Source organism: Miscanthus floridulus, chromosome 9, assembly GCF_019320115.1.
Source record: "Miscanthus floridulus cultivar M001 chromosome 9, ASM1932011v1, whole genome shotgun sequence".
In the NCBI taxonomy this organism is placed as follows: domain Eukaryota; kingdom Viridiplantae; phylum Streptophyta; class Magnoliopsida; order Poales; family Poaceae; genus Miscanthus; species Miscanthus floridulus.
Genome location: NC_089588.1, coordinates 40,725,219 through 40,797,307, shown reverse-complemented (window position 1 = coordinate 40,797,307; position 72,089 = coordinate 40,725,219). Strand labels below are relative to the sequence as shown.

Below are 72,089 nucleotides of genomic sequence, written 5' to 3'. Positions count from 1 at the left end.
GATAATTCCTGGACACCCAGGGAGTAATATGGGTGTGTTCATGGAGCCCGTGTTTCATGAATTGGTCCGTGCTTGGGACGAAGGGTTATGGACATACGATCGAGCTACAAAGACAACCTTCAAAATGCACGTTTGGTACCACTACTCCCTGCATGACTTCCTGGCGTATGGGATATTCTGCGCCTGGTGTGTTCACGGGAAGTTCCCATGCCCAATATGCAAGGAAGGTGTGAGGTTCATTTGGTTGCAGAAGGGTGGCAAGTATTTGTCGTTCGACAGACATCATCAATTCCTACCTCTTGACCATCCATTCAGACAAGACATCAAGAACTTTATGAAAGGTGTCAAAGTGACAAACCCTGCACCATAGATGATGACAGGTGCTGAGGTTCATGCTCAGATAGATGCTCTCGTGCCCAATGAAGAAGGTGGTTTTGTGGGATATGGTGAGCAACATATGTGGACTCATATCTCGGGCATGACGAGGCTCCCCTATTTCGATTACCTTCTTCTGCCACATAACATTGATGTAATGCACACTGAAAAGAATGTCGCCGAGGCACTTTGGGCAACACTCATGGACACTGAAAAGTCTAAGGACAACCCTAAGGCTAGAGTGGACCTGGCAACATTGTGCGATAGACCAAATCAAGAGATGCAGCCTCCTAGTCATGGCAAGACCTAGAGAAGGCCTAAGGCTGATTTCATCTTGAAAAAGGACCAAAAGAGGGAAGTACTTGAATGGATCAAGACGCTAATGTTCCCTGATGGGTATGCAGTGAATCTAAAGAGGGGAGTGAACTTAGGCACTCTGCGAGTCAACGAGATGAAGAGTCATGACTACCACATATGGATTGAGCGACTTCTTCTGGCGATGGTTCGAGGCTATGTCCCAGAGCATGTCTGGCAAGTGCTGGCAGAGTTGAGCTACTTATTCCACCAGCTTTGTGCCAAGGAGCTCTCTTGGACCGTCATTGATGACTTGGAAAAAGCGGCACCCGTGTTGCTCTGTAAGTTGGAGAAGATCTTTCCACCCAGCTTCTTCTTGCCAATGCAGCATTTGATTGTGCACCTCCTATATGAGGCACGGATGGGGGGCCCATGCAGAACCGTTGGTGCTATCCAATCGAGAGATGTCTGAAGACTCTTCGTAAAAAATATAGAAATAAAGCCAAAATTGAGGCTTCCATTGTAGAGGCATACATTCTAGAGGAGGTGTCGAACTTCATAGAGAAATACTACACTGAGAAACTTCCTAGCGTTTATAATCCACCCCCTCGTTACAATGCTGGCGAAAATGAATCAAACCTCAGCCTTTTCCAAGGGCAACTCGGAAGCGCAAGTGCATCGACCACTAAGCAATTGAAAAATGAAGAGTGGTGCAGTATCATGCTATATGTGTTGACCAACCTTGTCGAGGTGCAACCGTTCATTGGGTAAGTTCTGAACGAACTTGTTTCATTTTGCCGTATGTCCTTGTTTCTTCGTCCAACCCCTTGTTTCTCGTTCGTACAGGGAATTTCTTCATCAATCCTAGCATGGACCAAGGCAACCTACCCTGCAAGAAAATGATACCCATCTTTCACAGGGTGTGGGACCAGGGAGCCCCGATTTCATTTGTTGGTTCAAATAGAAAGCCCAAACTGATGCGCCTATAAGTGATGAGCTGAGACAGGTTGCAAACAGCTGTGTCGTTAGGGTCAAGTCATTTACCGGTTATGACATGAATGTATATCATTTTCACACAGCAAGCTACGAGTAGAGTCAGCCCAATCAAAAAACCACAAACAGCGGAGTTGTTACGCCCGGCACTGATGGACTCGACTATTATAGAAGAATTGAAGAAATCTATGAACTATCATTCTATGGTTCCAAACCTCTTACTCCTGTCATATTCAAATGCCACTGGTTTCATCCTAGAGTAACGAGACAGACCCCTAAGCTTGGGCTAGTCGAGATTCGATAGGATTCTATCTATCTAGGAAAAGATGTCTACATTGTGGCTCAACAGGCCATCCAGGTTTATTATATGTCATACGCATGCAAAGACGCTGAGCATCTTAAGGGTTGGTCTATTGTGCACAAGGTATCGCCACACGGTAAACTACCTATCCCAAACGATGAAGATTACAACTTCAACCCAAACACATATGATGGAGAGTTCTATCAATAAGAGGGCCTACAAAGGAGATTTGACATAGACTTAACCGAAGAGATAGGAATGGAAGTAGACAATGAAACAGATAATGACGAGGACGCTGGAGATGAGGTGCGAAATCTGAAGGACATACAAATGCTTGAGCGATTATGTTTAGGCAATGACAATGAAGACAACATTCCTCCTTCGGATAGTGTTGATGAGTTGGACAATGTTGATAGTGATGACGAGACCTATGATCCAGCTAATCTCAATCATGAAGATTATTTCTAATACATGTAATACTATGTTTTTTGTAATTATGTTTTGTTCATTTTTGCAAATATTTCTAATACATGTATTACTATGTTTTTTGTAATTATGTTTTGTTCAATTTTGCACCTATTTCTAATTACGTCTTGTTTTTCTTTTTTATTGCAGGTGATTGAACAAAGATGGCGGGCGACCATCATAGGTCCATGAACTCAATTTACCAAAGACCACGCCGGCTGCAGGAGGAGGCGGAGGGGGCGGCAGAGGGATCGGACGGGAGGAGGAGGAGGAGGAGGAGGACCGCCAGACGCAGGAGGGGGCCGTCTCCTCCCACACCATGTGAGGAGGAGTCAAAGGAGGAGGTGGCGCCCGTGGACGAGTCGGACGATGAGCTGGTTCGGCAGATGGACGAGGAGGAGGGGCCACACGAGGATGACGAGTTGGAGGCGGTAGGCACGGGTTCCGCTTCCTCCGACTCCTCTTCTAGTGTCTACTTATGAGGTCCCGCGAGCCTCCCACAGGTTCCGCTTCCTCACCAAAGCCCAGTGATTCATCCCGAAGGGCAAAAGTAAGTAAGTTTATATGTTATCACCACTACTTCATATGATATGATGAAAAAAAAACTAATAATTTTTCTTAATCACTTGTGCAGGAACTGGGTGGTTGTGTTGGGTGGTTGCGCACGGCTAGTCAACGGCATCCTGGGTCTTCTGTGCAGGCAACACTTCCCCGGCATTGTCACGTACGCATCGAAGACGAAGCCGGCCTACTCGTTTGACCACTACGCCATCGCCATCGATGCGGAGTACCCCAACAAGGCGGCGCGGGTGAAGGCAAAGTTTTGGGTAAGTCTCCCTCGCACAACATTGCTCAATACGTCACATTCATTAGACTTTTCTTGAAATAATGAATGGATACATCGCTTTTGTATGCAGACTTATTACAGATGCGATGAGGGATTTGAGGCCAGGGCGGAGCAGGTGACTACCAAAGCCTGTAAAAAACTTGTCACCGACATGCATCATGAGGTGCGCATCCAGGCCATCGTAACCTACTATGGGTCAAAGCTTGGAGGGAGGAAAACCAAGAAAGACGCAAGAGAGATGTAGCTGACCTAGGAGCAGTACCTTGAGGTAAATGAAGAACATCAATATTGATTCGTTTTGAGATTAAGTTGGTTTAATTTGATCTTCTTATATGTCCAATACTTGATGACGTGTAGATGATTCCCTGGTGGTGCCAAGTGTATCCCGAGTGCTGGGCGATGATGGTGGAGAGGTGGTTCATGGAGGAGTACCTCAAGATGCATAGGGATGCCCGGGACCGTCGTTTGCAGATGCAAGGTCCAGCACACCATCAAGGCAGCCGCAGCCTCGCCGGATACAAACAAGCATGGGTACACGAATTCATTTATCTATTGTGACGCTCAGTTCTGCCTGATTTCTAATCATCGTGCTGTCTTTCTCGCAGTCGACGTCACATAGTGGCTAGGCTTGCTCGGACTTCTAGGCATGGTGTATGGCAAATAAGGGCAAGGCGACGTTCGGCATCTCCTTCAACCTGGAGGACCCGCCCGAGGCATACACGAACCCGAGCGCCCACTCCCGCATCAGTGAGTACACTGAGGTGGTGAGGTCACTCCATGGGTCAGACCACAATCCTAGCACCCAGGACTTCGATGGAGAGGCCGTCATGAGGGCGGGACAAGGCAAGAAGCATGGGCGGTTCTGGCTTGGCGATGGCATCATTGACACGGCCTCTACTCCCTCTCTCTCCTAGATCCGAGCACGGAGCACGAGCAAGAGCCCGGCCATTCGCACACGGCTGACCGCTGCACAGCACCAGGTCGACGCACTCAAGGTTATTCCTGTTTTACTCGTCATACATTGATCTTTACACACCTTAATTAGCTTTGCATTACTGAAACATTAGAGTGAAATATTGCAGGCCCGGCTAGAACAAGAAATGATGCAACATCAGGAGCTGGAGGCCGGGCACCAGAGGATGGCGGCCCAGCTAGAGGCCGAGCGGGAGGCCAAGCGGGCCGAGCGGCAGGCCCAGGCGCAGAGGCTGACGGACATTACAGAGTTCCTACAAGGGCTTGGGCAACGTGTGGGCTTCTCTCTGCCAGCTGGGCTGTTGGTTCCACCTCTGACTCTACGTCCTGCAGCTACTGCTACTCCTGTGAGTATGAAAGTTTTTTACTTTCGCTTGTGCTTTGCTTGTATGGCCTCTACCTTCCTAGATTAGCTATCCAAATAATCTTGTCTCACATGCAATCTTTTCTCCTTTGTGCAGTCTCCATCTGACGGTGGTTCGAATAATCCACCTCATGCACCTCTGAATGATGGAGTTGGGCCTTCACCACAGTCGCAGTGGCCGAGATGAGTGCACGTTGTATTTTTTTCATTTGTTGTTCACTTGGTGATGGACTTGTGATATACTTGTGATGCACTTGTGGACTTTGATGGACTTGTGGATTTATTTGGATGGACTTGAGCACTTATTATTATATATGTGATATATATTGTGATGGATGTGATATGTGCTAATGGATGTGTGGATGAATGAGATATATATGTGATGGATGAGATATATGATTGTATGAATTTATTTGTCATGATGGAATGTAAAAAAAATTGCCGTTTTGGGTCACTTTGCGGAGTGTTGCACTCGGCAACCGAGTGCCATGGTCACAGCACTCGGCAAAGCTGGAAAAATAGGCGTTCGGAAAACCATTTTTCCAGCTTTACCGAGTGTCATGACCATGGCACTCGGCAAAGAATATTTTTTTAAAAAAATTCAAACTTTGGCGAGTGCCGGCCAAAGGGCACTCGGCAAAGAATTTTTAAAAAAAATTCAAACTTTGCCAAGTGTCGGCAAAAGGGCACTCGGCAAAGAATTTTTTTTAAAAAAAAATCAAACTTTGCCGAGTGCCGGCCAGAGGGCACTCGGCAAAGAATTTAAAAAAAATTCAAACTTTGCCGAGTGTCGTCAAGAGGGCACTCGGCAAAGAATTTTTTTTAAAAAAAATCATACTTTGCCGAGCGCCGGCCAGGGGGCATTCGGCAAAGAATTTTTTTAAAAAAACTAAAAAAAATTTTGCCGAGTGCCTGCAGGGTTGGCACTCGGCAAAGCCACCGTCAACGGGGCCGGCGTCGTGACGATCGCTTTTCTTTGCCGAGTGCTCCGGGGCTTTCGGCAAAGCCTTTGCGGAGTGCCCGATAAAAGACACTCAGCAAAGAGGACTTTGCCGATCAATTTTTTACCGTGTGTTCTTTGTCGAGTGCCGCACTCGGCAAAGGCTTTGTCGAGTGCAATTTGTCCTTTGCCGAATGCCTCAGGTACTCGGCAAAGAACCTGAATCCAGTAGTGCCTCAGCCCTGACCTCCTGACCTCTATAAATACGAATAGATCGAGCACCCACTCCAGACATCAGGGAATCATCCAACTCGTTGTTATTGTCAGAAGAATAACATCATCGGCCTGGTCACGCTACTGCGGCATGCTACGTGCAATTACGACCCGCGATATTGCCCCGCTATTCAGAATTGTGGTCACAAAGTTCCAACCTGCAAAGTTCGTAGCACTACCCTATAGTGGTAGCGGCAATGGACCACTACCACTATTACGGCGGCTACCGCCGCTATTTATTACCTTGCATCGAACGATCGCCCTGTTCGTTTGGTCTGATTTGGCTTATAAGCCATGGCTAAAAGTACTGTTGGCTGGTTTGATGTGAGAGAAAAATAATGTTCGTTGGCTGATCAATCATTGCTTATAAGTCAAATTCGACCAAGCGAGCAGGTTGGATATCTGCAAAACGATAATCCCGTTCTTCGAAATCAATGGCTCGGCAGCGACTTGTCATTGAGTTCAATTTCTGACATATGTGAGCCTCCACGAGTAGCGTTTGGTGCAATTATGATCAGGCTACTAAGAGAAATCTCTATCTCTTATAAAGCAAAACACTACCACAATATTTCTCTACAATCTCGTGAAGCCACATCATCACTAAGACCTCACCAAGTCACTAAGCTTAATTATAAATTGCACTCCCACCAAAGACCAACGAAGAATAAAGAGACATCTAAATAATTGCGGCAAAACCATCGAGGAACCACGGGTCATGTAACAGTATTTATCCATCATGTACATAGACAGCCTTTGACTCCACGCAATAAATTGGAATTTAACCATACCGGCCGCTTCATCAACCCAATGCCATATATATTTTATTACCTCGTCGGAAGCCACCGCACAGCTGTGTCTACTGCTACTATCGTGTAGAGGCAGAATGCAAACTAACTGACAGTCTGGCACCATGCAGCATATGCCATCAATCTATAGGGTTCACCACATGCGGCTCATATGTGAGTATCGCAACAAATTCAGGAGTACCGCTGTTGCACATGCTTTCTCTTTCTCTGTTGCTAGAGAATCAATTCTCTCCCAGAAACTATATTCTCCACAAATCACGGTCAGGTATTTCTCTCTTGCCTCAGTGTGTTACATGTAATATATAATCATCCATTTTTTTTCAATTTGATTCTACAGTTAGTTTCTCCTTACTGTTTTAACATGATTGCTCACTTATTTCTTTATTTTGCTGCAGATATCCAGCCTTTTTTGTTTGTACGAATTTGACGTTTTAGTTCTATCGATAGAATCAGCACAATCACAAGTTTAATTTAAAGTATTATTAGAGGATAAACCACACCATTTGAATTTTGGGCACGTTCTCACGTGTTCAAATAAAAAATGACATGTGCTCATAGTTTATCCGAGACACACTAATCCTATATGATTAAGAATTATGTTATGCCATTCAGATATTCAACGCACACACTTCTTATATGCTGAGCGCCTTTCAAGGTTGGTATGGGGATTATGCTGATGCACTTCTGCGCACATGTGTGTTTTATATGCCATATAAAATGTGTCCACTGTTGGTACTAATGGTTTTTAATTATAGTTCCTTATTACACAGTTTGCTATATATTTCTAAAAAAATCCTGCAGCAACGCGACAGATCATCATTCCTCTTTTTAGTATATATGTATAATAGGAGCCTCAAAATCATGATTTTTATCAGTTAATATTAATTGCTAAAGTACGAAAGATGCCTCAAATGTTTCATCTTGCTCAATGTAAATTTTAGAAGGTCCTAATAGAAATTATGTTTTACAAACCACCTGATAATCATATAATGTTTTACCTGTAGGATACAAATTGTATTATATTTCATCATGCTACCCCTAAATAACCTTATAGCTAGTATGCATTGCTTCCCTGTTCTATAATATTTTCTTCATTCATCATATAAATTACATCCTAAATTCCTGCAGCAATGCGCGGAGAATTCTTCTAGTTCAATAAACTCAGATAGCGTATCTCAGGAAAAGTCAAACTCTACTACACATAGGATTTTTAGGATAGTTCTGGATGGTTTTCTAGGGGCAGCCGGACATTTCTAGGGCCGGCTGGAAAACGAGTTACCTCTAAAAATCATTTTTTTAAATCATAATTCAGGCAAAAAAATAGAAAAAAGATTAATTCAACGAGGCTCCACCAGATAGCCACAAGTCACATGATTTTTGGGATCGAATCCACGGCCTGCAGTCTCTTATGTATCTCTCCTAACCACTCCATCACAAAGTCATTTATGTCCATATCAAAAAAAAATTCTCCTCGCAGCATCTACGTTCGATTTTAAAATAAGTGTTTGAGACAATAAATGAATTAATTTAAATGAAAAGTTTTTCAACCATAAACAACTTTGGTTTTGATCGTTGAAGATTTTGAATTTCAAATGTAAGAAATTCAAACATAATTTTCTTTGGATAGATGATTTCAAATGAAAAAGTTTTCAACTACAAAGTTGTATAACTCTTCAAGATCTAGAAATTTGGTTTTAGTCGTTTTTCCATCCGAAGTTGTTTGGAAAATTTTAAATTCAGTATGCGAGGACTTCAAACTATATTTTTGAACCATACTTTATTTCAAATGAAAAAAGTTATCAACTATAGTGTTTTACATTTTTTCGGCATCTACAATTTTGGTTTTGGTCGTTTTTCCATCAGAGGTCATTTGGGATGTCAAAACTTGTCGACGAAATATGATCGGTAGTCTACCGAGGGGTATGCCCATGATAGTAGATGAATCGGTGGAGGTGTGCGTAACAGGAGCCGGATGGTGACACAAGCGCAAAGACAAGCGATTTAGACAGGTTCAAGTCGTCTGATCGACGTAATACCCTACGTCTTGTGTCTTTGGTGGATTGTATTGAATATGAGATGCCTACGAGGGGGGTCCCTACCCGCCTTATATAGTCTGGAGGGTAGGGTTACAGGTCGGTTTAAGTCTAGATCTATTCGGCTATATGGTAAGTATTTACAAGGAATACGATATCTATCATATCCGAACATATCTTCCTTCATCACCAAGATGTCTTCTGATTGTCTTGCGGTGCACGCCGACCAGAGCCGAGCACCGTAGGCCTTGGTCTTATGGACTGGACCTCCCCTGGCGGTGCGGCCCATGTTCATTGTCGTAGGTACCTAGGGTTATACCCCCCACAGCTAGTCCCCGAGCGCCTTGTATCCGCTGAGCAACGCCGTCTTGAGCAGGTCCGAGCAGTTTAACTAGGAGTTAGACAGTTAATCTGGCAATCTGATCAGATTAACTGGTAATCCAATCAACAAAATGAAGTGCCGACCAGTTTAACTAGTAATCCGATCAACAAAATAAAGTGCTGACCAGTTTAACTGGTAATCCGATCAACAAAATGAAGTGCCAACCAATTTAACTGGTCAACAAGCCTCGAACATACTCAAGTAAGCCTTGCCAAAAGGATGTAAGGAGCTAAAGTTTAAAATTTTAAAAATTGTCCACCTTAGGTGAAGTGTACACACTTAGGCTTCGTTGGCAAAGTCAGATGATCATCATCCATGACTTAGTCAAAGAGGATGTTAGTATTGATACATGCGTCGCAAGGTGCAATGTATACATTGTAGTCCCCGAGCCTAGCAGTAGGTGAAGAAAGCACCTGGTGTCAGGATCAAAGAATATCAACAACTGAGAAAGAAAAAGGGAACTTAGCCAACCATTAAATTTGATACAAGCAACGCAAGGTGCAATGTATACATTGTAGTTCCCGAGCCTGACAATAGGTGAAGAATGCACCTGGTGTCAGGAAAGAATATCAATGAGCAGTTATTTAGAATAACTGAGTCCTAGCTTAGCACTATACCATGGCGAACAAGGGAAGTGCTTATCACTTAACCGTGGTGAAATTTGGAGAGTGATTAGCACTATACCGTGGCGAACATGGAGAGTGCTTAGCACTTAAACCGTGGAGAAAATAGAGAGTGCTTAGCACTTAAACTGTGAAGAACATGGGAAGTGCTTAGCACTTAACTGTGGCGAACAAGGGAAGTGCTTAGCACTTAACCGTGGCGAACATGGAGAGTGCTTAGCACTATACCATGGCGAACATGGGAAGTGCTTAGCACTTAACCGTGGCAAAATTTGGAGAGTGCTTTGCACTATACAGTGGCGAACATGGAGAGTGCTTAGCACTTAAACCATGGAGAAAATGGAGAGTGCTTAGCACTATACCGTGGAGAACATGGAGAGTGCTTAGCACTATATCAGGGCAAAATTGGAGAAGTAGACCGACAAAATAGGCTTGGCCATTCAGTATGCCCGAAGGCCCATTAAACCGGCCCAATAACCATTGATGGAGAAGTTGGAGGGGTGCGAACAACGCGGCGGAGTCAGCGCAGCTTCCCAAAAACCCTAAAGGTGAAGGGTCGGGGTCGAACCATACGAGTTTTCCCGTCGCGGCGCACTTCCCTCATTCCTCCTTGCGCGTCCCCTTTCTTGAAACCGCAAAATACTCGGTGCTTTGCCTTCGCACACCCTACTACAGTCACATTACAATCGCAGCGCCTCCTCAATCGAATCTGAGCGTAGCCAAATTGAAACAGATCTGATCCATGGCGAAGGGTGGGAAGAAACGCAGCCGCTCGAGCCTGAAGAAGGCAAGGAGGGAGGTGGTGGAGAGTACCGGCGAGGTCTGCCGCGACCAAGAGTGGGTCAGATCTACCATCACCCGGGAGACCCTGGAAAAAATGGTGTTTGAAGGCATCCTTCAAGATTAAGTAACCGTAGGATGGCGCCCCGCTGCAGGTGAACCGTTCCCAACCCCCGATACCAATGAACTTGTTGTATTCGAGGCTTATTTCATTCGTGGATTTGGGATTCCTATGCATCCTTTCCTGTGGAAGCTTCTTGGCTATTATGGCATTAACATTTGCCATCTCCATCCCAACAACATTCTTCATATCTCCCTCTTCATCAATCTATGTGAATTATTCATTGAAATCGCTCCGCACCTCAACCTCTTTCGCTATTTCTTCTACCTCAAACCCTTCCTTGGATCTGTGTCCCCCAAATTTGTCAGCGGAGTTTATCTGCAACTGAGGGATGGCATGGTGAAGGAATACATACAAGTGCCTCTCAACACGTCATTGAAGGGATGGAATGCTAAGTGGTTCTATATCCAAAATACTAAACCGAGCCTATTGGCCGACATAGACCATTTAGCAGTGCCAAGCGCAAACTAGTCGGCAAGACCGACCAGTTCGGAGATGACCTAGGTCGATGAGCTCCTGCAAATTCTAGGTCAGATGCATAACAATCTTGACAAAGTTGGTGTAGCCATCAACTTTGTCGTACGCTGGATCTAGCCGAGCAAGGAGAGGTTCCACCCTGCGTAGGAATATACAGGTGATGAAGATACCGCTCTGGAAGCCCCCGAGAAGATAAATTAGGGCGACGTCGATATTCACCTCCTGGAGCTCTTTTCAAGTAGGGGAATTTTGCCGTGGGACACTAGAAAAAACTGTAATTGGCCACTGCACACTGCCAACGACGAAATATGCTAGGTACCATTATAAATTTGTGGTTCTTTGCTGAGACACACCGTGCCGATTATTTTATTAATTTTGCAGATTTTAGGAGAGAGAAGGTTGAGGAAATGTCTTGTTTGCCCTCGCCTTCAACCTCCAGCCCTTGGCTGATATTTGCCGTAACACACCGCCGCCGTGGGAACTACAGGAGCCTCATCGACTGGGGCCTCGTGCCGTTCAAGGACGCCGTTCAAGGTCTGCTGCTCCGCGAAGAAGGCGCTGGACCTGTTCCGGGAGATGCAGCATTTCAAATGCCAGCAAGAAATTGGCGCCTGCACAGAGGCATCACACTGACCCACATCCAACCGCGAACGCGCGGTCCAGCTTGTCTGCAACACTCGTTCGGCCCCACACGTCAGCCTCTCGTTTCTTATCCATGATTCCAAGAACACGAGTCCACCACAGGGTGAACTGTGCATGCTGCACGGCCATCCATGGCACCTTATCCAGTATTGCAGCAGCAGGTTCACCATCACGGGCATGGAAACCCCAAGGCCGACGTTGTGGCGGCGTCGCTCCGGCGAGGCGCCCCAGCCGACTCCCACGGCCTCCGGGCGCTCATCAAGGCGCTGCCCGCGTCCTCCGCTGCGGTGGCGGTGGCAGTGCACGCCCATGCAACCAAGCTCGGTCTGGACCGCGAGCGCACCGTCCGCAATGGCCTCACCGGCGAGCGCGGGGCCGCGGGGGCCCTGTTCGACGTGTTCCCAGGCGATGGCCCGGACGTGGTTTCCTGGACAGCCATGGTGACCGGGCACGCGAGGCTGGGCCTTGCCCACGATGCCGTGGCGCTGTTCTTCGTGATGCTGGAGCTGGACGGCAGCGGCGTCTCCGTCGACGCGGTGGCCGGCGCAGCCGGGTTCGCAGCCTGCGCGGAGGCGAGGGACCTCGCGCTCGCCCGGGAGGCGCACCGGCGCATCATGGCGGCGGGCGTCGCGCTCGACATTGTGGTGTGGAACACGCTCTTGGATATGTACGCCAAGTGTGGCGACGTGGCCGCGGCGCGCCGGTGGTTCCGAGGGATGCCGGTGGCCAAGACCGTCGTGTCCTGGAACACCATGGTCGCGGCGCTCGTACACGCTGGAGAGCACGGCGAGGCGCTGGACTTGTTTCGGGAGATGCAGCGCGCGGGCGTGCGCCCGGACGACGCGACGTTCGTGGCCGTCCTCGGTGCGTGCGCCTAGCTCGGCACGCTTGACACGAGGCGGGGGGTGCACGCGTACATGCGCAGGAACTACAGGAGCCTCCTTGAACGGCACGAGGCCCCAGTCGATGAGGCTCCTGTAGTTCCCGCGGCGGCGGTGTGTTACGGCAAATATCAGCCAAGGGCTGGAGGTTGAAGGCGAGGGCAAACAAGACATTTCCTCAACCTTCTCTCTCCTAAAATCTACAAAATTAATAAAATAATCGGCGCGGTGTGTCTCAGCAAAGAACCACAAATTTATAATGGTACCTAGCATATTTCGTCGTTGGCGGTGTGCAGTGGCCAATTACAGTTTTTTCTAGTGTCCCACGGCAAAATTCCCCTTTCAAGTAAGACCAAACTATGCAACACGGCACAGCGAGTGGCATACAACATCACGAATCCACCACCACTGGTAAGAGTATACCTTTAACAGTCCTTGTAATGTCAAATCTTGTTGATGTTGAAACATCTTCTTGAAAACTTGTGGACGGGATCATGCTATGTATGTCTCCAAAATGCCGGATGGGACCTGGCCAAAGGGCGTAGATGCCCGTGCAACCCAAGCTCCGGCCGGTCCTCCTTTGGAGAGCAGCTCATCGTCCTCATCCAAAGACATGGTGGAGGAAACTCCCAGGCATCGGCAACCGTTGCGCAGGAGACAACTGGCCTGAGCAGAACCGGTGAAGAAGAAGAAAAAACAAACACTCTGCCACCACACAAGAGGGGTGGAATCTCGATTAGAGAGCCTTCGGCATGCCAACAAGTCATTGTGGATTGATTGGAAGATGATGAAGACATAGGCAAGATGCTGCAGCAACAAGCTGAGCGGATGACCGCTCCAACACTGACCGCCAGAACCTCCGACTGTCCAGCCCAAGGCACAGCCAACCAGAGATCCACTCGGGGTGATGTCCCTGAGCCTAGACGAGGGGCTTCGACTGGGAAAGCCACCGTGGCAAGGTCAGAAGCGCTAGAGGCGAATCGGCCGCCTCCGATGTGTTCTCAAGATTCATGCCGGCAACTAAAGGACAGGGGAGCTCCAATAGGCCTTGGCCGTTCAGAGCTGCACGCATGCGATCCAACAAGTAAATGTCTCTGCCCCAGACTTAGTCCAAGCATAACCAAAGTGGAAGTATTGATGATACGACATCATATCGCAGGGAAGCATCGACCGAGGAACTTTACCCAATTGACATTAGCGATGCTCAGCAGGACATCGAGCCGAGTGCCACGACTGTCGATGCTCGGGGTGCTAGGGCAGGACAGCCAGAGAAAACATGACAAATACCCGAAAACCAGGCTGGTCCCCGAGCCAAAGTCCCCGAGCACCCAGAGCAAATGAATGCAGATGTTGCTACCAAGCCAACCAGTCGCCCAGAGCCAAGGGCCAGTCCACGGGCTCTAATGCCAATAATGGATATTGGCCCCTACGTTCGACCACAAGCTGACCTATTGCCAAGGTAGGCGAGGGAGTCACCAGAGGCAATTGAAGAAATTGAGCGCGAAGCACCAAATACCCGGGATCCTCCTCCTCATCTTTTGTGGACCTTTGTGTGCCGCGGAGATACGATTGAGGTGGTGGAGGACGAGGAGGCGCAAGTGAAGGTGAAGGAGCATTGGGTGGCACTCGCATCAGTGCCTGACCTGATTGAAGTAAGTTAGTCTACACGACCAATTGAAGTTGGAGATTATGCAGTTAACTGTTGTTTGTCGCAGAAGCTAATGAAGATCTCTGAGAACCGCGCACACCAGATGAAGTGGGCAGAGACCAAAGCACACCTGGCGTGTGATGCCAAGGTGGAGGCGGAGACCCAAGCTCTGCTAGCACATGAAGCCAAAGTGCTAGCAGAGAAAGAAAGAGATGAAGCTCTGACGGCAAAAGAACAACTCGCCAAAGAACTAAACCGTAATTTATTCCTTATGACAAAACCCCTCTTGCTATAAGAAATGTGTTTAAAACGATTGCCCTTCTTGTCTGCAGTGATCCAAACCAATAGTCAGGCGCAGTTCCACGACTTTGAGCTCCAACTAGAGGCCAGTAAAGAAAAGTTGAAGACCATCTCCAACGGGATAAAACCCATGCTGGATCTCATCGACCAAGAAGTGCCGGAGCCCGACAAAGCGCCGCGGCTGGACATCATCGTGGAGAGGTGCAAGTCGGTGCTGGAGAACTTTAAGCACTATGCTCATGGCATCGCTTGTTCTGCCATGGGCCACGCACTGGCGGTTGTCTAGTCAATCTACCCCTCGGTAAAGCTCAAACGAATCGACGGTGGCTTTGCCCAAAATCTGAGTGACGAGCAAATCACTACGCTGGAGGAGGAGGTGTCCGATTCAGCGATCAAACTGGCGGACGACATGGATGTATTCGGCGATGCTGGCAATGAACCATGACAACTTAGAATGTAATAGGCTTATCGGCATTATGCCGATTAGTTGTAAATGAAACTTTAGTGTTTAGTACGTATAAAGTGTTAATATTTAATATTAATGATGCATTGTTAGTCCTTTATCTTGTTATCAGCCCTGGCTATCCCACACCACATGGCGTAAAGAGCTTAGCTCGTGTGCACGCTTAGGAATATAGGCATCACCGAGGAGCCACTGCCGACCGCCCATGACGCAGAGCGCTACTGCCCATGCATGTTTAGGTGCTAAATCGAGAACAGGACTACTTCTAGATAACACAAATGAGAACGTGGCTGGTCGGTGAATTGAATGGTGATAGAAAGCATCATCTTAAAGATGTTTAGCATGGAGAAAAAAAAGATAATTGGAGGAAAATTACGGAGAAAACAACAAATGGAGAAAACGTCATGGAGAAAATCATTATTGAAATGCATAAATACATAAGGGGTGCATATCTTTTGTAGAACATCTCAAGGATAGAAACACCTAAGGTGTTCGATGTGCCAGGAATTAGGGATGTCAATGTTGTTTTGATCTCAGAGCCTATATGATCCTGGTCGGGTCATAGCCTTGACGATGTATGGACCTTCTTGGAGTTGGCAATGCAAGCCTCCATTCTGGCTGAGAGATCCATCGCATCAACGATGGCGAGTCCTTCTCTTTCGCAGTCGTAGGTGGTGGAGACATTGGCACATAGGGTGAGAACACCCTATTCCGTCGGGAACTTCAACACCAGGTAGACATAATGGGGCATGGCCATGAGCTTGGCGAGAGCTGGTTGGCCAAGAATGGCGTGGTAAGTGGTGTCGAAGTCCACCATGAAGAAGTTCACGTACTCAATACGGAAGTGGTCGGCGGTGCCAAACTGGACTGGCAAGGTGATCTACCCCAAAGGTTGGGATGCTCTACCAGGTACAATACCCCAGAACGGAGAATCAACAGGGATGAGATCATCCTTTTTGAGGCCTAACTCAGTTTGGGTTCCAGCGAAGAGGATATTGAGGGCACTCCCACCATCGATGAGGACCTTCTTGAACCACACATTGCGGATGGTGGGATCTAACACAAGTGGGAAACGCCCTGGGTATGGGATATCTACCCACTGGTCTGCCCTACTAAATGTAATAGGATACTCCGACCAGTCTAGATATTTGGGATCGGCGACCGTGCCGTATTGGGTGATTGACATGACCTGCCGAGTGGTGAGCTTCTACTGCCATTTGCTCTCAGAGGTGGTGTACCCTTTGGAGATTGTGGTGACAGTCTTGTTGGCATCTTGGGCAGTGGGTCGCACGTCCTTAGGACGCTCCTCCCCTTTGCCGTCGTCTAACATGTCATCCTTGCGCGTTTGCCATTTCTACTACTCATTGCGGAAAGCTTTGGTCATTCCATAGCATTGCCTCATGGTGTGCTTGCTGTTCTTGTGAATTAAGCTTGGACCGTCAAGGAGTTCATCATAGGCAGCATTGAAATTTTGCTTAGCACGTGGCAGCTCTACAGTGTTGATGGAGTTTTCTGGTCGATGGTGACATGGCTGTACAGCCCATGATCCCTCTGGCTAATCATTATGACGGCGTTCACCGTCGTCATAGCTCATGCCATGATCTTCATAACGCCGTTCTTCGTGGCTATCATTATCATGATGTGGGTAGCGATCTGAGTGGGAAGCATGAGCAACGTCGTCCTTGAACTACTGATCAGCTTCTTCGGAGTCTACGTACAAGTTTGCAACCTTGAGGAGTTCGCCGATGATCTGGGACCTCTTGCGGTAAAGTTTGGAGCACAACTCCTAATGGTGATGGAGTCCTCTGGTGAAAGCGGAGATGGCCTCGCTGTCTAGCCAATTCATGGGTGGCCACATCCAATTCTGGATGTCATTGACCTAGGCCTGAGCTGCTTTGAGTAGAGCTAGAATCTTGAGTATCTCCGATGTTTGTCGGAGTCTAGCCAAATCATGGGTGGCCATAGCCAGATTGGCGCTCAGCGTCTGCTCCACTCGTTGATTGTCCACCATGAGGAACTCTTGTTGGAGATTACGGGCCAGAGGCGGTGGGCCACCTCTAGCGGCTTGGGCGGCATTTTCTGCTTCTTCATTGAGACGTCATTGGCGATTAGTGTTCCTGGCTTCACACTCATGGCACTGGACACTAGTCTCTCCATCGATGGCAATGCTGTCATGGCTAACCATGAAAAACACTCTCCCAAAACCTAGATGGAAAGATGGGCAGCTACTGGTAGAGGCCTCGGAGTATGGCTCGGGGCATTCCTCCAGGATTGTATGGAGCGTGTCATCCGGAAGCTGCCGGATTTGCACCATGTTTACCGTTGGCGCAGGCTGGTCGGCCTCAGGGAGGTCGATCTGGTAGAGGTCATTGACGTATCTACGCTTGGTGTGGTCGACAAAAAGATGGTGCAGGGCCTCTTGACAGATCAGATCCACACCCACCAGCCCAAAAGAATAGGGCCTCATCATGTTCTACGTCCGGGCGGGGAGTGGTCGGCGTTGAATGGTACGCCCTTCCGTAGTTGCCGTGATCACCAAATCTTCATCTTGCCACCTCGGACGACATGCAAGAGCAGGGTGCTCAGCATTAGTGACCTGGTGACCTTGGAGTGCAGGAACTTCGTCGCTCGCTCTTGATTGATCTAAGACCGAATCCACGAGGAGTTGGCATTCAGCTAAGCGGTCTGTGACCTGATCGATGGATGCGATCAGATCATCATTGCTGATGGATCTCCTAACCCAGCGGCAAGGCGCCGAGATCGAAGATGTCATTGTAGATGTTGGCACGATTGGTGTAGTGTGATTCTACACCGTCTCCATGATTTCCTCGACGCCGTCGGCACCGATGACCTAGATTCGATCATGAAGGTCTGGCCTGGCTCGGGAAGCGGACCATCTGGCTCGCCATGGAATCTGCATGCACACCCCCTACCTGGCGCGCCACTGTCAATGAAATATTGTCGCCAGTCTACCGAGGGGTATGCCCACGGTAGTAGATGAATCGGTGGAGGTGCGTGTAATAGGAGCCGGATGGTGACACAAGCGCTGAGACAAGCGATTTAGACAGGTTCAGGCCGTCTGATCGACGTAATGCCCTATGTCCTATGTCTTTGGTGGATTGTATTGAATATGAGATGCCTTCGAGAGAGGTCCCTACCCGCCTTATATAGTCTGGAGGGTAGGGTTACAGGTCGGTTTAAGTCTAGATCTATTCGGCTATGTGGTAAGTATTTACAAGGAATACGATATCTATCATATCCGAACAGATCTTCCTTCACCGCCAAGATATCTTCTGATTCCCTTGCGGTGGCACATCGACCAGAGCCGAGCACCGTAGGCCTTGATCTTATGGGTTGGACCTCCCCTGGCGGTGCGGCCCATGTTCATTGCTGTGGGTACCTAGGGTTATACCCCCCACAGAACTACAAAAAGAATTTGCTTGATCCAAATGATTTTAAATGCTAAAGTTGTCAACTACAAAGTTGTAGACCTCTTTGGTATATAAAACTTTGATATAAAGTTTATCTTTATTTGACATCATTTAAAAAATTATGAATTTTACTGTGTTATACCTACTTTCAGAAACGTAGGATTTAGGGTTTGAAGTCCTCTCATATAGTTGACAACTTTTTCATATAAAACACTATAGTTGACAACTTTTTCATTTGTAGAGACATTTGTCGAGGCGGCTAAAAATACCATTCGCCCCTACAAATGCATTTCTAGAGGTGGCTCGATTGGGAACCAGTTTTAGAGGTGGTTTTAGATTGAGCGGCCTCTATCGAAGAAAAAGGGGCATCTCTACAATTGTTTTTTTATGTAACAAAATTTTATAAATTGTGATAAACAATAAGTCAAATTATATGTAAATTTAGGACATAAAACTGGCTTACAGATTTGTATTCAAAGTGTCTCTAAAACCATATTGATTTTTAGAAAATGGCTTCAAATTATAAGAGAAATTAAGAATCACAATTAATTTTGTATGACTTTTGCTCTCGTCCAATATGCTTATAATTTCTAGGCAGATGAGTAGTACGACGTACAAGTGTTTCATGTGCCATCTTGTCGACCTTTCAATCCGCCATGTGAAATTCAATTCAGGCATGGGCCCGGATGTGGAAGCGCCGATATGATCTTCAATTTGGTTGATTGTTTTGATAACTCTAATCGCCGGGATGTGCTCTTCTACTTCCTTTCTTTTACATGTCGTTTGTCCTAAGTCGAAGATTTCTTTGTCCATCAATTTTAAAAAAATTGTACAGGTTAACAACATATTCACTATGAGAAGTACGTTCATGTGTTGTAAAATTGTATGGATTTTTTAAAATTGATGGTCAAATTTAAAATATTTTAACTTAAAGCAAATCTAATACGATATATAAAAAATAGAGTAATAATCTGAGGATTTTCCAGGGAACCATTGACTGAGAGCAACTCGATCAGAGATTTCACTTGCCTAAAATTGGAGACGTGGAAAAAATATTTACATGCATCACAAACAGACCAAGACATTGAACACAGACAAACAACACCTTTCAACTGTACTAAATCCAAGTTTTAATGAAACCCCTGCTGACCGAGCAACTTTAACTGCCACCAGACCTACTCCCTCAATCCAGCCACCGCCGCCGCCTCCCTCTCCACGATATCGCCTTGGTCCTCCTCTCTCCTAACCAGCGATCTCGCCGGTGGACAGAGGAGCGGGGACCCGGTGCCTTTGTTTTCAGTTAGGTTTGTTGATCCTTGTTGACTTAGGGTTTGATTCCGGTGTCATCGACGAGGTGGTGGTGACGACGGTGCTTTGAAATAAGGTCTCTCTGGCCTCTCCTACCTCAACGACGTTCGATCTAGTGTCGACGAAGGGCCAGTGAGAATTTCGTGTGTCAGATCTGTTGATCCTCTTCAGATCTTGGTATTTTGTGTCCTTGTTAGAGGAAGCGGTTGGTTGGCTTTCGATGTGGCAATCTGGATCTTTTCTTTTGGTGTGTTCTATAGCAAGGTCTAGCATCTTCAAAACTCTGTTCTAATGGTGAAGAATTGTAAGCCTGCGTTCCTTGGAGGATTGCTCCGGCCAATGTTCTTTCAGTGGGTCTTAGATCTCATCATCAGCGATGAGTGGCTATTGCAGTCTTGAAAGCCTTGTTTGACGAGGGTGTTTGCAGGTGTCCCTTTTCTTTACTGTCTCTTCAGGGCGATCTTCAAGCTCCAGCAAGCAGTGGATGACCGAAGGAAGAAGACGACCTTTTTGGTCTTTAATAGTCTTATTTTTTAGAGGAGGACTTTTTATGTCTTGTTGTCCATCTTTTGTACTGGCCTTTGTTTTCCTTGTGATATATGATTTGTTAGGCACTCTTTTGAGTGTCCTCTTATAAAAAATCCAAGTTTTAACAATAAAGAATAAAATTTGGGCTCCAATTTCAAACTTGCAGTCCCGATGATATATACTGTATTTGAAAGAATGAATTCTGGGAAAGAGGTTTCTGGCTTCATTCTTATTGAAGAGGAATCATACCATCTTATTACAACTCAACGCATCAAAACAAACAAAGTTTCTAAGAACAATTCAAAACCCAATTCTAAAGGTTGAAGGACATCCATAGGACGCAAAGACTCGCATTGTGGCAGTCTCCAGAGTCTGGCAATCCCCTACCATGAGTGTTTGTTGAACCTCACACCATTGCAATTGGGACACAGAACCGAAGCCAATAGGTCCCTGAATAGAATCTCCAAAAGAGATTTGAGTCGACAATTGTCAAAAACAATTTCGTTCCTTGATATCCATATTGACTATAAAATGGCCATCGCACCGACCAGTAAAAGGGATCAAAAAGTTTTATTTTTCCACAGTACTACTAAAAAGATTTTGGAAGACAAACTAATCTTATTGATAGAGGCTGTCATGAAATTTACATGCCTCCCAAAATACATCACGATTTTCAGAGGCGGTCATTTTATTTACGAAGACACCTAAAAATTGTCTATCTCTCAAAATTGATTTACAGACGTGGTCATTTTTTTTTTTTTACAAAAACACCAAAAAAATTACTCGTCTCTCAAAATCCATTTTCGGAGTCAGACCTCTTAAGCGGTCCGCCTCTAAAAATAGGCTTTTTCAGAGGCGGCCCTCTAAAGAGTGTATATTCAAGTGTTAGGTGGACCTCTTAAGAGTGTCTATTCAAGTGTTAATTGCACCAAAACCCAGCTCAACCTATCTACGTTCCTGAGTATAAGTGTTAGGGTTTCATCTCTCTCATTCTCGCCCAACTTCTCTCGTTCTAGCATCTAAGCGTGTCTGCAGCGGCGCAGTCAATCCCCATCCCTTCCTCCACCCCTCCTCCCTCAGGGCAATGGCAACACCCCACGCACGAGATCCAGCAGTCGTAGCACCCAACGCACGAGATCCACCAGCGGCGGTCCCGGTGACGTGCATCATCGATGCAGTTGGTGGCGGTATGGTTGTAATGAAGCAGATGTGTAGTAGCTAGTGGTGAGGTGAAGATCCAGTGGTGACACTTAAAGATCCCGCGGTATTTGGGGTTGAGATCCACCGGCGGTGAGTTCAAGATCCACCAATGGCGTGCGGGCTCAACCTCCTACCAGTGACGGACCTAGGTTTTTACCTCTGGGTATGCGCAGCAAAAAAAATTCTTATGCAATTCGGTAAACAAAAAAAATTCTTATGCATTTTTTTACATTGAAAATTTCTACCTATCTCTATGACTGGCGGACCCCAGGGTATGCAGTGGCCCACCCTGCATACCCTATAGGTCCGTCCGTGCCTCCTGCCGATGACGGGTTCAAGATCGACTAGCAGCGCACGTTCTAAACCTCCTACCGGCGGCGGGCTCGAGGTCCACCGGCAGCGCTCGGGCTCAACCTCCTTCCGGTGGCACACAGGCCGGAGCCTCCACCAACGGTCAATACGGCGAGGACGGCAACACTGGCGAAAGTCCATATGATGGAGATGGTGGCTACGTTGGTGGGATCAGGCTTGGGCTTAGGCTCGAGTTCGCCAATGAGCTTTTTTCTTCTTGTGATTCATTTCTGGAGATAGGAATTAATGCCCGCCTCACAAAATTTTGATTTACAGTGACGAAGATTGTGACCCGGACATATTGCCCGTGTCCAGAAAGCGATTATATATGACATCTCTGAAAACTCGTATTGTACTAGTGCCATGAATACTATTCACTAAATAAGTGTTGGGTGTTTTGAGGTGGATTATATGGACTGCTCTCCAAAAAATGGCGTATGAGCATTGAAAGAAAAGCTATTGGATGGTTTCACATTTGCCACAAAAACAACCTGACCTGTCGCTATTCTAATTTTTGTTTACGAAATTGTCCTTAGTAAGAATGACCTCTCTTTTAAAGAACCAAAGAAAGATTTTAATCCTCAAAGGGATCTTTAGCCGCCAACTTGTTGGACGTTTAAACCATTACTGATTATGTAACTATACGTTGAGTTAACCGTGAACGTCCCCGTTTTATTTTGTCTCCAAACAAAACCATGATTACCATGTTGCAGGTTAGTATTAGCAACTCTCGCTACCCAGTGATTCCATTCTAGTAGTTTGTTTCGCACTAAAGTCCTTCTAAACTCTACAATAAGTGGAATCGTGTGTTTAACAAATCTGCAACCTTTGCTTGTTTCCTTCGAGCACTATTGAACAATATTGGGTATTGGGTTTTCAGGAGTTGGTCTCCGAACCACATATCTTCCTAGAACCTGATCTAGTTACCATCATTTGACATTAACGCACCTAAACTCTAGAAAGTTTCTTTTACACCCGTGAGGCTCATCCAAAAATGAGCGTCTCTCCTGCTCTTTTGTCTGACTTGTGATAATGTCTTAACTTTCATATATTTGTTTCTCAGTAAATCTTGCCAAATTCCACGTTCATTACTTAATTTAAAAAACCGCTTGCTCAATTGACACTTATTTTGTAAATAAATCAAGATTTATAATACCTAAACCGCTTGTTCTTTGGGTTGATATTAAAGAGGCCAGTGAACTAGTCTATATTTCTTTTTTTATTGTCATTTTGCCAAAAAAAACAAAATTGATATGTAATCTCTATTTTCTTCAAAACACCTCTAGGGCACGTTCGGTTAAGCTAAAATCTAGTCAGGAATAATTCCAATTGACGAAGCATATTCAAATTAGAATACGAAACCGGCCTGGATTATTTCGATGGAGCCATTCCCCTCCAACCGAACGGGCCACTAGGGATCTAAAAAAAGAGAGCACAAACCTCAAAAGGCTTGACAAGACTGAATTAATCAGGACCCGTCTACCTCTATCCGACAAATGCTTGTCTTTCAACAGCTAAGTCTTTTTCCTATTCGTTCTTGTACTTTCTTCCTGTCTTAGTTATTTAGCTTACGGTAAATCATCGAAAGACCAAGATATCGAAATGCATAAGGCCCCGTTCAGTTAGCGTGTTCCGGACCATTCCAGGCCAGGAACGGTATCCTGCGGCCAGGTTGTATTCCTAACCAACCGAACGTGGCCAAGTGGCTAATTTGCAGGCTTGCAGCCAAACAGATGTTGGCAGCAGCAATCTCGCATAGGCATAGCTGATAGCTCAATGAAAATAACTCGGCCTCAGAACTGACGCCTGACCTCTATATAAATACCAATAGAGCACCCACTCCAGAGTCCAGACATCAGAGGCCCGCCAGTCCGCAGGGAATCATCCCATCATCAACCAAGCGATGGCCATGGCAGACATGCCTCGCGCGCCGCGCAAGCCCAAGCCACCGATGTCGTGCTTCACGCGGCTCTTCCTCAGGGTCACTGACTTCGCTGCAGACGCCACCTGCCGCGCCGATGGCACGCTGAACCGTGGTGTGCTCTGGCTGCTTGACCCGCCCGTTCCGGCCGTCTCCTCCCCATGGTACGGCGTCGCCACGCAGGACGTCGTCATCAACCGCGCCCTCCACCTCCGCGCGCGCCTCTTCCTTCCTACAGAGACAGCGAGCGCCGCCGGCGGCGCGCCGCTCCCCGTGATCGTCTTCTTCCACGGCGGCGGGTTCGCCGTCTTCTCCGCGGCGTCCCTGACCTTCGACTTGGCCTGCCGACGCATCGCGCGGTATGCCTGCGCTGCCGTGCTCTCCGTGGACTACCGCCGCTCCCCGAGCACCGCTTCCCGGCGCCCTACGACGACGGGCTCGCGGCGCTCGGCTTCCTCGACGACCCAAAGAACCACCCCGTCCCGCTCGACGTGTCCCGCTGCTTCCTCGCCGGCGAAAGCGCCGGTGGCAACATCGCCCACCACGTCGCGCGCCGCTACGCGTCCGACCCCGCCTCGTTCAGGAACGTCCGTGTCGCTGGCCTGATCGCCATCCAACCCTTCTTCGGCGGCGTGGAGAGAACCCCGTCCGAGCTCCGCCTCGACGGCGCCGTGCCCGTCGTGTCCATCGCCCGCACCGACTTGATGTGGCGCGCGTTCCTGCCGCCTGGCGCCGACCGCGCCCACGAGGCTGCCAACTTCGCCTCGCCGTCTGCCGCCGCAGGCCTCGACTCCGCTGCGTTCCCGCCGGTTCTGCTCGCCATCGGGGGATAGGACTCGCTGCAGGACTGGCAGCGCCGCTACGGCGAGATGCTGACGAGTAAAGGCAAGGACGTGCAGGTGGTCGAGTACCCGAACGCCATCCACGGCTTCTGCATCATACCCGTTTTTTACGACGCGCGCGACCTCATGATACGCATCGCTGAATTTGTTGCTGAGAGTGGACGTGGCGGCCATCGGATATTTGACCGGAGGAACAAGCAGGCACTTCGGTCGAACTGGATGGCATTTACAATAGTGTTGTTCAATCTCTCTCTCTCTCTCTCTCTCTCTCTCTCTCTCTCTCTCTCTCTCTCTCTCTCTCTCTATATATATATATATATATATATATATATATATATATATATATATATATATAACTACTATCCTGTAGCTGGCTATAAAATAACTTATTCTGTAGCCACTTTGAGTTACGATAATTACTATATTAATTTACGAGATTATAGTAACTTCATACTAAGTGGTTTACTATAATGTTATGGTAAATATCTCCATGTGTTATAGTAACCCAACTATCGTAAATATGTATTGACATTATCGTAAATTAGTATATAAAATTATCGTAAATGGAGGTGGCTACGGAATAACTTATTTTGTAGCTGGCTACTGAATATACTCTCCCTATATATATATATATATATATATATATATATATATATATAGATAGATAGATAGATAGATAGATAGAGAGAGAGATGCTATTCAGTAGCCGGCTACAAAAATAAGTTATTCTGTAGCCACCTCCATTTACGATAATTTTATACACTAATTTACGATAATGTCGATATATATTTACGATAGTTGGGTTACTATAACACATGGGGATATTTACCATAACGTTATAGTAAACCACTTAGTAAATTAGCATAGCAATTATCGTAATATATATATATATATATATATATATATATATATATATATATATATATATAGCTATAATACACCTGGGTGCATCCTGTATATAGAATGCACCCAGGCCGGCGGGCGCACCAACTTGGAGCAACCAGTGCGCCCAAGCGAATACATCCACGCATGGAATTTTTTGTTGGTTTGAATCTTTGAAACAAATTTTCTCCTAAACCGTAACCCTGATTGACAAACCGTTTGTTGCATCCGACTCAAAAAAATATTCTGAGCAAAACTAGATCCAATATGGATATATTTTTTATCCTTTAAGCGAGTTGTATGTCAATGTACTACCGATTGCAACTATGTCTACCACCTAGTTGCAACTAGTTATAACACTGTGTATTATATGCATCCGGTCACTATAATCACGTCAAGTTGCAATTCTGAGTTGCAATCATATCTGAGTAGCAGCTGTATTGCAATTGAGTAGTAACTAGTTGCAATCAGTAGTAATTGGTTTGCAATCGGGTAGTAACTTTGTTGCAACCAGTAGTAATTGTGTAGTAACGAGTTGCAACCAGTGCTAAATACGCTACAGCTAAGTTGCAATTGTGTTGTAGAAGTGCTTGCAACTCATAGTACAACATATTACAATTATGTATTTGAAAAAGAAAACTTCATCAAATACAGCGTTCATTGCAACCAATGCTAAATACGCTACAGCCAAGTTACAATTGTATTGTATAAGTGCTTGTAACTCATAGTACAACATATTGCAATTACGTATTTGAAAAAGAAAACTTCATCAAATACAACCTTCATTGCAACCAGTGCTAAATACGCTACAGCCAAGTTGCAATTGTGTTGTAGAAGTGCTTGCAACTCATAGTACAACATATTGTAATTACGTATTTAAAAAAAAAAACTTCATCAAATATAGCCTTCATTGCAACCAGTGCTAAATATGCTACAGCCAAGTTGCAATTGTGTTGTAGAAGTGCTTGCAACTCATAGTACAACATATTGCAATTACGTATTTGAAAAAAAAAACTTCATCAAATACAGCCTTCATTGCAACCAGTGCTAAATACGCTACAACCAAGTTGTAATTGTGTTGTAGAAGTGCTTGCAACTCATAGTACAACATATTGCAATTATGTATTTGAAAAAAAACTTCATCAAATATAGCCTTCATGGATCTTGTTTTGTTAAGCATATTTTTTTCAACAACCTACTTCAAACAGAACTAAAATCGGATATATGGTTTAAAAGATATCATATTTTTCGTTTAGAATCAACAAAAGATTCCCTATGTTCAGGAGCGTGTTAGGTGGCATCACGTAAGAACGGCTGGCTGGTTGTTTGCATGCAGGAGTGTGGACTCACCTCGTGCTCGCCGCTCGCGCTCGCGTGTCTTCACATAATGCACCTAGATGTATTTTAGCCTCGTCATATATATATATATATATATATATATATAGCCACTGTGAGTTACGATAATTATTATGTTAATTTACGAGATTATAGTAACTTCTTCCAAAGTGTTTTACTATAACGTTATGGTAAATATCCCCATGTGTTATAGTAACCCAACTATCGTAAATATGTATTGATATTATCGTAAATTAGTATATAAAATTATCGTAAATGAAGGTGGCTACAGAATAACTTATTTTGTAACTGGCTACTGAATATATTCTCCATATATATATATATATATATATACATATATATATATATACATATATATACATATATATATATATACATATATATATATATATATACATATATACATATATATATATATATACATATATATATATACATATATACATATATATACATATATATATACCACTAGCAAATCGTTAATCGCTATAAAACTACAACTACAACGAGCCATATCATTAGGATTCTCATCTGTTGGATTGTCAACATTTACTAAAATCTATCGATAATGGTATGACGTGGGCATCCATCCATCTGGACGCGCTTCCTGAGCCTATGGATCAGCCTGGCCTGCTCCCCCCCCCCCCCCCCCCACATCCCATTAAAAACGAACAAATGAATCTCTCTTCTTCCTCGCCCAATCGTTCTCGTTGCTGGAACCACGATGCCCGCATCGACAGCAGAGCCGGCGCTCTCGGCGGCCTTCCTCTGCTCCCCGGCACCGCACTCTCTGCCTTCCCTGCGCCCTACTCCCACCATGTCTCCTTCCTCCCGCGTCTGCATGGCAGGCCCTAAGTGCTCTCCGAGCTACCCGGGACTCCGAGCCCTTTGGCGGCGCCGTCATGTGAAGCCACCGCATCCACGACCTTCAGTTTCCAAAACCACCATGCACCACCAATACTCCTTTCTCTGATCATATGATTTGTACATCCACTATCAAGCACCCAACTTGATCCACCAGAGGAATATGCCTGCAAAACAAGTTTAGTTCCTTGATTTAGGTCCCCAACTAGACTTGAGGCCTTGCATGTTAGTCACAAGAATCTTAGGAACCCAAATAGAAGTATTTCTATAAACATTAGTTTCCTTGCCAACATATTTGGCAACTACTTTTTCACTGTTGTTGTTCTTCAACACAAAGCATGATGTCAAGCTTTTGTCGAGGTGCATGGGCTTTCGGTTGATATGCATACTTGTTGATAGTTCCCCACATTGATTCCTTTGACTTCTGTGAAACCTGTTTCTACAGAGACACTTTCTTCATGGGCTTGGTCTGATCAGGAACAAAATGGTTAGCCTTCCCATTTTTGCGGGGCGCGGCACTGCCGCCCTTCACTGCGGCACTACTGCTCCAGGACGTGGCACTGCCACAGACTGTGCAGGCTGCTCTACACCTATTCTACCCTTCCTCTCAAACTGCACACACTCATAGCCATTCACTATCTTTCTTCCATTTGTTTTGGCTCCTGTTGTGTGGCCTAGCACATGCTTGATTGAGGGATGCCTTCCTTTCTTGTATTGTGGCCCTTTTGGTTCATCCTTCTTCTTGTCATTAATTTGAGCCTTATCATCCATGCACTATTTTCCAATGATCTCGTTGAGCCTAGCAATCTCCTTTCTCATAGCCTCCATATTTGCAAGGTTAGTGGAATAGGCATTCAAATCAAGATTATAACATTTTCCACAACCTTGGCTAGTGGAGGGAGTAGAGGTTTCCTTTGCCTTAGAGGGATGTGAGTTGCTATCCCAAAGAATGCCATATTGTAGCTCAAGTTCTTTGTGCTTTTCATCCAAGTCACAATACTTTTTCTTGAGGGCATTATGTGCTTTCTTTGTGATAGCATGGTCCTCTTGCTCTTTGGCCAAGGCATTGCGCAAGGATTCCACCTCACTTCTCTCTGATGCAAGAGCTTCCTTGCTAGCAATGTAGAGATCCTCTTGTTGGATAAGAGTTTCCTCTCTAGATTCTAGCTTGACTTGGACACTCTCTAAATCCTCCATTAACTTAGTGATGAATAATTTGGTCTTTTCATCCAAATTTTTAGTTATCAAGTTAGTTTCTTCATCACTAGATCCATCATCACTAGAGCTATCACTAATACCACTACTAGAGATATCACTAGGAGGTGGTGTAGGTTTGGCTTTTGATTTTACCTTCTCATCCTTTGCCATGAGACAAATATGAGGGGAGTAGTAGTCATCATCGGACATGTTATTTGAGAGCCTTGGTGTAGGGGATGACTTGTGGATAGCAATGGTTGCAATATTCTGATCCTCTTCACGTGTGCTCTCTCTAGTTGAATCCCACTCATGCCCAATGTGTGCCTCTCCCATGTACTTCTTGCCCTTTCTATATTCGGCCTTGTCTTCTTTCTTGTCCTTCTTGTACTTGTTATCTTTGATCTCAAATGGACACTTGGCAATGAAATGGTCGGTGCTACCACAATTGTAGCATGTCCTCTTCTTCTTGTTTGGAAACTTTCTCTTCACTACTTTGTAGCCTTGCTTCTTTAGTCCCTTTTGAAATCTCTTCATAAAGATAGCTACATCATCAACCTTCTCATATTGTTCATCATCATTATCATCTTCACTTGATGATGTTGTAATCTCTACTTGCTCTTGGACTTGCTTGATTGCTTTAGGCTTGCTTGTTGAAGCTTGCTTGATTTGTTGGCCTTAAGAGCTACATCCTTGATCTTCATGCCATCTAGCTTTGCTTGTAATTCACCAAGCTTCTTTCTTTCATTTGCTTCTTCTCTTTGCATGTCAAAGGTCAAGATCCTCCCAAGTACATCATTTGGTGTCAAGTACTCAAACTTCTTCTTATCTCTAATTAGAGTCACCATGGTCTCATTTCTAGGTGAATAAGCTTCCAACATAATCTTGATTACCTTGTGATCATCTAGCTCATCACCACCATAGCCTCTAATCTTGCTAACAATCACCATCAACCTATCAAACATCTCGTGTGGCCCTTCTCCATCCAATATCACAAACCGGTTGAGCTTGTCCATCAATAACTCAATTCTTGCCTTTTTTTACTTTGTCAACCCCTTCATGTGCAAGGTGTAAAGTGTCATATATTTGCTTTGCAACATCAACACCCATCACTCTATTGTACTCATCTCCATCTAGTGAACTAAGTAACAGACTTGTAGCTTCACCATTGAGATGGATGACTTGCATTTCGGCTAGTGTTGGATTCTTAGGATCAACCTGTAACACCTCGGGTGTTTAAATACTAAAACATGCCATGTCATCATATGCATAGCACATCATTCATGTGTTAGTGAAAATTTTGATATGCATACACTAAAACAAGTTTACCTTTATGTTATATGTGTTGACTTGTATGGCTTGAATTGAGTTAAAAATTCTTTGTATTGAATTGAATTTCTGAAAACCCTGATTTTCAGTATTTAAATTCTACCCTGAAAACCCATTTCAAAATCTAAGCACATTTTGGGGTTGAGCCTAAAAGAAAAAGTGTAGAGCTTGTCGAGTTGTACAAAGTTGGTTTTTGGAGTTTTCAAAGTTGTTTTATAAAATTTGAAGTAATTTGAAAAGGCGAAATGTACTTAAAGTGTCCCCTTTTGAATTTAAACTTGCAGTTCAAAATGTAGACCGAATTAGGGGGTGGTTATAAAAGCAAAGTTGTAGAACTTTGAATTTTGAACAACTTTTATTTTTGGAGATTTTTGAGTTGTTACATAAATTTGGGAGTAATTTGGATTTTAAAACGAATGGCATTTTGGTAAATAAGATGAACAGTGACAGTGGAAGCCGCCTCACCGCCGGCCATCTTCTTCTGGGTTCCAGGCGCGCCCATGGCCTTCTCTGGCTTCGCGCTGGCACGAGCAGGCTGCTGCGTGTCGCCTCCTTGCGTCTTTGCCGCCCTATAAAGGCCGGAACGCCGTCGTCGCCGTTCTTTCTCCTTCCTCTGTTTTTCACGTCGCCACCACCGCTGCTCCATCGAGCTTTCGCCGTCGATCCAGCGCCGTTGCCATCTCGGCAAAGCCTGTCCTAGCTTCGCTAGTTCCTTGCACAACCAGCCAGCCAGCTCTGGTCACTTGATTTCACCGGGAACCACCGTTCGCTGCCTTTCTTCCTCGCGGCCGGCAGCACCGCCGTCGCGAGCGCGTCGCCGTGGCCAGAGCTCTCCGGTGTGTCTTTGTCCTTGCTTAGCGTAGCTCCAGCTTCGCCGTGATGTCGTACTACTTTGTGCCTGGTTGATTTGTCCTTTTGTTCATCACAGTCACTGGAGCATCGCCGTCATCGTCACTTGCTCCGCCGTGGGTGCCGTGCACGTCGAACCGCTTCACCGTTGCTCCTCCGGTCTTGCTCTCTGCTCAGTAGTGTTTGGGTGAGCTGTTGAACCTTCCCATGCTATTTGTTTATGATCTATCGGTCTCACATCGTCGGCGTAGCGCAGCCGTGCCACCGTGTCCGCCATGGCCGTCGGCAAGCTCGTGCACCGCTGTAATTAGACTCGATAGTACACTCAATTGATGCGGGGTGATGAGGGGAGTGTGTTGGTACTCTCGCTGTCGCCGTTGATCCCACTGGCGGCGAGAAATCACCGGTCAGCGCCGTCGTCACCGTGGTCAGCGCGGAAGAAGGGGATGACAAGTGGGGTCGGGCTGTCAGTGAGCGGGTGATTTGAAAATGATTTTTTCTTTTTTCAGAAATGATTGAATAGTTCTGTAATTTGTTATTTTTGTGTAGATTTATTTAGAGCTCCAAAAATTATGAAAATTTTTGTGTGTCCTCTCTGTGATGTATATTATTTAGAAAAAATATGAAATGTTGTTTTTCAGTAATTTTTGGAGATGATAAAAATGGCTCAATTAATTAATAAATGAGTTTCTATGATTTTTCTAGGCTTAAATAATTATCCAAAAATTATGAAAATTGTTTTGCCACTTAGTTATCATGTGATGAACCTTTATGAAAATTTTGAGCTCAATTGGAACATGTTGATTTATTTCATAATTTTTAATTAAATAATTAATTCATAAAAGCAAATAGTAACCTTTAATGACTTAGGTTTTGTTTAAATTTTTGATTGAGTGATGACCTTGGGTCATTAGTTGGTAATGATCCTTGGCAATTGAAGTAAGTGTTACGAAAAAGGTTTAGTTTGTTTAACTTGTAACTGTACCGCGAAGGAAAGTTGTATTCAAGTTTTTAACTTTCGCATCCATCATCAAGCATCATGTTTTGTATCCCGCATCATGTTAAACATGGCATTGTTACTACATGTAGTGAATGAAGGTGAGCACGTGGTAGTTAAACAAGTTGCGAAGGAGGTTAATCCGTCTGTTGAGGTCAGATTTGGTACTTGTGGAACGTCTCCGGAAACCGACTTTTCCGTCAACAAAGGCAAGCCCCGGATGCATTTAAACCTACCTTGTGTTTTACAACTTTATCTCGCTTTTGCTTTCAAGTACTACATTAAGTGATTAGGAGTTAAGTGAAAACCTAATTGGTGCATTACCAACCTTGTTTTTTCATATCTACCTTGTTACCAGTTTCACTTTGTAAATGCCTAGTTATGCTTAGTCATGCGTAGCCAGATAAAAGTCGAGTGATTACCTGTCACCTGCAAGTTTTATATGGATCTTTGGTTACGTTTGGTTACTTATGTTATCATGAGATATGAGCATGTGGAGTAATAAATCTAGACCGGGCGGACTCGGTGTTTGGGAGCCACAAGACATGGAGGTCTTGTGAGCGGGTTCTTTCTGCCTGTGTCGATTAAGGTCCGTCCGTTGTTGAATTACATGAGGTGAGACCTTGTAGTACTAACCACATACTCCGGTAAGCCTTAACTTGGCTATTCTATTACGAGAATGGCTACTCGTGCACTGGGAGTGGAGAGATGGCGGGAATAGCGTGTACCCACGTGGCAATGGGCTGGATTGGTGGAGTACTGTATTCTCAGGTGGCGCGGACCCATTCTTGTTTTAGAGGATCCGAGGGTAGGTTGATATATGTAAGTCGGGGACCTGTATATGTCGTGTGGTCTGGAATTCCTAGCTAGGTTTTAATCGGTTCGAATCGTCGTTGCTCCTCGGTTATGGAGACCCAACTCACTGTTCATCATCGTAGTTTAATAACTAAAACTTGAGTAAGGTTTGTGAAAGAGTTTGATATGAAGTTCATGATCTCATTATGGATCATGGCAGATTCATATATGGTTCTTATAAAGTTTTATATGTTGAAATAAAGAATTTTGTTAAAGAGCTTTTACGCAAAAGAACTTTGATTATTGCTACAGCCATACCTTGAATCCCTGAGCCTGCATTCCTGAGTTCTATTAGTTTCTATTTCGGTTAAGTCTTGTTGAGTACTTTTGTACTCAAGGTTCATTGACCCTTGTTGTAGGTGAGCCTCATGAGCAGGTCTGTTTTGGACCGTGCTGCATGACTGTTGTTCAATGCGATGACGATAAGTAATTGTGTGATCCTTGGGCAGGATACTTATATTGTGTGTTTGTATTATGTTATAATACCACTCCACTACTATTATGGTTTGTAATAATTATCGAACTTAGTTGTAAGGTTTGAAACAACTAGTTTGTAAACTAAGTTATTATAAGACTTCCGCTAATTTACTTTGATGTAGATATTTGAATAAATATTGTAATACTGCAATGACTCTATAATGGGATCCTGCTCGGAAATCGTGGATGATTCGGGGTTCTCCGAGGACACCCGACAGTCTTCTTAAGTTACCAAGAACAGTCAGAGGTCATTGGACAGTGACAGGTGCATGTGGGTCCTATAATTTAGGAGGTTCTGCCACACAATCGGTGGCTCAAATCCATTGCACACAACCTCCCAAATGCCGGGGTGAAGACCTATAAGATAGGATCTCATCAAGTGCTTCCACTTGCTAAAGTTAGTCCCATCAAAATGAAGTAACTTGCCCATGGGTACATTGATGAAAGACCTCCGATCATGGTTAGTCATAGGCATAGAAGAATAGTTAAAGGATACGGCTGCATATTTGTTGTTGGAGTTGGCTCCACCCTTTCCTTTCTTCTCTTCCTTGCCCCCATTGGTCACTTGGTAGGACTCATCATCATCTCCATCTTCAAAACCACTTGATATGTCACTTTATGATGCATTGGTTGCCTTTGCTTCTTCTTCCTTGTTCCTAACTTCTCTTCTTTTTCTTCTTGCTTCTCTCTTGAGCTTTCTTTCTTCTTTTCTTTGCTTCTTGTCTTCTAGCCTTTGCTACTCCTTTTCTCTTGCTTCTCTTTTTGCTTTTCTTACTGCCTTTCTTTTCTTTCTTTCTTCTTCATTTTGAGCTTTCTCTGCATCGGTCACCTCTAGCTATGGAAGAGTGGTGTTGCTTGCTGTAGATGCACTGAGCTCGCTGTTGTCGGTCTCGTGCAAGCCCACATCCTTCGGATCAACATCTACAGGCTTCATACCATTGGATCCTCCTTTGGGCTCCATACCTCACGCGGTGAAGCGTACACGAGGTAACCTAGCTCTGATACCACTTGTAGGATCTCTGAGAAGCCTAGAGGGGGGGCGAATAGGTCTGTTTAAAACAAACTCAACTAAATGTCAAATTCACCTGTGGCACCACCGCTCTCAAACCACGGCACTCCCATGATGCGGCACTGCCGGGCAGTAACAACGACCCTGCAGACAACTTCGAACCACAGTTCAAAATCTATAAATCGAAACTTAGATCAGAGAAATTACTAATCTTCCTGTAGGGTAGTAGGCCATAGATTGATAGTAGAAAGTAGAGGCACAAGTGTATACATGTAACACCTCTGATGTTACGAGCTCGCTTAGCACCAAGGTTAAGGCCTAAGATAAATCAGTCAACTAAATTTTTGGGGTTAATACGCACATGAAGTAATAAGTGAATCCTATGTGACTCACTTTTGTGGACTCAAATAAACATCCAAGGTAACTCACTCAGTGCGTGAAGTATTTAAAAACGTCCGATAATGATTCTAGCAAATAAATAGCGAATGGCTTGTTCTATTAGATAAAGCATGAAAAACCATTTTTATAAAAAAAATTTAAAGTATAACTCGTATTTATTACTCGAATAAAAATTGGAGTGCAAGTTTAGTAGAGGAAAATGCAACTTTTGTTTTGGTGAGTAGAAATTGTTCAATAGTATATTTGATAGCTCAGAAATTGAATCCAAAATTAAACTAGAACTTTCCATGAATCAGCAGGAAGTTGAAATTATAGTTAGAATATTATTTTGATGAATTATATTGAGCAAAATAGTTAAACTGTGCTTAAGTATTTCGCTCCTATGGATTAATATGTAGTATGGGCTATGTCATGATATTCTTGTAAGTTGAAATCGACAGGGTTTAGACCTTTTAAAAATTAAGCCAAACGCGCTAGTGGATGTAGTTCACAACTGAAATATATGATTTTCTAAGTATGGAAAGGTGGTAGACAATGCAATCTTGATATTTGATTTCTAACATAAATGTTTAGTCACTAGCCGCATGTTTTGGTATTGTTGATTGCATCTAAGTGAGCATTTGAGAATGGTATAGGTCGTAGTGGTGTTGGGTGTTACGTTGCTCTCTTTAAAATTGCTTGAACTTCATAAGAACGCATTGTGAACTATGTGGTTGGTGCTCTGTTCGTGAACTGACGTTTCTACGATGAACTGATCTTGGCACTCGTTGATCTTCCTCCTTAGCGGCTCGTTGATCATAACCATGGTTTCGCTAGGAACTGGGTAGCGTGAACAATGGATGGGGTGAGCGGTTGAGCCTTAGATGGGGTAATTAGTTGTTTTTGTTGAGCTTTAAAATTCGTGTGTGTTGCCATTTCAGCTGTTGGGCTTCCGTGGTCGCGGTCACCATGCGAGCATGGCGCCGTGGCTGCCCGGCCTCTCCTGGCCGTGGCCACTGCTCCACTGGCAACTTCACTAGTAGCTGGCCACACATCGGGTTGGGGTGGGCTGCGCTCGTCTCCGCGGGACCAAGTTAGGGTCACCGCCAGCGAGGCCGTGAGTGCACCGAGCCAACGCCGTGGCAGCCGTCGTCTAGTCGACGTGGCACTCGTTCCACCGCTCAAACCACCTATGTGTTGAGATGTTGCTTGCTTCCATAGTCACATCGCACTTATGACCTAGTCGTGGTGTCACTGCCCTCTCTCAGGTCGTGTTGTGCCTTGGCTCCGCGTGGTAGCTTAGTGCATGGCCTCTGTTTCGTTACCACCGACCGAGTCCGCCTAGATGAGTCGTCCCATCCTGGTACCTCACGACTACTCCCTCTGAGTCACGCCGCACACACGTCCTCAAGTATTTATCATGGCCTCAGTCGGGGCTGGCCGAGCCACGTATAGCCACCATCGCCTGCCTTGTCACCATTGGAGCCACGCCATTTTTGAGATTTCACGCCGTCCGTAGCCCGCCCTCTGTTTCAACACTCCATCAGATAGATATAGCAATCTGACCCCCTCCCTAACGCTGGCAAGCCCTACCGGCTGGCAATTTTGTGCTTTGCTCACCGTGGGCCATGAGTGTCACCATAGCCGGTAAGAGGTAGGTAAGGCTGAGGGTTCAATTGCTTGCGATCCCAAACTTGGTTTGACTTCCCCTATTTGATGCTCGTGTTATTATGGCCAGAGCATTCGTTGATGGCTTGGTGATGCGCTGGTGTTTGCGGCGGAGCACCGCCGTCTTGCTCGGTCACACGTGGCCAGACTGCCACCGCATTTCCCTGCTTCAATCTCCAGAGTAGCGGACACCATGGTGAGCCACTAATACTCATCCACCTTTTGTACTCCGCAGAACACGCGTAGTCTCACTAGAACAGGTTCACCGCTGACGCAGATCGCCGGCCACCACGGCAGACCACGATAGGGCGTCGTTGAGTGCCCAACTGCCGCCCAATGCTGTAGGTTTAGTCATAGATGGTGGTCGATCTGTTAGTGTCGTCGCAGTAGGTCTAGCGCATCTGGCGTAACCGCTATCGCCGCTGGTGTGCTGTGTCGCCGCGCACGGGCGCACCAAGGAACACCCCGTTGTGAAGGCAATACATTCTAGGGACTTTAATACAAAACGTGAGTCTATAGTAATAGTGCTCTTTTGCCCTGCCTGATTATCCTAAAAACTGAGTCCTCTTTTGCAAAGTGCCGCGCGCGCGGGCTTCCCCCGCCTTGGGCCGTATTGGGCCGTCGCGGCGCGTCCGCGCCCGTGCCCCGTGCTGGGCCGATAGGCCAGATGGGTTAAGGTCAGACCTTTTCCTTTTTCCAAGTATTTGCTAATTTAGTTTCTAAGTCAAACTTGTAAATTCAATACCAATTTGTGTAGCTAACCAAAAATTGTGAAACTTGTTTTGTTAGGTTCCTAAAATCATGATATATCTTCTAGTGTAGTTTATTCACATAGATTCATAGAATTTTCAAGAGTAGACTAATTAATTTGAAGCACTTAAAATGGGTAAAACATGAACTTGTAGGAATTATTATGATGAATTGGTAGTAGTATTGGCCCTGAAATTTTTATAGTAGATTCCTAACAATATTAGGTGCTCACTGTAATTTTTGTAGCTCCATAGGGATTAGTTTGTTAAGGTAACTAAATGAACCCTAGTATGAAAATATATATTTAATAAGTCAAATGTCAAAAATAATTGGGGGTTTGTAGAACGAAAACATTTTCCAGAACAAGCCTTACTTGGCGACATGGATACGTAGACTAGTACGTTAGTCATTAAGCTAGCTCATTAGTTCGCACAGCGTTGTCGATGGGGAACCCTACGGGCCCCCCATAGACCGTACTATAGGGAAGTGGGCCTTGGTAACAAGGCCCACAGCCCAATCGCCAAGAAGAGCACGGAGCAAAGCAACATGCAAGACCAAAACTCCAATTCGGACTATACAAGGAAAGGCGCCCGAAACATAGCTTAGGACTCTGACCTTGTATCTGAGTAGAACACAAACAACTCCTCTCAGCACCTGGACTATAAAGGGCTGGTGAGGATATCCCTTATAAACTGAACAGAACACACCCAATACTCAAAGCAATACGACGCAAACAGGCTAATGCCAAACTAGACGTAAGGTTATTACTCGACCAAGTCGAGGGCCTGAACTAGTATAAATCGTGAGTCTCTTTGCGTAACCGCCGAGTTCCACTATTCGTCGAAGCCCGAACAGCTGTCCTGGGTACCCCTATGGCAGGCTATCGGTGGTAAAACATCGACAGCTGGCGTGCCAGGTAGGGGCTTTCGATGAATTTTTTCTCGAGAGCTCGGCGGACCTCGACCTCAAGATGGCTTTTCCAGTGGGAACAACCTTCGTCTTTGGATCCTGGATCTATGAGGCAGGCGGCGACGGTAAGCTGCGTACCCGTCTCCAAGAAGAAAAAGAATTCGACGACAAGAACAATCCCGTCGAGCAAGAACTCGCCGAAAAAATGATGAAACTTTCGACTTCGAATCCAACTCGGAAAGGAGAAGAAAGCGGATACGAAACTAATTCTGAGAAGGAGATGGAGTACGACTCCGACTCAGACAAGGAGATGAAGCGCAATTCCGACTCAGACAAGAAGATGGAGCACAATTCTGACTCGGACAAGAAGATGGAGCATGACTCCGACTCGGATAAGGAGATGGAGCACAACCCCGATTCAGATGCAATTTTCAAAACAAAGGAGCCACACCTAATTGGACTCGAAGACACAACAATGATCGTGAAGGAATACAACCCATACAACTCCAAAAAGAACTCGAGAACGTACGGACTATACAACACGGCATCAATCTACCAACACTTTACCCAAGACAAGATGAACTCAGCAAGAAAAATACTCCTGGAGGGAGCACAAGGAGGGATGATCATGACAGTTACCCCTCAAGACTGTGTGGTGCATTGGCCGGGTTCTTTCACCTCAAGCAAAGCCCAGACTAGCACGTACATTGAAGAACTACCTTATCAAGAGGGAAAAGAACTCGGATCCAGCTCAGAAACTACCGATAGCTCAACCAAACAAAGGATGAAATATCGTACAAGAAGAGCTCGGAAGAAGTACACTGTATACATGGTGGAGCAGTTAGAACAACCTTTGGAACCACCACAGATACCAGATATAAAATCTTCAAATGAATCAGAAGGCAACATCTCGCCAGATGAGAAAAGCGACAGCAACAAAAATGATGAGCAAAGACTAGCAAGACTAAAGAAAAACAAATTAAAGGCTGGAAGGAGGAACAGGGCTAAACAAAGGAAGCAAATCTGGAATAAATACAAGGCAGAACTAACGGAATACAACAGAAAGAAGGCGGGAAGAGAAACCGCAAAAAGTACAAAAAGGGAAAGAATTGAAGAATTAACAAAGGAATTGCACACCCTCATGAATAACGGAAAAACAAAGGAAGATCAGAAGAAAGAAGTTGGGGGATCAAAAAAACAACCCGGTGAAGAAGTTCCACAGGAGCCACAAGGAGAGCAACCACCCAAAAAATCAAGTTTTCAAAGGCTAGGACCAGTAGAGAGTGTTGATGTTAATGGAAGGCAGGAACATTACTCAAAGCAACAAGAAAGAGGCAAACCAAAATTGAGCCAACGCTACCGAGAAATATAAAGAAGATTTGACAAAGAAGATGACTATAGAGAATCCGAGTTAAAAGAAGTCAAGTCTTATTATAGAAGGGCAAGATCACCAGACTATGGAAGAATGGAACCATACGATAGATTCCCTTGTTTCGCAGGAAGACTACAAACATTGAAGCTACCACACAAATTTAAACCAGCAAATCATTCCAAGTACGATGGCAAAGTAGAACCAAGACAATGGCTAAGAGTTTATTCCTAATCTATTGAGTTAGCTGGAGGAGATGACGACATCAAGGCTCTATTTTTCCCAATGGCCCTTGAAGCAATGCCACTACAATGGTTTGACAAATTGAGGCCAAGATCAATAAGATATTGGAAAGACTTGCAAGAAGCTTTCTACAACAACTTTGTAGGCATTATTACCCATCCAATGACCGCAGCCGAGTTGAAAGGAGTAAGGCAAAGGAGAGGAGAAAGTCTAAGGGAATACTATAGAAGATTCGGAGAATTCAGGGCTCAAGTCCACGACATTACCGACAGAGAAGTGATAGAAGCCTTTGCGGAAGGAATCTTAGCAAACTGGCAATACAAAGACTATTTCAATGAGAACCCAAGAACAAATGAAGATTTCAAGAGGGTTGTTGAAAAGCTGATTTCATCGGAAGAAAGAACCTGGCACCGGTTTGCTAGGGACAACCTAGAAAATAGAAGACCTGATTATAGACAGCAAGACAAAAGGCCGAGGCAGGACAACATGGTGGCAACCACAGACAACAAGAGAAGATACAATGACAACAGCAACGGTGGCAATTACAATGGCAACTACAACAATAACAACAACAGTAACAACGGCGGGTACAACAGTAATAGCAACTATCAGAGCAACAACTATCGAGGTGGAGCACCGGAAAACATAGAGAACATGCCATGTCACATACACCCAGGAACCAGACACAAGTTAGTTGAATGCAGCACTTTTCAGCGGCAATTCATGAAGAGAGAAAACAGGAATCAAAACAACTCGGAGCAAAAGCAAGAAGAATCTAAGAAGGAGGAAAAGAAAGCTGAAGGAGATTATCAAGAACCCAAATGCCAATTAGCAGTTATATTTTCAGGTGTTCCTAACACACGAAGCAGAAGGCAAGAAAAACTAGCTCACAGAGCCATCATGGCAGCTGAACCAGCCACCCCAAGATATCTAGATTGGTCAGAGTACCCCATCCACTTCACAAGAGAAGACCAATGGACCAGTGTAGCAAACACAGGATGCTACCCGCTGGTACTGGGTCCAACTATCGTAGGAGTGGCAGTAACTAAAGTACTCATCAATGGAGGAGCCGGGCTCAACATAATTTTTGTAGATACTCTCAGAAGGATGAATCTGGATAGTGAAGGACTAATGACACCAACAAGCACGCCATTCTATGGAATAGTACCCGGTAGAGCAGCTATGCCACTCGGACAGATAACCCTACCAGTCACCTTTGGCACACCAGACAAATACCGGATGGAATTCATCAAATTCGAAGTTGCAGACTTTGAATCATGCTACCACGCAATACTTGGGAGACCAGCTTTAACAAAATACATGGCGGTGCCACACTATCCATACCTACTACTCAAGATGCCAACAACAAAGGGCATATTATCATTGAAAGGAGATCTAAAGAAAGCACATGATTGCGACGTACAAGCAGTACAAATATCCGAAAGATTACAAGACATAAAGGAAGGAAAGGAGATTGCAATACTAGCCAACGAAATGAACCCGGATGAGATTCAAATACCGGCTAAGAAGCCAAGCAACTTTGCACCACCAAAAGAAGCCGCTACCAAGACTATTGACTTGTTGACTGGTGACCCAGAGAAGATGGCAATCATCAGTGCAAATCTTGATCCCAAATAGGAACTCGCGCCCACCAACTTTCTTCGGGACAACAAAGATATCTTCGCTTGGAAGCCGGCCGACATGCCAGGGGTCCCAAGAAAGTTGGTTGAGCACATAATTGATGTGAACAAAGGGTCCAAACCCGTAAAGCAGAAGCTATGAAGATTCGCTCTAGACAGAAAAGCAGCAATCAAAAAAGAGATCACCAAGCTCATGGCAGCAGGATTCATCAGAGAAATAATCAACCCGGATTGGCTTGCCAACCCGGTCCTAGTTGAGAAGAAGAATTCAAAAGAATGGTGCATGTGCATTGACTACACAGACCTCAACAAACATTGCTCAAAAGATCCATATGTTCCACCAAGGATTGATCAAATCATCGACTCAATAGCAGGATCAGCTCTATTATCCTTTCTGGATTGCTATTCAGGCTATCATCAAATATCTCTAAGAGAAGAAGACCAAAGCAAGATATCGTTCATTACACCATTTGGGGCATATTGCTATAAATCAATGCCTTTTGGGCTAAAGAATGCAGGAGCAACATATCAAAGAGCAATTCAAACTTGTTTGGGGAATCAAGTCGGAAGGAACGCAGAAGCATACATTGACAATGTGGTAATCAAGACAAAAGAACCCGGATCATTGATAGAAGACCTCGAGGAGACTTTCAAGAATCTAAAAGCATGGCAGTGGAAGCTAAACCCCACAAAGTGTGTTTTTGGGGTCCCATCAGGACAACTACTCAGATTTCTAGTCAGCAACCGAGGAATTAAAGCAAGTACAAAGCAGGTTAAAGCCATCATGGATATGAAACCTCCAAAGAAAGTTAAAGACATATAGAAGCTTACAGGATGCATGGCAGCACTCAACAGATTCATCTCCCGACTAGGAGAAAAAGGGCTACCTTTTTTCAAATTATTGAAAAAGGTAGGAAATTTTGAATGGACAGAAGAGGCAGAAGAAGCATTCCAAAAGTTAAAAGAATACCTGGCATCATCACCAGTAATGACACCACCAAAAGGCAAAGAGGACATGATGCTATACATTACAGCAACCAAGAATGTTGTCAGCACAGCAATTGTGGTTGAGAGAGAAGAATCCGGACATGCTTACAAAGTGCAGAGACCAGTCTATTACATAAGCAAAGTACTAACAGAATCAAAAGTGAGATACCCACACGTGCAAAAACTACTTTATGCAGTGTTGATATCATCAAGAAAGCTGAGACATTATTTCCATGAACACAAGAATACAGTGGTAACCAATTTTCCACTTCAAGACATTCTACGCAACAAAGATGCAACAGGTCGGATATCAAAATGGGCAGTAGAACTCGGTGCTCTCAACCTAGACTTCAAGCCAAGAATAGCAATCAAATCTCAAGCATTATCCGACTTCATTGCTGAATGGACAGAAATCAGTCAAAAAGAACCCAAACCAATACTTGATCATTGGAAAATATATTTTGATGGTTCCCTAAAGTTAGGAGGAGCCAGAGTAGGAGTGCTATTCATATCACTAGAAGGAAGACAGTTAAAGTATGTGCTACAAATACTTTGGCAGGCAACTAACAATGAAGCAGAATATGAAGCATTAATACATGGTCTAAGAGTTGCAAGCTCACTTGGGATCAAAAGGCTACTTGTCTACGGTGATTCAGCTATAGTAATCAATCAAGTCAACAAGGATTGGGATTGTACAAAAGACAATATGGATGCATACTGTGCAGAAGTCAGAAAATTGGAGAAAAAATTCCAAGGGCTCGAAATCCACCATGTACTAAGGGATTCCAACATTGCAGCAGATGTGCTAGCCAAACTGGGATCAGATAGAGCAAAAGTACCACCTGGTATATTTGTAGAAGAACTCATAGCCCCATCTATCAAACAACTCGGGAACACAGAAAAGGAGAAGGAGACAATAGATCCAATGGAAATAGATCAAGCAGAAGAACTAGACCAATCAAGATAGATCATGGTCATACAAAATGATTGGAGACAAACATACATTGATTTTATCAAAGAGAAGAAAATACCCGAAGACAAAGCAGAAGCAACCCGGGTTATACGAAGAAGCAAAAACTATGTTCTGGTGGGAGACAAACTATACAAAAGAGCAGCATCATCTGGAGTACTACTTAAATTTGTTCCAACAGATAAAGGAAAGGAAATCTTGGATGAAATCCACTCAGGATGTTGTGGAAATCATGCAGCCTCTAGGACACTGGTTGGCAAATAATTCAGAACTGGGTTCTATTGGCCAACAGCACTCAAAGATGCAGAAGAACTCGTCAAAACATGCAAGAATTGCCAAATGTTTGCCAGACAATCACATGTGCCCGCTCATAATTTGATATGCATACCACCAGCTTGGTCGTTCTCATGCTGGGGGCTGGATCAAGTAGGACCACTCAAAAAAGCAAAAGGAGGCTTCAAATACATATTTGTGGCAATTGACAAATTTACAAAGTGGATTGAATATAAACCTTTGGTCAAATATAGTGCAGAAAAGGCAATGGAATTTATACAAGACATCATGCATAGGTTCGGCATGCCCAACAGAATAATCACAGATCTTGGTTCACCATTTACAGCAAGAGAATTTCAATACTGGGCAAAAGATTGTGGGATAGAAATCGACTTTGCTTCAGTAGCACACCTGTAGGCTAATGGACAAGTCGAAAGAGCAAATGGACTCATATTACTAGGCTTAAAACCAAGATTATATGAAGATTTGAAAGATTATGGTGGAAAATGGATCGATGAACTACCAAAAGTAGTATGGGGTTTAAGAACCCAGATCAGCAGAGCCACCGGCTACTCACCTTTCTTTCTGGTCTACAGATCAGAAGCAGTACTACCAACCGACTTGATATGGCTATCTCCAAGAATAGAACAATACGAAGAAGGCAAAGCCGAAGAAACAAGGCGGTTAGAAATTGATTCAATAGAAGAAATAAGAGACAGTGCAATAATCCAAAATGCAAGATATCAGCAAGGACTACGAAGACATTATGACAAAAGTACTCAACCCCGATCACTAAAGCTAGGGGACTCAGTATTACGACTAATCTAGAAGAAAGATGGACGACACAAACTACTCAGTCCATGGGAAGGACCCTTCATTGTGAAGACAGCAATAGGACCTGGCACATACAAGTTGATGACTCCAGATGAAATACCTGTAAAGAACACTTGGCATATCAGCCAGCTCAAAAAATTCTACAATTAAGTGCAACGTTTTGTACTCAAGTTTCAAGAGAAACAGAGCAGAAATTCTTCAAGAAGAACGACTTCAAATATAAGCCCTGTCCAACAGGACAGAACCAACCAGTAATCAGGTTGGGGAAAAAGGGGCTTCCCTGTTAACAGCCAACCCAGAAACGGTTGTGCTACATGGGCAATTTTTGTCACTCAACCATATGGAGATGGTTTGACTGACAGCCCTGTCCAACGAACTGAACCAACCCGTAATCAGGTTGGGGAAAAGGGGGCAGCCCTGCAACAGCTCAACCCAGAAACGGTTGTTGCTAAACGGGCGCAATCGCTTACCCCAAGAGCTGGTACGATTGCTTACTTACCCTGCAAACAGCCAACCTAGAAACGGTTGTGCTATACGGGTCTGATCGCTTACCCCAAGAGCTGGTACGATCGTTTACTACGCCCAACAAGCGGCGCTATCTACAAAAACAACCCGATCGCTTACCCTAAGAGCTGGTACGATCGTTTACTATGCCCAACAAGCGGCGCTATCTACAAAACCAACTCGGTCGCCTACCCCAAGAGCGGTACAATTGACTACTTCACCCAAGGAGCGGCACAAGCACTCCAACAACTCAGTCACCTACCCCAAGAGTGGTACGATCGATGACTTCACTAAAGGAGCGGCACAATCAACAAAGAAAACTCGGTCGCCTACCCCAAGAGCAGTACAATTGACTACTTTACCTCAAGAGTGGTACAATCACTCCAACAACTCGGTCGCCTACCCCAAGAGTGGTACAATCAACTACTTCGCCCCAAGAGCGGCACAATCACTCCAACAACTCGGTCGCCTACCCCAAGAGCGGTACGATTGATAAGCTTCGCCCAACAAGTAGCATGATCAAAGTCAACTTGGCTACATATTCCAAGAACAGCATGACCAACTACCTTGGTCCAAGAGCAGCCAAAACAATTGTACAATCTGGCAAGAATGGCCGACCAACTCGCCCCAAAAGCGGCAGGAAACAACCCTACAAGGATGGCTATCTACTCAAGAAAGCAGTATGATCAAATCCCACGCCCAAAAGGGTGGCAAAAACAACTCTACAAACCGGATATCAACATGCCGTCGATTATTGTTATCTGAAGAGCGACAAAACCAGTCACACAAAGTGGAAGGACTACTCAGAAATTACACAAGTGCGGTAAAAGAAAGACAGGTCAAAGCCTACTCATAGCAGTCAAAGACAGATTCAAAAGCAGGGCAAAGCCTGATCATATTCACAGAAACAAGTATATATTACAAGAAACCACAAGTTCATTACACTAAATGTCTAAGGAGCTGGAGGCACAGCAGGAAGCACATTCATTTGTTCCAAGATTTGGTCTGATAGACCACTAAGCTCTACTTTGGCCTCCTCCCACTGTCTTGAAAACTCAGCCGTTATAGAAGCTTCAGTAATCCACCCAAGAGGGGCATCAGGAGCAACAAACCAGACATATGAAACCACATTGTTGATGCATCAGTGAAAGCCACCCCTTACAAAATCATAAAACCGGGAAGAAAGCATTGGTATTATGCCTCCAAGGCCCAGATCTCTGTCTTCTCACCGACAGATTGAAGCAATGATTGGAGCGACTGCAGCATAAAGAGCCTAGAATTGCTCATGGACAGCCTTCAACTTCGCATGTAGATCTCGAACAGATTTTATGGCCTGAACAAGATCTCAGTCAGCGCCAGATCATATCAATTTTGCCTGAGCTAGAATATCTTGGGTTTCTTTCAGTTTTAAATCAGCAAGGGTACTTATAGACTCAGTCTGATTTTGTGAAGTACGGAGGGTGTTAGTCATCGCCTCCCTATCTTTCAACTAGTTTTCTTTTTCACGAGCAAGAGCTGAAAGAAAGCAAATCAACAACTCAGAAAAGAAAAAAGAGCAAAACCAAGGGAAAGCAGCCGATCAACAAAAGATTAACTTACCAGCCAGCCTCTCCTTCAAGTCAGAATTCTCAGCCTGAGCGGTATCACGCACCTTCTCAGCATCAAGCACCTTGGCACTAAGGGCAGCCTTCATCAGAACATGCTGCTCCTTCTCATAAGTCAGGACAACTTTAGCCTGAGCCAGCTCATTCTCCTTTCTTTTCAATTTAGCCTCAGCAATGGCAGTAAATTGCGCCTCATGAGGACCAAACAAGACATCATGATCTTGAAGTAAAGACTGCAAAGCAAAAATATGTGAGACAGAAGCAGAAGAAACCAATATTGAAAGTAAAAAAGAACTCAGGTACCTTGAGTTTGGCGCCATATGTGCCCGAAAAGTTCTCCCATAAAGAGAGCACCTCAGCCAACCGCTCAACACGGCCCAGCTGAGCCACTTCCTCTCCACTTTGAGTCAGCATAAGAGTGCTTAGCGAGGGAGAAGAAAGCTGACCAGCATCAGCGGTTCCAACAGCAGCAGTGGAAAAAGGGTTGTTCCTGATGGGCTCCTCCACTCGATCATTACGAGCAGATGACTCCGGGATGTCCAACAAGGACGACGCGGCCGGCAGCCGGGGGGCAGCAAATGGGCTACTCAAGCTTTCTTCAACCCAGCACCCTACGGGGGGAGTCGCCGGAGTAGCATTAGCCTCCTCCTCAACTCGTGCTACAGAAGAAGGGGCGTGAGGAGGAGAAGCTACAAAAAAGAGAATTTCTTTAGCAAATATGAGACTAAACAAAAGGCAAAAGCACAAGACAAAAAGAAGCTGACCAGCAGTAGAATCTTGCAAATTATCCCCAGCATCAAGAGCCAGGGAGGAAGAAATACCTTCTGAAGGCCTGCATTTGAAAAAGAACCCGGATTAATCAAAGACAGAAGCAAAAATTATCAGGACAAAGAGAAAAGAAACTGGAGCTTACTTGATAACCTTCTTGAAGCTACCTGCCACCCCCAAGAAGCCAAGATTCGGGAGTGGCACATTGAACAAATCATCCTCAACCACCTCAAAGGAAGGGATTGGGATGGCTTCTAGAACAGAAGCAGATACAACTGTAACAGAAGGGGCGCAGGGTGCCGGTTCACGACTATATTGAAAAAAGCAATTCAGTTATTATGGAAATAAGCAAAAAGACAAGCACAAGGAAATTTACAGCAGAAGACTTATGGCCAAGTGGTCAAGGGGACCTCATCCTCAGTCTCCACCTCGTTCAAGGCAACAGACTGACCTTCTATCAAAACAACAAATAGAGCTCGAATTAGAAAGACAAGTCAAAACAAAGCCAGGAAAACAACTCGGGAAAGGCTAAGCACAAGCTCACCTACAAGAATATTACCTGTTGAAGAAATTTGACGAGTTGAGCGTCACCTCTTGGGCAACGACTGCTTAGAAATAGCCTCGTTTCGCCATTTCCTAGATGACAAGATATATTGAGCAATTCTGGGATCAGGGACATACTCAACATAGGAGTGTTGACCTCCAAACAAGCCAGTGATAAACCTAGCAGAAGAAGAACCCGGCCCGGTGGCAGCGACTACCGCAGGACCAGCAACAACGGCATCATCTTCATCTTTTCTTCGGTGAGCTCTTCAACGGCAGCCTCACCACCACCAGCAACAGCTATCTCGAGCTTAAAAGCTCGGCAAAAACCCTGCAATAAGAGGTCAGGCAAAGTCAACAACAGATGCAAATCATAAACAACAAAAAAAGAACTCGAGAAGGCATACGCATACCTCAGGAGGAGGGTGAGCAGCATCATACTCGTCCACATGAGCGGGCATCATTGAGACACCACTAAGAATCCGCCCCAACCATTCAAGGATGACTTCTTTAGACAACTCAGCATCCAGAATAAGCCAAGAAGGATCTAAAGAACCAGTGTACTCAAAACCAAAATGCACCCTCTGCATAAGAGGCTGCACCCAGCGACGCAAAAAACTAGCAACTATGCAGTTACCAGTTAAGCTCAACTGCTGCAAAACCTTAACTCGGGCGAGTACAGGCTTGAGAGTAGCAGTTTCAGTAGCAAAAAGCTTATCCTTCCAAATAGGTAAAGCACTCGGAGTCACAGAAAGATCAAAAGAAAAAGAAGGAGCCAGTTTTGGGACATAAAACCATTTTTCAGCCCAATCTTTAACAGAATCAGAAAGAGTAAGAGAAGGAAAAATCACCCCCTGACGAGTTTGAATAAGGCAGCAACCAAAGAGGGGAGGATTCTTAGAATCAGAGAGCCGCATACGAAAGAAGTAGCGGAAAAGAAGAAGACAAGGTGGAATTCCAAGAAAAACTTCACAAAAATGTGTGAAAGCAGATAGAAAAAGAACCCCGTTTGGGTAAGATGATGAACTTGAATCTGATAAGATCCAAGAAACTCTAACAAGAAGTCAGACGGGGGATAACAGAGCCCTGCCCGCACAAAAGGAACAAAAAGAATAGACTGATCAGGAGAAGGAGACGGAATCAAATGCTCACCACGGGAAGAGAAATTAGAAAGAAATTTCTCCTGGATGAGCCTGTGGGCAACCAGCAAGTCTAGCTCTGCCTCCTACGTCGTCGACTTCGGGAACTGCTTCTGCATCTGCCTCATAGCCTTGAATTCGGGATTATCAATTTGCCTAAGAGTTTTCTCCTCATCAACAAACTCACCCTTGCCCTTGTTCGTCACCATCAATCGAAAGCAAGGGCCAGATGCAGTAGCAGCAGCAGCAAGAGATTTGAGGTGGCGGATGCAATGCTAGGGTTTTCTCAGCAATGAGGATTAAGGAATCTTTCACCACAAAGGCAAGTGGAGCAACAGTAACATGGCAGTCATTTTTATAAAGGGAAAAATACACGGCCCACGCGACCCAAGTGAAAACGGTCACCAAAAATTACCGTTACAGCAATAATTATAGTACGCACCAGAGAAGAGCAATGGTCCATTCACACCACAATGGCTATCAATCCGTTCACAAGAAAGTTATTGAGAAAATAATATACTACAAGTCGGGTACGTTTACACAGAGGCAACCAAAACAAAAAGAGCTCGGACACATCTCCAAACAAGTCGGACAACAACTCAGACAATATAATCTTTTATTCCTCTGATCAAGAAGATATTGGAATTACAACATAGTACAAGATCTAATAAATTCAACAAAGAAAGCAAAGGAGATCATTCTAAAGTGGTAGCAAAGAACCTAGTGGAATTTGAGGTTGCAACCCTCCGCAGGCAGATAGAGCAAGCATGGAAGCCACATCACAAGAACTCTTCTAACTGCCAACGTGAAAGTTATCAAATATAAAAAGCCAGGGGGTTGCTCAACCTCACATGGCAGCATATCTACGAATGAGGAAAGAATTGAAGAAGAATTTCCTACTCAAGGCAGAACCACAACCAACAAAGAAGGAAAGCTACATCTGTACCATGAGATCAGGAAAAACACGCTCCTGAGAGCTACTTTACTCAGATAAGTCAAGAAACAACCTGGTTTGATCAAAAAAGAACCCCGATGAGGTACGGCAAGAACCAAGACAAGCTTAGAAAGAACCTAGATTGATCAAAAAAGAACCCCGACAAGGTGCGGCAAGAACCAAGACAAGCTTAGAAAGAACCCGGATTGATCAGAAAAGAACCCCAACAAGGAGAGACAGAGATCAAGTCAAGATCAGAAAGAACCCATATTGAAGAAAAACAACCCAGACAAGTTGGGAACAAAAATCAAGACAGAAAAGAACCTAGAGTGATCAGAAAACAACTTGGATGAGGTACATACAAGTTCAGAAAGAACCTGGACGAAGTGCAAACAACCTGGAAGAGGTACATCAAGAACCAGAGAAGTCTAGAAACGACCTGGATGAATAAAAACAACTCAGAAGAATATCATGGCTTAGTCAAACACTAAGCTCGGGAGTTCAGCATTTGCTTCAACTACGCCCAGGGGCTCAGATTTAAAGACAAAGGACCAAGAATACAAGAACTCAAGACTACAACAAACAACAACACATCAAGACCCTTCATCCAATTTCTTTTCGAAAGAAAAGAACCCGGAGAAGGCTCGGGGGTTGCAAGTACCCACCACAGAAAAGTACATTTTTAATTTTTTGACCCTCTAGCTTTTTGTACCAAAAAACAAGAGGCTCGGGGGCTACACTAGAAAAGAACTCGGAGGACATCAAGATAGAAAGACCCTCTAGCTTTTTGTGCCAAACAGCTGAGGCTCGGGGACTGCACTCACTGAGTGCACTTTTTTCAGCAAAAGTGCACATCAATCAGAAGAAGAATCAAAGAAGATCATCTCAAGATTTCACTTCAAGAAGAACCCGGATCAAGTCTACAACAACTCGGCCCTTGAAGTTCAATCATAAAATGCTCGGGGGCTTGTCAATGGGGAACCCTACGAGCCCCCCATAGATTGTACTATAGGGAAGTGGGCCTTGGTAACAAGGCCCATAGCCCAATCGCCAAGAAGAGCACAGAGCAAAGCAACGTGCAAGACCAAAACTCCAATTCGGACTATACAAGGAAAGGCACCCGAAGCATAGCTTAGGACTCTGACCTTGTATCCGAGTAGAACACAAACAACTCCTCTCAGCACCTGGACTATAAAGGGCTGGTGAATCCCTTGTAAACTGAACAGAACACACCCAATACTCAAAGCAATACGACGCAAACAGGCTAACGCCGAACTGGACGTAAGGTTATTACTCGACCAAGTCAAGGGCCTGAACTAGTATAAATCGTGAGTCTCTTTGCGTAACCGCCGAGTTCCACTATTCGCCGAATCCCGAACAGCTGTCCCGGGTACCCCCGTGGTAGGTTATCGGTGGTAAAACATCGACAAGCGTAATCATATTATAGAGTTGCAGTTACCATTGATTAATTGCATCTCTGGGTTGCATCCATGAATATCATATTAGGAACAATGATGGATCGTGAAGATGACCGAAGTAGCAGAAAAGATGGTGCATAATGATCATGTCACCATGATGGAATGCTAACTTTTGGTTATATCTTACCCAAGCAAGCCCCGGTGCATAACCCCTATTATTCTGCACTTTATTTTATGCTTGTGCATTAAGTTTAAGGAGTTGAATAAAACCCACTTGCATATATATATCCTTATCCTATGAGTCTTACTGGTATGATAGGATCATATAGATTGCTATGCTATAGGACTCCGTAGAAGTCGAGTGATTGCCTGTCACTCGCGAGACATAGGAAAAATATTATTGTTGTTATTATATTACTATCACATGGAATATATATAAATGATAATTAGAGACTGGGTGGAATGGTATTTTGGATCTGGACTTGGTTAGGCATTTGAGCAAGGCTCGGATTGCAATTGTTCCACCTATGTCGATTAAGGACCGGCCGTTGCATTGGATTTTAGTCAGGTCATAGACTTATTATCTTGAGCACATACTTGTTTATGGGAGCAGGGAAGGCTCATTGCTCTCTTGTCGTGGGTTCTGGCTCTTTCCAGACCGACTGATTGGAGGCGGGGATAGTGGAGGTCTAAGCACCACACTGAGTCTAGGACTCAGGTGTGGGGGCTTGGAGTCCAAGTTTGGATGGGGACCTGGACCCCTTGACAGGAGAGTGGTGGGTTGGTCCTACTTGTTCCTAGGGTACAAGCGGGGCGTGTGTTTTGGGGCACCCAGCTGGGCACATTGATTCATGAATCGCCAGGTAATTCGGTACGACTTGTCTATGATCTAGCACCATAGTAAGAACTAGAAGATGAAAGATGGTAAAATGGTCCTGATTGCTTACCACCTGCTTGAAAGTAGCATAGGTGCTTGCATAGAATGATTAATTAATGAACTAACGATGACTGCTAATAAAATTGAATATAAGGATGCATGTTTAGTAATGCTCCTACAGATGCAATAAACTCACAAGCCAGACAACCTTCTATATTCTTGGAGTCTTTTCTTTTCTCCTGACAGATAAGTCTTGCGGAGTACAATCGAGATTTGTTCTACCCTGTTGCAGGTGATAGGAACATGTGGAGCTGACACTTGTGTGTGGAAACCTCCTGATGGGCTCAGCGAGGATTTCCTTAACGTTACAGACATAGTTTATTTGAAACTTCCACCTAAAATATTTTACAATGGAAAACTTATAACCTGTTATGATGTATATAACAGATCATCATGTTAATGTTTAACTTGTCATTAAATGATTTTGTTTCCACTGAAACTCTGATAACATGGTATTTTCCATTGTTATAAACAATGAATATTATACTCTGATGTTGCATGGAAAGTGATGTAAGAAATGACGTAAGAATGTTGTAAGCTTTATTCTCTCATTTGTGATCCTGATGAAAAAATGTGGGTTTTTGGGTTCTCCCTTGGGGTGTCCTCGATGGAACCGCATAATTTAGTGTCCTCCCTTGAGTAATTAGTGTCTAATGGAGGACAAGTACTCCTAAAAGGCATTAGATTAGATGGTTCTACCATAATACAAGTAGATTGACCTCAAACCCTAGAAATCACCTCAACAACAATGTGATTGACAAGTATGTAAAACAAGCACACGGTGACACAAGGATTTATCCTGTGGTTCAGCTCACCACTAAGGCTTGCCTAAGTCCACATTGTTGAGGTTAGCCACTAAGGCTTGGAGCTTTGCAACCCTTCCTCGTTCTGAAGTCAAGAGAGTTAACTCTTGAGATGAGGGGTGAGTTTACTAGCTTTAAGAGATGGTTACAAACCTCCCGGAGCTACCACACAAGTTGGCAAGTTCCATGGGCGACGCTCTAGCCGGCTAGGAGCAAGCTCCAAGAGTAACAAACACAATCCACCGACTAAAACATGAACCAAGTGCTCTTAGAGTTTGGAAATCAGTGGATCTGCTCTCTAATCGAGTTTTAGAGCCTTTTCTCTCAAGGATTGATGGGAAAATCATAAAGGAATGCTTGGAAGCTCAAGGTCACCAATGGAGAAGAGAGAGAACAAGAAATGAGCAGCTGGGCATCGGTCTGCAAGGTAGAGGTGGAAGAAAAGCCGTTGGATAGGAGTGTGAGAGGTATAAATACCCCTCATCCCAATGGTCAGTTAAGTCATGGCAGTGCCACTCAATGGCAATGGCTGTCTTGGCTGAGCAAGTAAGGATGTATGTGTATAAGATTTAGCACTTGGTTGCACACTTTAGCAACTTTATTATGTCCCCCTTTATAGTACAACATTCCTATACTCAAATTCGAAATATAAAAGAGTTTAAACCTCATTTGAGTTTGATGACATCATTATTTGTAATTGGAGGCTCCTCTATTTCGTATAAAATCCTCGATTGTAAATTCCCTGCTTGTCATCTCGATAAATCTCATTAGTCCTCTAATTATGTGGTCACTATCACCAAAACCCATAATTAGGGCTTGATTGCACTTTCACAGTACATGCTTTCTTCTGATGTTGTTTTGTTTCTCATGAACCATTGGTTAAATACTCATGATGTCCAAAAGTGTCTTTGTCTAGTGAAAAGCTTGCAAGTAGTGGTGGCTAGATAAGGATGAGGTGGAGGATATATCTAAAAAGCTTTAAAGATTTATAAGTTATTGTGTATGCCACGCACATAAATGCACTATGGCGTTTAAGACACTCCAAGGTTGTGATGATAGACCATTAACAAACCCAAAAGAAATCCATTAGGGACCATCAAACTTTTCTCTGATTCGTTCTGAAATGTGTACATTTGTCCGTTACCTTAAAGTCCCCTTGAAATCCTCTATATAAACCACCAAGGCCACTATTCCTCTTGTATTAATCATCAGTTGTTTGATCAACAATTTCAAGTAGAAGTTCATAGAAGCTTGAGTAAGGTAATAAGTCTATCTTGTTATTCCGTAAGTTAATTCACTAATGGAGAGGGTGATGGCATGATTTGTTTTTTAGGATTGTTTTCTTTATTTAGGAAGTAATAACCCCTTTGTTGTGCTCATCTAATTTTGTATAGTTTTTACAAAAGGTCATGCATGCTATTGATTATGTTAATTTTTAGCATTATATTACGAATTAGATAGTACCTAATTCACTATATGTGCATGGAATCAATTTGAACATATAGATCTTTAGCAATGTCAAATGGATCAGAAGAAAGAAGTGAGCATGCACAGGAGTTGCATGGATCACCGTCAACACCTTTGATGACACCACAGGAACAAGCAATTGATGAGTTTTGGAGAAGACAAGAGGACATTGACAATGTAAGGAAAATGGACCCTTGGCCCATTTACTTTGGATTTTGGTGTTTGATGACCAACACAACCAAATTGGACTAATGAATTTTCAAGTGTTTGTTTTGTAGTCCAACAGGGTGCAAGAAGTGTCTTGGACGAAGGCGACGTGATGATCCGATGATCAACACCTTAAGCAAGACCTTAGGAGCACAAGAAAAGACCCAAGATATCAAGCAAAGTCCAAGCATGAAGATAGGAACCAAGCCGTATGCAAGATCGCGAAGAAACGAGCTCGCAGAGGCGACCAGACGCTGGACCGGACGCTGGAAGCGCGACCGGACGCTGGACCGGTGGCTCAGCAGACAGACGACCGGACGCTGGCGGCAACCGACCGGATGCAGGGCATCAGCGTCCGATCGAGTACAGAGAGGTTCCAGGCGCGTGAAACTGCGACCAGACGCGTCCGGTGGCAGGCGACCGGACGTTGGAAGCGTCCGATCGGTAGTTCGCGGCTGCAACGGTCGGGATGACCGGATGTGTCCGGTCAGGACGATTCAGTGTCCGGTCAGTAGCAGAATTGCGGGAGTTCGACCCCAACGGCTACTTTCTCAGTGGGGCTTATAAATACAACCCCCAACCGGCCATTTGGCTAGTGTGGAGCTGAAGAAACATACCAAGGATGTTGATACACCATTTTAGTGATCTCCACTTGCATAGTGCTTAGTGTTTCATCAGGTGATTAGCATAGGTGCTTTGCGAAGTGCTTAGGTTGATTAGACCACCGCTTATGCGCTTGCACTAGGTGTATGCCTAGTGTTTAGTAAGGTTTGCATACCTCTTGCCACCCCGTGCTTGTGAGCACAAGAGTAGTACATCGGAGGGGCTTGAAGTCTTGTAAGATAGCACCAACCGCGTTTGTGGTGCGGCCGCCACCGTGTACCGAAGGGAACAAGGCCCACGGCGTTTCGGCCGAAAGCTTGATAGTGAAGACGGCGGGGAGCATCCGGGAGAGGCTTGCCGGAAGGCACATCGGATACCCACTTGCGCATGGGGAAGGCCCGAGGCTATCCACGGAGTTACCCGACCGGGAGCTTGGCCCTTGCGTGGGATTCCTTGCGAGGGGCTCCAACGAGGACTAGGGGGAAGCTTGCGCGCTTCTCGATACCTCGGTAAAAATACCGGAGTCGTCGATGAGAGTTTGCATATCTCTACCTTGCTCTTTAAGCTTCCGCATTTACATTGATTACTTTACTACGTTTGTGGTAGAGATAGCTACACACTAGCAAAACCATAGTTTCACATCTAGATAGTTTATCTATTGCATAGGTTTTGCTAGGGTTGGAAAAAGAGGCCATAGTTTAGAGTTAGAATTTTTAAAGTTGCCTAATTCACCCCCCCCCCCTCTTAGGCGTCACAGTCCCTACAAGTGGTATCAGAGACAGGTTGGCTCATATTTGGACCTTTGGCTTAACCACCATTGAGCCGACGCTATTTTAGAGTGGTTGGGATGGATACCGCTAGGCCTCCACAATTTGACGGCACTAACTTCCTTTATTATAAGGCTAGAATGGCTTGCCATCTTGAGGCGGTTGATTTAGGTGTATGGAGAGTCACTCATGACGGGATGAAACCCATTAAGAATTCCGAAAACCCCACGAAGAGTGATGAAAAAGAATTGCATTTCAATGCTAGAGCTAAAAATTGCTTGTTTGAATCATTAAGTATGGATGTTTTTAACCAAGTGTTCACTTTAAATACCGCACATGAAATTTGGTTAAAACTCCAAGAGATCCATGACGGCACAAGTAATGTCCGTGAGCAAAAATATTGTCTAGCTAAACAAAATTATGATTCCTTTACCATGAATGATAATGAGCTTGTTCGTGATATGTATTCTCGTTTGAATCTAACTACCAATGAGCTCCATTCAATAGGACTATTAAAGCTAGATGATGCGGACATCGTGAGGAAGATCATCTCCATGCTACCACAAAAGAAATATGCAAGCATCATCACCATCCTTCACAACATGGAGGACTTGAGCAACATGACCCCGGGCATAGTCATTGGCAAATTAGTGGCATTTGAAATGTCACGTAAGATGGGTCAAGAAGAAGCCTCTTCATCGAGCAAAGGCAAAGCTCTCGCATGTAGCGAGAAAAAGAAGATGAAGGGCAAGAAAGTTGAGTCAAGCTCAAGCTCAAGCTCCTCAAGTGAAGAAGAAGATGATGAGGATGATGATGATGAAGAAGAAGAATCAAGTGATGATCAATCTTCCTCCTCCACCTCCGACCTTGATGAAGAATCAATCAAACTTATCAACAAGGTGGAGAAGATGATCCAAAAGCTCAATGTCAAGGGTGTGCCCATCCAAATCCAAGACCTCGTTTTCACCAATCAAAGAAACGAGCAAAGAAAGAGAGGATGCTATGGATGTGGCGAGGTGGGGCACTTTGTGGAAGTTTGTCCAAACAAGCCCACACCCAAGACAAAGAAGAAGGTGTGCAAGAACAAAGCCCTCACATCAATAAGATCATGGGATGATTCTTCAAGTGAAGAAGACCATCACAAGAGGCGAGGGCGCAAGCACTCATCATCTAGCTCTTCACATATGTGCCTTATGGCATGAGGTAACGAAAGCTCTTCCTCTAGTGAGAGTGATAGTGATGATGATATACCTTCTTATCATGAGATTGTGCAACAAAATCTTAAATATGCTAAAGTTTGCACTAGTCAACAAAATAAGCTCAAAAGTTTAAAAGAAAAGCTAGATAGTTCACAAGAAGCATACAAAACTTTGCTTGAACAATATGAGAACTTTGCTAATCTCAATGTTGAACTATCTACTAAAATTGAGCAACTTAAGACTAGTGCAACATCAAATGAATGCACAATCAATGATGAGCAACTTGCAAAGAAAAATGAAAAATTAAAAGAAAAGTTAGCTAGTTCACAAGATGCTTATAAAAGTTTGCTTGCTAAAATGGAAACCATGTGCAAACATTGTGATGAGCTAACTAATAAAGTTGCTAATCTTGAAGCCGTTAATTCAACCCTCACCAAGGCATCTAAAAAAAATTCCTCGGTTAACATGTCAAAAACGGATGTCTCTACTTCTTGTGATGACTTATGTTTAGACTCACCTCTATGCAACCAAGCTTGTGTTGAGAAAGTTGTTGTAGATACATGCACACAAGAGGTTGCAAAGGAAAATGAGCAACTCAAGCAAAAAGTAGCTCACCTCACCAAGGACTTGACTCAAGTAAAAGGCAAGGCGAAGCAAACTCAACTTCATCAAGATAACACCGTCAAGGGAGTGAAGAAGCTTGATGAAGGACAAACCGTGGTTTGCTACGTGTGCCACAAGGAAGGCCACAAGTCCTATGAGTGCAAGGTGAAGAATGGGGGAGGAGCAAAGGAGGAGAAAAAGCAAACAAGCAAGTTCTCCAACACCTACACCAACAAGGTGGACAAGAAGGCCTCCACACCTTATCTCTTGAAGAAGAAGAAAAATGACAAGGTGGTGGCCATCAAGGTGAACAAGCAAGCCAACAATGGGGTCAAACGCTTTTGGATGCCAAAGGAGATCATCTCAAACATGAAGAGCACCAAGAAGGTTTGGATCCCGAAAGGGAAGTGAAAAGTCCGTTGGGCTTCGGGGAATTTGGAGACTTGGCAAAGTATGGGTGCATTTCATGGGGTGCATCATGATGGACAAAATCATTGCCAAGTGGGTTAGTGAATACTATGGACCTAAATTCTCCTTCCCATGTTGGGTAACTAGATGTTATTACTTTTTAATTGGTACATCTTGCAATTAGATTTTCCTACAATTGGTATCTTTAAGCATCTAGTTACTCTTTATGCCTAGGTTTGCGTTTGCATGCTTATATCTTTTGTCATGCATACACTAGGTATATCTTATGGTAGGCTTGCTCGGTCTCTTTTTTAACCCTTGGAGCAAACCTACATGGTTTAAAATTGCCTAGAAGCACGGCACATAGCTTGTCTTACTTTTGCTTATCTAATATGTGCCAAAGTCCAAATTGTAGATAATCTCTCCCGAATATCATTTTTGAAAATGAGTCTCACATTCATGAGATGTCATCTTTCAAGTGGTATTTTGATTCTAAAATCAATGTGCACGATTCCTACAAAGTATTCTACATTTGTGTGTATAAATTTAGGGGGAGGATTACTCTATAAATTGGATGCCTTGAGACTAACACCTTTTCAAGCTTATCATGTGTGTAGTAGTCTCATTGCAAGGAAAATGGAGTCCCTGGAGCTAAGCATCATTCTTCCATTGGCATCATCATGTTGATTTCATTTCATATTTATATGCTTTCTCCATGCATTATATAGATTAAACGCTCTTGTGCAATAAATTGCTAATTATGCATATGCTTTGCCTTCTACCATATGTATGCATACTTTTAGGGGGAGCTTAGTCTATATAATATGAGAGTCAAAATTTGTGATCTATTTCTTTCTACATTCAAAGGATCACAAAGTTTGACCCTCCCTTATGCCACTAATGTCTTCCTTTTCGGTGTTTGATTCCAAAGGGGGAGAATTTAGAGGACCAAAGGCAAGCATTAAAATAAGGTGTAATGGTCCAAAAAAGGGAGGACAGTGGATTATGGATTGCCTATGTATTGAAAAAATTTATAGGAAGCAAGGCTTAAATCCATAATGCCACATGGGGATATTTGCAAGGGCAAGATGGTCTTCAATTGGTATCTAAGTAGGATATTCTAGCATCATATAACCTTGCCCTTTGCATTGCATCCTAGCAAGTAGATAGTTTTTGCAAGGGCAAGATGGTCTTCAATTGATATCTAAGTAGGATATTCTAGCATCATATAACCTTGCCCTTTGCATTGCATCCTAGCAAGTAGATAGGGCAAGATGGTCTTCAATTGGTATCTAAGTAGGATATTCTAGCATCATATAACTTTGCCCTTTGCATTGCATCCTAGCAAGTAGATAGTTTTTGCAAGGGCAAGATGGTCTTCAATTGGTATCTAAGTAGGATATTCTAGCATCATATAACCTTGCCCTTTGCATTGCATCCTAGCAAGTAGATAGTTTTTAAATTTAAAACTTTTTATTATTTGCTTGCTTTGGTCGTGTTGGCATCAATCATCAAAAAGGGGGAGATTGTAAGGAAAATGGACCCTTGGCCCATTTACTTTGGATTTTGGTGTTTGATGACCAACACAACCAAATTGGACTAATGAATTTTCAAGTGTTTGTTTTGTAGTCCAACAGAGTGCAAGAAGTGACTTGGACGAAGGCGACGTGATGATCCGATGATCAACACCTTAAGCAAGACCTTAGGAGCACAAGAAAAGACCCAAGATATCAAGCAAAGTCCAAGCATGAAGATAGGAACCAAGCCGTATGCAAGATCGCGAAGAAACGAGCTCGCAGAGGCGACCGGACGCTGGACCGGACGCTGGAAGCGCGACCGGACGCTGGACCGGTGGCTCAGCAGACAGGCGACCGGACGCTAGACCGGACGCTGGCGGCAACCGACCGGACGTAGGGCATCAGCGTCCGATCGAGTACAGAGAGGTTCCAGGCGCGCAAAACTGTGACTGAATGCGTCCGGTGGCAGGCGACCGGACGCTGGAAGCGTCCGATCGGTAGTTCGCGGCTGCAACGGTCGGGATGACCGGACGCGTCCAGTCAGGACGATTCAGCGTCTGGTCAGTAGCAGAATTGCGGGAGTTCGACCCCAACGGCTACTTTCTCAGTGGGGCTTATAAATACAACCCCCAACCGGCCATTTGGCTAGTGTGGAGCTGAAGAAACATACCAAGGGTGTTGATACATCATTTTAGTGATCTCCACTTGCATAGTGCTTAGTGTTTCATCAGGTGATTAGTGTAGGTGCTTTGCGAAGTGCTTAGGTTGATTAGACCACCGCTTATGCGCTTGCTCTAGGTGTATGCCTAGTGTTTAGTGAGGTTTGCATACCTCTTGCCACCCCGTGCTTGCGAGCACAAGAGTAGTACATCGGAGGGGCTTTAAGTCTTGCGAGATCGCACCAACCGCGTTTGTGGTGCGGCCGCCACCGTGTACCGAAGGGAACAAGGCCCGTGGCGTTTCGGCCGAAAGTTTGATAGTGAAGACGGCGGGGAGCATCCGGGAGAGGCTTACCGGAAGGCACATCGGATACCCACTTGCGCGTGGGGAAGGCCCGAGGCTATCCACGGAGTTACCCGACCGGGAGCTTGGCCCTTGCGTGGGATTCCTTACGAGGGGCTCCAACGAGGACTAGAGGGAAGCTTACGCGCTTCTCGATACCTCGGTAAAAATACTGGAGTCGTCGACGGGAGTTTGCATATCTCTACCTTGCTCTTTAAGCTTCCGCATTTACATTGATTACTTTACTACGTTTGCGGTAGAGATAGCTACACACTAGCAAAACCATAGTTTCACATCTAGATAGTTTATCTATTGCATAGGTTTTGCTATGGTTGGAAAAAGAGGCCATAGTTTAGAGTTAGAATTTTTAAAGTTGCCTAATTCAACCCCCCCTCTTAGGCGTCACGGTCCCTACAGACAATTTAATGAACTTCAACTATCACAATTTACCCATGGCCAATATTGAAGAAATCATTAGAGCCAATCTTGGTAGTGTCATGACATCATCTGACACTCCACCATTCGTGACAAAGCTATGTGAGCTATTTATCCAAGAACTGGCAATCCGTGCTTGGATGTGTGCCTCATCCCATGGCCGCTTCACCATACTTGAATCTGATATCACAGAGGCCATTAATTCTACCAAGCCTTATATTTTCCTCAATGGTGTTCTCCAAAGGCATGGGACAAATCATGATCAGGAATCTGCATCCAGCAATGCGTCCCCAACTACTACAGGTTCATAAGATAGCTTAAGAAACTCCATTTTTCTCCATTACCATAACTCATTTAACACAGAATGTTCAACATCCTTTTTTTTTCAGGAAACACAATTTCTTGCAGCAAGCTATGAAAGTACCAAAACTGCCACACCAACCACAGTGACTCCTCTAGTGGGCCAAGGAAAAGTTGTTGATGATCAACAAAATATTGTTGTGCAGAAATGCCCTCAGAATTATGATTGTACAAGTGGTAGCAACATCCATTCTACTAAGGATATGGTGGTTTCTGAGTCTACATTGCACAAATTAGTGGAAGGACTCACAGTTTCCTGAAGACAACCATGTTTTTGCAATTAGCCCTGCACTGGAGATACAGAATGATGAAGATCTTAGTAACATATCTACCACCTCAAGTGGTAGCACTAAAGAAACCAAATAAAATACAAGCTGGTCGTTTATCAATTGTATCATCAAGTGCTCTAATGAATGATATGGTGGGAGCATGAACTATGTATGCATGTCCTACATATAGAAATAAATTATGGGAAACATTGTCTTGAGTTTTGTGTAAGTGGACTTTACTTGTATTTCCATCCACATTTATTAACTTTAACCTGTAAAGGTTGCCTCTTCTATTTAATCCAATAGTCATACATATTCCACTTGATGCATCAAAATATCAATCAAAGCATCCAAACATAGCCAGTTAGCTAACAAAAAGTTATTAGGTCGCTTCCTCTAGCTAGTAGCAAATAATTATCTATATAGATCTATAGTTGTCTAAACGGATGGCATGGCATGGACCAACACGCACCCGGCGAGGCGCAGTAGGGCTTGGTTGAGCCCACATGACACAGTTGAGTTATCAGGCCATCTCATTCCTACCATCCTAGGCATGGCAAGGTAGAGCCTTTACATGTGTCATGTGTGTCAGCTTAGCAAGCCTATGAAGCCCGATGGCATGACAAAGCCTCAGAGTTGGAGACCATGGCTGGCCGGCCATAGCCCATAGATGAAGATATGTCGAAGGTGAGGCAATGACAGTCGACAGCCAAGGACATCTGGGCTACCATGCCCTCGAGGGAGAGATGGATTTCAAGGAGATAAGGAAGTTGGGTTTGGTGCGGAGGCGTCAAATCCAGCTATGGAGGACCTAGATCCACCACCGTTGATGGTGGTCACGGTTGTTCCACCATTTGTTGCCAATTTAATCCTCCATGCACACGTATTCTTGTTTATGCACATATTGACCTTGTTTTCCAAATATGCCTGTACTATTTCTATGCATATTCATGTTTATATAAGAAATAAATATGACATAAATTGGACACTTGCGTAACACAAGTTGTGTTTATATGGAATTCTTTTTTTGGTCGGGTATAATTTGGACGGACACAATCCATACACTCCACACTCACACTACACACGCGTGCGCGTCCGTACACACACAAAGAAGAGATTGGGAGGCGATGTCGCCTGGGAACATGGGCTTAACTGCACACATGATAGAAGAGGCTCGTTAGTACAATGATGAGCTAATCATGGGCCTGGATCTGAGATCTCCGTGTATCCTCTAGCCCGAGGACGATCCACTAAGCCCACATGACATAAACACTTGGGTTTCAATAGTCAAGCCGGAGAAGGACTCGTTACCCAAGAAAGCCTGGGCATCACTCCTGTAAAGCAGATCCAGACTCCGTTCGTTTAGGTTTGTTTGGCTTATAAGCTGTATTTTTTTAGCCAACAACCAAATCAACCAGCAATACTTTCAGTCATTGCTTATCAGCCAAACAAGCCTAAGTGAACAGGACAAAAGATGGTTATTCATAGGCCTGCTGCCACGTCGATGACAAGACAAAGACCATTTTCGATCGTCATCATGATCTCACACTAGTGCAACTGTGACGCGTCCCACACGGGTTTGCATGATGAGAACCACGTCACACTAGACACCACCGTCCCAGTCCACGTCACACTCAACACAATACCATATGCATCCACCTACCTAATCCTCTGCTCGCAGAAGCATCTCAGCGACAGATGCCATCACTTGCTGCTGCCGGCGACGATCTCCTTGATCCGTAGCATGAGGTCCCTGGACTCGGCGAACTCCGGGAACACGTAGAAGGCGTGGATGGCGTCGGGGTACTCGAGCACCCTGACCTCCTTCCCCTTGCCGTGCAGCGCGTCGCAGTATCGCCGCTGCCAGTCCTGCAGCGGGTCGTACCCGCCGATGACGACCGTGGCGGGCGGGAAGAAACCGGCGGCGGCGGCGGTGTCGATGCCCGCGGTGGCGCCCTCGGGCGACGACGCCTCGTGGTCGCGGTCGGCGCCGTGGGGCAGGAACGCGCGCCACATCCAGTCGGTGCGCGGCACGGAGACGATGGGCGCGCCCACGAGCCGCAGCTCCGCGGGCGTGCGCTCCTCGCCGCCGAAGAAGGGCTGGATGGCGATGAGGCTCGCGAAGGCGGACGGGTCCAACGCGTAGCGGCGGGCCACGTGGTGCGCGATGTTGCCGCCCGCGCTGTCCCCCGCGAGGAAGCACCGCGCGGCGTCGATCGGCGGGGCGCCGGGGCCGGGTACGTCGGGCCCGCCGTCGTCGAGGAAGCGGAGCGCCGCGAAGCCGTCGTCGTAGGCGGCGGGGAAGCGGTGCTCGGGCGAGCGGCGGTAGTCGACGGACAGCACGGCCGCGCCGGCGTGCCTGGCGATGCGGCGGCACGCGGCGTCGTAGGCCGGGGACGCCGCGGAGAGGTACGCGAAGCCGCCGCCGTGGAAGAACACGACGACGGGCACCGCCGCCGGGCGCTCCGCCTCCGCGTCGTCGTCCCCGGCGGCGGTTGGAGCGGCGCAGGGGTAGAAGAGGCGCGCGCGGAGGGGGACGGCCGGGTCGATGGTGACGTCCCGCGAGGCGACGCCGTTGCGCGGGGCCGCGCACGCCGCGACGCCCATGTCGAGCACGCCCAGCAGGCGGCGGTTTACGGTGCCGTCGGCGCGGCGCGTGGCGTCGGTGACGTACCCCGCGGCGAGCACGGAGAGCCGCGTCCGCCACGACATCGGCGGCGCCACCCTCCCCTTCGCCGGCGCCGGATCCGCCGCGGCTTCCCCCATGGCCGCCGCCTCGCCGTCCGCGCGGAGGAGTTCGTGTGGCGTTGGACTCCTCACTCCTCGAATCGAGCGGGACTGACAAGGCTGTTTGTCCACCCGTCGTCGTCCTCTTCCCTTCCCGTGTGTTTAAAACAAGCGAGACGGAGACACGATCTTGGTGTTGGGGTCCTGAAGGTGATGGGATCGCGGGACAGGGTCGTCGCGCATCCGGTACCTGGCGTGTGGAGCCCACCGGTGCGCGACGACCTGTCAGTCGCGTGGCCACGCACACACATCTGTCGTGATATTTACGAGGGACAGAAGGACTCGTGGCGGGGCCGAGGTGTCAGCGGGGAGACGCGCGCCTTCGCCGCCGGCAGCCCGGCAGCTAGCGGCGGATGCGGGTGGGTTCTGGTTGGCGGTGGGACGACGGGGACCGCGCGAGAGATGTGCTGGTGGCCGGTGGGGGAGAGCTTGTGTTTGCAGGAGAGAGTCCTGTGGCGGGAAGTGAAGGCACTGCAACTGCAACCACCAGCATCGAATGAGCCGTCGTGGCCGCGCACGGCGCGACGAGAACGGCCTGGCAGGAGGGGCGCGGAGTCCGTCGCCGGCAAGTTAATTGTACCTGCATGCAACTGCAACCGCACGGCATGGATGAGCAGGGAGCCGTGTTGGAGGCTTGCGTTTGCCGTCCTCTCGCCCGGTGTACTTCCAGAAGGTGCCGACGTCGGCGCCTAGAGGAAAAGGAAACTCTTCGGCCAACTTGGGCCCAGTTCCTAGGCCCGTTTATAATAATATCACCAGACCTGTCTCATGGATCGATTTGGTACGGGGCGTACAGCGTGCTTAGCTCAGCTCGGGCAGTTTTTTGCTGCCTGAGTGAGCCCCAACGTTGGCCGCAGGCCAGCTTTTCTTTCTGGTATTGGGTGGTTGTCAACCGACAATGAGTTTTGTTTTCGGCCCAGGCTCTTCACTACACATGAGCCGAAAAAAGAAATATCAAAAAGAAAAAAAAGTCAATTCTATATCTCTGTAATATTAGAGATTTATAGCTGCCTGATTTTATTTCTCACTCTAAAACTATCTTACGCCCTTCAACTCTTAGAACCATTCAAATTACCTTCATATCCTAGTTTAGAGTGGGTTTAATTGTTTAAAGGTGGTTTTAAACCTTTTTAGTTAAACAAAGGTAAATACTTGATAAGGTTTTTAAATTACATAAAACCCCTCTAAGTTTTTAAATTTTATTTTTTTCCTAGAGATAGATTGGGATACAGAAAAACATAATAAAAATACTTAAAGCTCGTGAAAGCATCTTTAGAAGTTTTTAAAAAATAGAGTCAGCTCTAGACAATGGAGAATAATATTTGGAAATACGTAAAATTCACAAAAATTTGTAATCAATGTATAAACATGTTCTGAATTTTGCATAAAAAATATGAGATGCCAATATGAATGCAACATGCATTAATTTCGAAGGCATTCATAAAGACATCACATATTTTTTTATGAATGCATTCTAACTATGGGATATACACCACATTCCAAAACATAAAGTCTCCTACCATGGACCTATGTGATATACACCACATTCCAACTACTTTTGTGTATCTTGTGTTGGATGCCACACCCACACGAGGACAATCTTAAAGTTGCGACAATTTCCTACTTTTGATAGATTCAATTTACTTTTGATAAAAAAAACTAAACAAGGTGGCATCCATATCACACATGCCACCTGTCATTTTTTCATAAAAATAAAAAAAGACAAATATTACGAAACCAAAACGAGTGCCTTGTGGGTTTCAAACTTAGGAGATATGAGCGAGTGCTTTAAAACAACTTAGAAACAAAGTGCTCGAATGCTATTTTTTCTTCACCCACCCTAGGCCTCCAATAAGCATCAACCTATATGTCAGAAATAAATGTCTTAACAAGATGTGATACATGGTTACAATTAAGATTAGAGAGATTATCTTCAAAATGGAAAAATATTGGATAAAATTTGATTGTTTAAAGCTATCGGCTATTTAAAAGATGAGCAAAACTAATAAACATACACTCAATGAAAGATAGATCGTTGGATAAAGCAAAATCTACCTTTTAATCGTTTTCCTCCTCTAGGTAACTAGATGGATACCTTATGATTTTAATACAATTAGACTATTTATATTTACTTATCTGAATAGATAAACTATCATAAATGAATGTTAGTGAATAGATTGTGAAGAATTTATGATGAAATTAAGTAGAGATTATGTGAATAACTTGCAATTAAGGGGTTGAAAGTTAGTAGGACGACATGACTATTAGTGGAAGATGATGCGAATAGTTAGTGGGGATGATGTGGATGGTTTGTATGTTGAGATAGACTTATGGTGGAGATTAGCTTTATATAACTTAGAAATAAGAAATATAGAATAGAGAATGTAAAATATGGATATAGATATAGATACAGATACAAATATATAGATACAAATATAGAGATAGATATAGATATAGATAGACTAGCGTTTTTTTGTCTTCACCTTTAGTCTCCTAACTTCTCACATGCATGATTCCTTGCTATACTCATGTATCTCTCCTTGTACTAGTTTTTTCCTATTTGATTATACGTAGGAAAACTTTTACAAATTCAATTGATGATGCTGATTTTTGCATGTTGTGGTGAGGATTAGCTTTATAAGAAATATAGAATATGAATATACAAATAGAAATAGATATAGATACAGATACAGATACAAATATAGATATAGATATATAGATATATAGATATGTTATCGGGAGCTTAGGGCTTCCAATAACTATTGGAAGCCTCAACCCAAACCTATGTTTTTTAGTTCCACCAAACCAGATTCCCACCCACCCAACCACCACCAGCCCGTCAGCCCATCCACCGGCCCACCTTCCCATGCCCTATATATTCTCTAAAACCCTAATCCCCACCCATCCACCCTGGCCGAAACCTCTGCCACCCACCCCCTGAATCGGCCGCTCCCTCCTCGCGATGAGCAGCCCATCCCCACACCCGACGGCGACCGAGCTCCCCACCAGCCTCCGCGCCCACGATAATCCATGGAGGTGGTGGCGACGGCCCATCCCCACCCCGGTGGCTCCCTCCCACCCGGTGGGGCATGAGCGCGCGGCGGCATGGGCCAAGGGCGTGCGGTGGCGCGGGGTGTGTGGCGGCGCGAGCGCGGGCGCGGGACGGCTACGATGAACGACAACGACGGCGCACGGTGGACGGGGACAGTGACGTCAGGTGCGCGGGCCATAGGGGAGCGGGGCATGTGGCGGTGCGGGCACGCATGCCACAGGCAGCAACAGCGCGGGCGCGGGACGGCCACGGCGAACGGCGACGACGGTGCGCGGCGGACGGGGACGGTGACGACGGCACTAGGCAAGGAAGCTGGTCTAGCGGCAGGGAGGGGGCTGAGCCCCTCAGATCCAGTCGGCAGCAGGCAAAGACCGAGCTCACAGGCCGGAGACAGCGACGGGCTCACGAGCCCCGGGACGACTCGCGGTGGACGTGTGGGCGGCTACGTGCTCAGACAACGGCATCTCGGCGACTGCGCGGACGACCACGGCGTCGTGGCGGGCACAGACAGCTACTGCGTCGCGGTGGCCGCCCGGACGGCGTCTGCGTCGCGCCAACTCGCTACTTGGCGGCCTGGGCGACTTCGGGATGGGGCTGGACACCCTCGCTGGCGACATAGATGCGCTCAGCATCCTCACCAATGCGCTCGTCATCAGCTAGGACCACACGATGGTGGGATGCTGATCCAAAGGAAAATTAATAATTTTTATGCTTGCAAGCATAGGTTTAGATACATGTTGAAATTGTGATTATGCTTAGTTGCATAGGTTTCCACCCAATTGAATTCAAATTTCAAATTCCAAAGAAGTCTGTATACATTGTGGAACACAATTATATATATTGCTGGAGCACTCTTCTATGCATTGTTGGAACAATTATTTGTACGCTTCTACACAATTCTATACATTGTTGATAAACAATTCTATACATTGTTGGTACACAAGTCTATACAGTGTTGGAGCATTTCTACACAATTGTGTACATTGCTGAAACATAATTCTATACATTGTTGAAGCATATTTATATTTAATGTTGGAACACATTTCTATACATTGTAAGAATAGTTATCCATGGACTGTTGGAAGACTTTTATACATTGTAGGAACAGTTATCCATGCACTCGTGGAGATGTTTTCCGCGGTAACAAAATTAATTTTTATTCATCCAACCACTAATTTCTATGCAACTTCGGCGTCAAAAACTTTTCCGCACGTCTTTGACTATTGATTCTATGCATCCAATCAACCGTCATGTGCCATGATTCAAATATAATTTTTTTGAGAAGACCATATCGTCTCCATGTTTCTATGCTCTGGCTCACAAGATTTTATGCTTATTCAGCCACATAAAACTTTGTATTCATAAAATTTATGAATTTTAAAAATTTCTTAAAAACATATTCACAATGGATCTTGAATTGTGCACAAAAATGTCAGGAGTTCAATGGTGAAAACCGTTTTTGAATCGGATGCTTCGTTAAAAATTAGAATGAAAAAATGGAAGAGATTGAATTGAGTTACATACATGCATGCATGCGTCAGGTGTGTGAGTTTTTGTCAGGTGGAACTTTCAATTGGGCACCGTTTGGATGCTGAAATTTTTGGCAAAATGCTACTGTAGCATTTTCATTGTTATTTGACAAATAGTGTCCAATCATAGTCTAATTAGGCTTAAAAGATTCGTCTCGTGGATTTCGTCTAAACTATGTAATTAGTTTTATTTTTTATTTATATTTAATACTTCATGCATGCGTCCAAAGATTCGATGTGACGGAGAATCTTGAAAAATTTGGCGTTTTAGAGGGGAACTAAACAGGCCCTTGGCCAAGAGGTTTCTATGCAGTAAGGAATTAATTTAAATTGATGCAACCACTAGATTTTATGCATCGTTGCGATAAAAACCATTCTGCACACCTTGACCTAGGATTTTATGCGTCCGATTGGTGGCTGGTCCCCCACCTGCGCACGCGTTAGCTCCGTGGGTGCTGGGTGGGGTGGCTGGCTGGGGCTCTCCATTAGTATTGGAAGCTCCGAGCTTCCAATAGTAGGACCCTATAGATATAGATATAGATATAGATATAGAAACAGATACAGAAACAGATATACACATAGATATAGATACAGATATAGATATAGACTAGCGGTTTTAGCATTTCATATCTTTATTCTTTAGTCTCTAACCCTTGTTTTAATCTCTAGATAGAGGTGATCACTAACTTCTCACGTGCATGAGTCCTTGCTATACTCATGTATCTCTCCTATGCTTATGTAGTCTTTTCCTATTTGATTATACATCACTCATCAACCATCTCTGAAAACCAAAAAAGTTTCCAAACTTTTAAAAAATCTTACGTCATCTGGAAAACTAAATCTGTCTATGACATATACTGAACATATTTTAAAAAATATAACCTATGTATTATATAGTATATAAAATTTTACAAATTTAATTGATGGTGTAGAATAAATATGCTAACAACAACAACAACAACAACAATAATAATAATAAGGATTAAGTCCACTTTTGGCCCCTCAACTATCATGTTGGTCTAATTTTGACCCCCAACTACAAAACCGTCTAATACTAGTACCACAACTGTCAAAACCGTTCACTTTTAGCACCTGGACGCGGGCGAGACTGTTTTGTCCAACGTGGAGCGGTTTTGTCCAATGTGGGGCCCACGCGTCATCGACTCAACTGAACTGCACCGTCGCAGGGCGACCAGCGCCTGCCAACCGCCGCCGATGGCCACCCCAGAGATCACTAGTTGCACGCTGTTGAGCACCATGGTCGCCGCCAGCAGGTGCGCCACCTTCCCCACGGTCGCCCGTGAAGAGCACCACGAAGTTGTTGCGGTACGCCAGCACCAGCACCATGGCCACCAGCCCCATGGCCAGCGACTGCGCCACCACCGCCGCCACCATGTGCTTGGCGGCGCGCGGCCGGTCGGAGCCCAGCTCGTTGGACATGCGCACACTGATCGCCGTGTTCAGCCCGATGAACAACATCTCCGCGTCGTCGAGGCGTCCGCTGAGGACGATGAGCACCATCATGTACCAGACCTCGAGGCAGAGCCTGACGGCGGAGGCGAGGGAGAGCCTGGCGAAAGGCCAGAGCCCCCGAAGCGCGTCCCACGACGGACCGCTGCGCGTAGACGCCTAGCAGGTCCAGCTGCCCCGCGCCTCACGCCTGCCCGCACCGCGTCTCCAGCGTGCTGCCCATCCCGAGGAGGAAGCTGAAGGAGAAGGTGGAGACGACGGAGAGGCCCAATCTCGCATTTGCCGTAGCTCCGCACAGGCACAGTTCCAACCACCACGAGTACACCGCCGCAGCTCCGCCGCAACACCGCACTACAGCGCCCCCGCAGTTCCTCTAGAGTCTCGTCTTCTGCGAACCAAGAAAAGCATTGAGCAAAAGGCAAGACCGTTCAAGAAGAAAAAACAGGACATGTAAGCTCAAGCGACCGCCGGTCGCTGACCAACGCTGATGTCGGCGCCCACCATGCCTAGATCTATGAGCGTGTGGGTATTTACCTGGGTCTACGCCCGTGCCGGTGCGACGACGCGTCGTGGCCTCGTCAGCTGCTCTCGCCCCGTGCCTGCGCGGACTGCCGATGCCCGCACACGCCGAGGCCACACCTGTCCCGCGCCCGCACCCATAGCTGGGCCCGCCTGCGCCACCCACCGCCGGAGCCCGCCAGCTGGGGGCCACTCTCGCCCCGCGCCCGCAGCCACAGTCGGGGTGTGCCCGCGCCGGGGGCGCCCTCGCCCTGCCCGGCCGTGGAAGACCGCCGGAGGCCGACCACACCGTCGCGCCCAAGCCCACCCACGCCTCTGCGGCTCCACCCTCATGCCGCTGTTGGAGAGAGGGAGGGAGGGAGAGAGAGAGAGTAGGAACGAAGCGGGAAGAGACGACACTACTCTAGATTTTTTTTGTGGGAGAGAGCAGGCTTTCCGACCGATGGACGCCTGGGCGCTGTCGTTGGGCCCGACTGTACCTGACCCAATCACCAATCGACAACGGCGAGAACTGGCCAATGGCAGATAGACAACGATGCCAGCGTGCAGGTCCTTTGACCGAACCCCGATAGGCCTTCGACATCCCCATGCACGACGCAGGCGGGGCGAGCGCGGTCTTGACGTGGTTTCTAAAGAAAACACAGGCGGCGTAGGGGATGGCCGCCGGGCCACTACGGCAAGGCGCTTCTTTGCTCAGCGGTGGCGGGGAGCGCGAGGAGGCGGCGCCGGACTGGGCGTCGCTCCACGTCGAGCTAACGCAGCTCATCTCGGCGCGGGTTCTCGCCACGGGTGGTTCCCTGGACTACCTCCGCTTCCGCGCGGTCTGCTCCCACTGGCGCGCCGCCGCCGCC

General features: G+C 45.4%; 2 protein-coding genes and 2 pseudogenes across 2 annotated transcripts; 3 read left to right on the top strand and 1 right to left on the bottom strand.

The window, feature by feature from the left end:
• Positions 1–11,819: 11,819 nt before the first annotated feature.
• LOC136479703 (pentatricopeptide repeat-containing protein At3g29230-like) lies at positions 11,820–12,566 on the top strand. The gene has a single exon (XM_066477475.1). It carries the CDS (start codon positions 11,820–11,822, stop codon positions 12,564–12,566), a length of 747 nt encoding a protein of 248 aa, XP_066333572.1.
• An 11,141-nt stretch (positions 12,567–23,707) lies between these two features.
• On the top strand, positions 23,708–43,977 carry LOC136479702 (probable carboxylesterase 18; annotated as a pseudogene).
• Positions 43,978–54,559: 10,582 nt separating this feature from the next.
• On the top strand, positions 54,560–61,978 carry LOC136481799 (uncharacterized; annotated as a pseudogene).
• Positions 61,979–62,901: 923 nt separating this feature from the next.
• On the bottom strand, positions 62,902–64,838 carry LOC136481798 (probable carboxylesterase 18). The gene has a single exon (XM_066479090.1). It carries the CDS (start codon positions 64,645–64,647, stop codon positions 63,586–63,588), a length of 1,062 nt encoding a protein of 353 aa, XP_066335187.1. The 5' UTR covers positions 64,648–64,838; the 3' UTR covers positions 62,902–63,585.
• Between the last annotated feature and the right edge of the window lie 7,251 nt (positions 64,839–72,089).

What these genes read in the sequence shown, in the direction of transcription:
- LOC136479703 (XM_066477475.1), top strand. Translation starts at nt 11,820, where the DNA reads ATGGCACCTTATCCAGTATTGCAGCAGCAGGTTCACCATCACGGGCAT.
- LOC136481798 (XM_066479090.1), bottom strand. Translation starts at nt 64,647, where the DNA reads ATGGGGGAAGCCGCGGCGGATCCGGCGCCGGCGAAGGGGAGGGTGGCG.